The following is a 72,089-nucleotide window of genomic DNA, read 5'->3' on the forward strand; positions in this document are numbered from 1 at the left end:
ATATGTCGCATTACAGGTCCGTCCAATTAGCTAAATGTCGAGATAAGTGTATATTGCTGTACTTTCAATCTAGAAGCAATTTAAGAATTGGTGAAAATCAATAAGCTCAGAACAACTGCCAAATTCACATATTCATCATATCCTGGCAAACAAATTATGAAAAAATCAATTTGTGTTTTATTATTATTTTGGATAATGTTTTAGAAAGCATTGAACTGTATTTCCTAAACTCTTTTTTGGAAGGTTTAATGGCCCTGAAAAGCGCCTTGTTTTATGGAATGGTTCCAATTTAGAAAACGTAGTACTCGTGGTTTTGAAAAAAACCATTTCGAACGCCCTCGATGCCGCCTTGTTCTGGTTTGCCACCAAAGCAGTTTGTATAAAGAACAAACTTTTTTCTTCTGCTACCTGATGCCGTTTTGCGATTGCGTTCGCCACTCGTCACTCGCTGCAACTGCCTGTTGTTGTCTTGATGTGTTCTGTTCTGAATGCGGTTTTTCTTATCGTCGCAAGCAGCTTTACCAACCAACTCGATCACTTCGGCGGCCGAAACTATATAACGCCGGCTAGGTGGACTGGTTCACTGGTACTAACGCGCTCGGTCAGCTACCCTTGCGGAGCAATTGGCGGATACACCTACGGGGAACTGCACACCTGCACGATTCGAGTGGGACTTTGCCTTTCCCTTAACTTGTCCTCCTTTGTTACGTCCACGATGCCGATGCCGTACAATCACACGGGTTTACGGTTTGGAAGAAAATAAGATTTTTTTTTTGACGTAGGACTACGTCTAACCGGAAGATATAGGGGGTGAAATGGAAATCTAGGCACTGAACAAGTAGGAAAAAATGCAAGATTTGGAACGCTTATAACTCGAGCATTTCTCAATAGATCGCAAAGGTTTTTTGCAGCAATTGATAGGAAATATATCTACGCATCTATCATAACGAATAACATTTAATTTTTCTTGAGATAAATAATTGAATAATTGTGAAATATCAAGCATTGTCCAAATGCACTATGTGCCCATTTTTGATTGGTCCATTTTGTGCTCCTCATATCGTACCGCCCAAAACGGGCAACCAGAGCAGCAACGAAAAAGAATGAAGCACGATTGGAAAGGAAAAAGAAAAAAAAAGGACGAAACATTGGTCGCAGTCTCACACATGTGTAATTCTCGAGCCAGCCAGTCAGCTTAACCTAAATTCCCCGCTCCGTTGCCGTAACAATCATTCTCATTCAAACCGTACCCCCCATCGGTTCGCATCACAACACATCAACAAACCAACCCAAGCAGCCATGTCTGGACATGGCAAAGGAGGAAAAGTGAAGGAAAAGGCAAAATCCCGCTCGAACCTTGTTGGTCTGGAGTTCCCCGCAAGGGTAGCTAGGCTGAGCGCGTTAGTACCAGTGCACCAGTCCACCTAGCCGGTGTTATATAGTTTCGGCCGCCGAAGTGATCGAGTTAGCTGGAAAAGCTACTGGCGACGATAAGAAAACCCGCATTCGGAACAGAACACATTCGGTTCGGAGGACATCAAGACAACAGGCAGTTGCAGCGAGTGGCAAGTGGCAAACGCAATCGCAAAACGGCAGCTGGTAGCAGAAGAAAAAAGTTTGTTCTTTATACAATCTGGTTTGGTGGCAATTCCAGAACAAGGCGTCATCGAGGGCGTTCGAAATGGTTTTTTTCAAAACCACGTGTACAAAGTTTTCTAAATTGGAACCATTCCATAAAACACGGCGCTTATCAGGGCCATTAAATCTTTCAAAAAAGAGTTTAGGAAATACAGTTCAATGCTTTCTAAAACAATATCCAAAATAATAATAAAACACAAATTGATTTTTTCATAATTTGTTTGCCAGGATATGATGAGTATGTGAATTTGACAGTTGTTCTGAGCTTATTGATTTTCACCAATTCTTAAATTGCTTCTAGATTGAAAGTACAGCAATATACACTTATCTCGACATTTAGCTAATTGGACGGACCTGTAATGCGACATATTTAGTTGGACATTTTTGTAAACATAGAGTTCGGGGTCCAAATTATGACCCCACATTGAAAGTCGACACTGTACCACTGTCATCGCAAATGTTCAATTACAGATTAAAATTACCTCCAATCCGACACTGAGTGGTGGTAATGCGACGTGCCATTGAATGTAATTTACTGTAAAATATGTCACAAGCTGGATGGGAAGAAATTTTCCAACTGTGAAAGCTGTGGCGAGTGGCAAACGCAATCGCTAAACAGAAAGGTTTAGCCGAACAAGATGGGGATATCGAGTGATAACAAAACAATAAACTCTTTAGATTGAAGATAATTTTGTGATCCTGAAAAGGACCCTTTTTAGTCTGCATGTAAATCCAACGAGCGAACAAATGGTAATGAATGTATTTTTTGCCATCGCTGCCTTTTAACGCTCATTCGTTCGTCTCGTTGGACTCGCCCCTTTGACTGAGTCTGCCGATTTGTCTCTATCCTGTGAGCGTGTACCGCTAAAGTACAAAACGCGCGGATCCGCTGAAAAATATCTCATTCTCTTTCAAACCGTAAATCAGTGTGGTTGTATGGCATCGTTTCACATCACATCGCATCAACGGATTGGTGCCGGAGCACCAGTATACCTAATAGCGGTTATAGAATTTCGGCAGCCGGAGTGCTCGAGTTGGCTTGCAAAACTGCTCACGACAATAAGAAAACCCGCCTACAGAACAGAGCATATTCGGTTCGGTGGCAACAACTAGTTTCAGCGAGTGGCAAACGCAATCGCAAAACGGCAGCAGGTAGAAGAAGGAAAAAGTTTGTTTATACAGACTGATTTGGTGGCAAAACCAGCCACCGTAAAACACGGCGCTTTTCAGGGCCATTAAACCTTTCAAAGAAGAGATATTCAAAGTTTTTCACAATTCCAATGCATTCTAAAGTGACATAATATGACATAGAATATAAACTGATTTATTTTGTTTATGCTTGTTCTTGAACTTATTGGTGGTTGGGGTCTTTTGAATTGATCATTCTGTTTTCACAAACCCAAGCATGGTTTCCGAATTAAAAGTGGCTTCAAATTACAACACATTGTATGCAGGATGGCATTAACGAATTTTCTCGGTAGCAAGAACTGCTTTCTTTGGATGATAACTGATGTTGAAAATTGACTGACGTTACATCTGCATTGTATAGAAAAATAACTAAGGAGCAACATGATGAGCTATGTATTTCCTGCTGCTCTGTTCTTATTTTAAAGGACTTTAATCCGAAGGTCATCCGTCCCTGTATTTACTGTTGGTTTTTCAGAACGCTTATAGCTCGTTTATTTCTCGACAGATCGAAGAGTTCGTCTCCAAAACCTCAGTTCTTTTTCATTTTTATTTACTTTGTTTTCGGAGACTACAAATCTTACAATTCATTCGTCTCCGAAACCACAGTTTAAGGTACGGTAATGTGTTCAATAGTGAAATATATGATAGTGAATGAGCTGATGATCACCTATGCATTCCCTATCACAGCCATCATTTTGATTGTACGATATGTGCATACGCCAAAAGATGCCCGGCGTTGAACATTTAATAAGTACAAAGCCTTCAGAAAAAAATCAAGAATCAAGTTTGTAAAAAAACGCGAAAACACAACACCAAAGGTCCTTTTCAGAACCCCCAATATGTTCATAAAGAGTAAACAGTAAACTAATCCAATTTTCAGGTAGATAGGTAGGTATTCACGTAGGAGAAGAAAATAAAACAATATATTTAAAATATATTTTTAGCAAAAGCTGTCCCCTTTGTATAGTCCTACGTCACTCCGGTTATGTCCCCGACATTACCCACCCGTCTTTTTTTCACTTAAATTCTTTTTATTTCTTAATTTGGTTTACATTATAATAAAGTACTACATATCAAGTGATCAACCTAGGGTTCTACATCTTTAAGTTGCAATGTCAAATTTTGTAATGATTTGTATCATACACATTATTCGATTGTTTCATATTCCTATTGTAAAATCATGCCTAAACTTTTCTAGCTTTTTGTTACCTTTTTTTTTTTTACCTAAACCTAACTTATAAGATACCCTCCCCAAATTATTTACATTACCCCAACTTACACTACTTATCTAACTGGAAATAAATATATCTACCCAAACCCAAAGCCGTTACCTTGAAAGGTAACGACTATGAAGTCAGGTAGCATAATCATACAGATTTTGTATTATTCCGTGTGTTGAGAGAGCGCAACTCTGTTCAAATTTCATACAATTGTTATTGATAATTTCATCCAAGGTTTTAATCCCGGCCAGCTGATGTATCTCCGAATTTCGCGTTCTGGGTGGAGAGTTTAGAATCATACGAAGAATTTTGTTTTGTATGCGTTGAAGTTTTAACTTGTGAGTTGGAGCACAGCACTCCCAAATGGGCATTGCATATGCGATAACTGGAAATATTATTTGTTTGTGTACTGCAAGTTTATTCGTTAGAGATACGCGAGAGTATCTATTGATCAGGGGATACAATGACCTGATTAAAATGTTGCATCTTGTGTCTGTTTTGTCAATGTGTGCTCTGAAGGTAAGTTTTCGATCGAGCGTTAGACCCAGATACACTACTTCTGAAGACCATTTAATACTATTGCCATTAAGACTGACTGTCATATTTTGAGGAGGAACAAGCCTTGGAGTGTTCTTGTGGGGTAACAATATAACTTGTGTCTTTGCGGCATTTATGCATATTTTCCAATTATTGAAATATCCAGACAAAGCGTCTAACCCTCTTTGAAGTTTAGATCTTAGTTCTGTGATACTTCTGCCCTTGTAAATGATGGCAGTGTCATCCGCAAATAGTGACAGTTTCCTATCAGATGGGAGTGCGGGAATATCTGAAGTGTAGATATTGAAAAGAATTGGTCCCAAGATGGATCCTTGAGGAACACCTGCATTCACAATGAATTTCTCTGATGGAATATTGTTTATAGAAACATTGAACGCTCTATCCGAAAGATAATTTTTGATAATTTTTATCAAGTATGTAGGAAAACCAAAGTTCTGAAGCTTGTAAATGAGACCATTATGCCAAACATTATCAAATGCTTTTTCAACATCAAGAAGTGCCATGGCAGATGATTTTGAAACTGACTTGTTCAGTTCGTGTAGAGCCTCCAAACCGATCGGTCGTTCTGCTAAACTTTTCCAAGCCAAAAGGTGTACATCGATTTAATTTCAAAAGTCGGGCTTAGCCACCCGAAATATCGGAAGTTAGTGCTCCGCCACCCGGCGATATCGTATATGGATTCATTTTCACGAAACACGTGAATAATATTATTGCTACCGTCTTACTTCAAATACCGAAGTAACAGGGGCCAAGGACAAGAGAGAGTTACCTTAGTGTTTCGCGTCTCCATTGAATTTGAAAATTCAAAATTAGTGTGTGATAAATACCAAGTGTCTCCATCAATTTTCTCTATCGATTATAGTCAGTCATCAGCAAGCGACGAACCCAAAATAGTTTAGTGTAGAAGCGCATGGCATGTAGGAGCTTGGATGATCCCGGAGGATCAAGGAATGAGTTCGGAGCTGTTACCACCCTTCTTCTTACGGGGAAAAACGGAACAAAACTACCATGTAACCCGTTTTTAATAGGGAAGAGCATCGAAAAAATAGCCGGAACGATAGAGAATGCAAAAAGCGAAGCAAAATGCACCCGATATGTCTTGAGAACGAGAGATGCAACCCAGGTTGAAAAATTACTAAAAATGTCTCAACTTATTGATGCAACTGAAGTATCGATCGAATTACACCCAACATTGAACATCAGCCGCTGTGTTATATCTTCGTTCGATCTATTACCTTTCAGTGAAGCAGAAATCGAAGACGAATTGGGAGGCCAAGGGGTCATAAAAGTTAGGAGAATACTGAAAAGTAACAAGGAGAAAACTCCAGCTATCATTCTGACACTCAACAAATCCATTTATCCAGAGGTAGTGAAAGTAGGAGTACTTCGCATAAGAACACGTCCCTATTATCCGAACCCAATGTTGTGCTTTAAGTGCTACGAATACGGCCACCCACGATTGAACTGCCCTAACGATCAAAAAAGATGCTACAATTGCTCCAGCGAACATGAAGGGAGAGAAATATGCGAAGAACAACCATTCTGCCGAAACTGTAAAGGCGATCACCAACCTAGCAGTCGTCAATGTGAGCTGTACAAAACTGAAGTGGCAGTGATCCGTACGAAGATTGATTACAATCTCTCGTATGTTGATGCGAGAAAACGTGTAGCAGCTGGATATGGGAGTTATGCACAGGCTGCTGCTCAACCTCGACTCGATCATGCCAGATTTAATGCCCTGTCAAACCAAGTCAAAGAGAAACAAGCGGAAATCTCTAAACTCGAAAAGGAACTGGAACATAGAATAGCAGTGGAAGAGAAAATGAACACTATTATCGAACAAAATAAGGAGAAGGACGACAAAATCAACGAGTTACTACAACTAATCCGAGAAAGAGACACGAGAATCGAAAAGCTTGAAGTGCAATGTCAAAAAATGAAAAAATTCATCGACACGTCGCTTCAAGGTAGATCTCGGTCGAACTCACAGACAAGTGAGCCAGAACCCGAAGGAACGAGAAAAAAACCAAACGAGGAACAAATCAGCACCATTCATATTCGCAACAACAAACTGCAGGCATGTCACCACCTCCAAAAAAACTATCTAACAACTCAAGAAGCCCAATCATGACTAGACAAGCAGCTAATAACATCACAGTAGAAGAGGTGGACCTCACCGATTCCGAAACCAGCCAAGATTAGTTCAAATCACCTAATCGGTCCAATAATGCGAAATCAAAACAACAATAAACCTACGCCAAAGCCCAAGTCACACACTATAACCAACATAAGCATGCAAAATAACAACACGAGCAACCGGTTTGAGAGATGGGAATGTGAAGTACCATCCTCACTTCTTAGAGAAGCGCAGCAGGAAGGTGAATCCATCCGGGACGTCTTGCTTCAACCCGTTGATGGTGAAATCTCCTCTGTGGCCGGCCATCGAATATCGCAATATCCAACTAGAGCACCGCAACAAACAACACCGCAACTTAGAACAGTAAATCACAACTTAACGCACGATCCAACAACAACAACAATTTCAACTCAAGGAGAAACATCAACTGTAGTCTTCATAACGCCCGCCCCGGCAGCATCCCTGCCCGGGGAAGTACCGTGTTCAAATGATGAGCCTCCGGCGGCAGGTGCTGCGGGGAACCCGGGTTGTTCCCGGGTAAGTTTCTCTCTTTCTCATAACTCGAACACGTCCACTGACTCTGCTTACGTTTCTCCAGAGCAATCGTCAACTTCGAGTCCAACATCATCCAGTGCCAGCAGGAACGCAAACATCACGCTCGCCATTCAATGGAATCTGAATGACCTTCGTAATAACTTGGGGGACTTGCAGAGCATCATTGCACGCACAGATCCGGTCTGTTTGGCCCTGCAAGAGACACATATTCGTGGTGATACGAACCCTTCGAGTTGGTTCGGTAACCGCTATTCGTGGGAGGCAGCAATCGGGGAGAACATTTTCCAGACTGTTGGTATTGCGGTCCGTTCTGATATTCCGTCCACCCCTGTACATCTGAACACTGAATTGATTGCAGTTGCTAGGAAGATCTTGTTTCCGGCAGCCATTACGGTTGTATCAATCTACGTACCGCAAAACCAACCTAATTTCTGTACCATGCTTAGCCATTTGATAGACCAGATCAACTCACCATTCTTGTTCCTGGGAGATTTCAATGCACACCATACACTATGGGGATCTGCTAGAGACAGCCGAAGGGGATTGGAAATCGCGGATATTGTGGAGAGCCGAAACGCGATAATTCTAAATGACGGCAGTATCACCTTCTCACGAGGTCGAACAACATCAGCCATTGACCTCTCCATCTCCTCCCACCAAATAGTTGATTCTCTCAGCTGGTCAACGTTATCAGATAAGTGCCACAGTGATCACTATCCTATAATGGTGGGTCATGGCAGTTGCCCCCCAGCCACCACCCGAAGACGTAGGTGGATATACGAAAAGGCCGACTGGAATGGTTATGAACGTGAAATAGCAAGCGAGCTGACCCGGAGTGAGATAGATCGAGGGATTTCATTTGACGAGTTCGAAAGTATCATCGTTCGCGCTGCGAGCGACCATATTCCTCGCACAAGTGGATCCCCTCCGAAGAGAGCTGTCCACTGGTGGTGCCCAGAGGTGGAAACAGCCATCAAATCTCGTCGTAGGGCACTTCGGGCTCTTCGCAGAATCCCAACAAATCATCGCTATTACGCTGCGAAATTGGAAGAGTTTCGCAGGGTGAGAAACTTGGCCAGGGCGGCCATAGCAGTGGCTAAAAAGAATAGCTGGGAAGCATTTCTCGACGGAATTTCCCCAGAATCATCGACCGTTGAGCTCTGGAGAAGAGTGAACGCACTATCCGGAAAAAGAAGAAGCACTGGTTTCACCATCGTGGAAAACAATGTCGTCATCACAAATCCGATCGATATCGCGAACCGGATGGGAGTATTTTGACGTAGGACTACGTCTTTCATTTCTATACCGGGGTGTAAAATCAAAGTTTCGAAAACGAAAGCGTTACGCCGGAGACCGAGATTTTGAGCGTTAATAGCTCCTAAACAACTGAACGAAATGGTATGATAAACACTTCATTCGAAAGATAAAATGTCTACGCGTTATATACTTGTTACTTTTTGATCCAAAAACTTGTTTCAATAGTCTTAAAATTGCTTTCAAAACAGGCTATTGAAATCACCAATCGGTATATAAGCGAGCGGCGCTCGGGAATCCACTCAGTTCTAATTGAACAGCGATTGGAGCATGTTGTCGCTGTTGCGGTGAAGCTCTTTATTTATCATGAAAGCGCGGATGAACGGTGTCACCAAGAGCCTGTTTGTGCACCCTAGGCCAGAAGGGAATCTATCAGGAGGAGAGTGATGCCACAAACGGTTCCCTGGGAAGACATCGCTACACACACATACACGCGCGGCTATTAACAGGTGGTTATCGAGTTGGCATTAACCACTGGTGGGCTTCCAGTATCGAGGAAAATGTGGAAATATCTAATCGTTACTGAAAATAATCTGCCAGTTCCTCTGGGAATTTTCAAAATATGTTCATGTGAAAGAGTTTAATTGAATGTTTTCTATCCATGTTACACTGTGACCAAATATGTTTTAATCAAGTGCTATTAACAGGTGGTTATCGAGTTGGTATTAACCACTGGTGGGCTTCCAGTATCGAGGAAAATGTGGAAATATCTAATCGTTACTGAAAATAATCTGCCAGTTCCTCTGGGAATTTTCAAAATATATTCATGTGAAAGAGTTTAATTGAATGTTTTCTATTCATGTAACACTGTGACCAAATACATTTGGTTTTGTGGTTTTTCAATCAATCGCAATTAACAGGATAGCTTCAGAAGATTATTCTTCCCCATCAGTAGGATATTTCCGTATCCAATATTGGATGCATAAAACCTTGTGCCTCCAACGTAACGCTCTCGTTTTCGAAGTTCTCCAAATATTCATTCATTCAGAATGAATTCAGATTCAACTTCATACAAATGATCTCTAAATCAACGATAGTCCTACGTCACCCTTGCGGTTATACCATAGATATAACCCACTTCCTGTTTTTTGCCTCGTTATCTGCCGACACTGCTCTCCCTTCGCGCTTTCTGGCACGTAAACAAAGGGTAGAACGACAATTTCCCATCGTCTTCCCGCCCGATTATGCGCAGGTGTACAACAGACCATTCGCTGGAGCTGAGCTGCATTACGCCCTTTCCACGGCCAAAGGTAGCTCACCGGGAATGGACAACGTCAGCTATCATCTCTTAAAGCACCTACCAATAGATGGAAAGAGGGTTCTGCTGGACCTGTACAACCAGATTTGGAGCAACGGTACAATCCCGACGAAGTGGAAAACTGCATTAATCATTCCCATTCCCAAGAAAACGCAGACGAGGTCCCCCAGCGATTTCCGCCCCATTAGTCTACTACCTTGTGTAGGAAAAATCATGGAGCGTATGGTGAATCGTAGACTAATGCAGTTCCTGGAAGACGGCAAATATTTGGACAACCGGCAGTTCGCTTTTCGGCAGGGTTTGGGTACTAGTGGTTACCTGGGATCACTAAGTGATACGATTTGGCGCGCCGTCGACTCAGGCCATCACAGCAACATCGCCATCCTCGATATTGCAAAGGCATACAATTCCGTTTGGCGTGTGGGAGTACTTCGTCAGCTTCTTGATTGGGGCGTGAAAGGTAGACTCGGCTCATTCCTCCAGGATTACCTAGATGACCGTAAGTTCAGAGTTGGAATTGGAGGATGCCAGTCCGACGAGTTTGTAGAGGTGAATGGCGTTCCTCAGGGGTCCGCGCTGGCTTTAACACTGTTCTTGGTTAGTGTCAACTCCGTGTTCCAATGTCTACCAAGGAATGTGTGGGCCCTCAAGCTGGGTATCGAATTCTCTACGGAGAAAACTGAAATGGTCGTTTTTTCTAGGAAGCACGAACCCGCCCAATTCCAGCTTCACCTATCCGGCAAAACGATCCAACACTCTATGTTTTTCAAATACCTGGGTGTATATTTTGATTCTAAGTGTACCTGGGGGAGACACATTGCATATTTGAAACAGAAATGCCAGCAAAGAATCAATTTTCTCCAAACAATTACCGGAACATGGTGGGGTGCCCATCCAGGAGACCTCATTCAGTTGTACAAAACAACGATATTATCAGTGTTAGAATATGGCAGTTTTTGCTTCCGATCAGCTGCCAGGATTCATATTCTCAAGCTGGAGAGAATACAATATCGTTGCTTGCGTATAGCCATGGGGTGTTTGCATTCGACACATACGATGAGTCTCGAAGTTTTGGCAGGAGTACCCCCGCTTACTCTTCGGTTCACAGAATTATCCTACAGATTTCTCATCCGTTGCAAGATCATGAATCCATTGGTGATTGATAACTTCGAAAATCTACTCCAACTGACTCCTCAGTCAAGTTTTATGTCTTTATACCATGAGTACCTTACCCACGACGTGCTCCCTTCACCAGGCATCTCCAACCAAGTTTGCTTCCCTTACTTCTGCAATTCCTCTGTCATTTTTGATCTGTCCATGCGACAAAAATCCATGGAATACCAGATCACCTACGCTCCGATTCTATTCCGCCGATATTTTCGGCAGAATATGGGAAAGTTAGATCTGAGAAAATGTTCTTTACTGACGGTTCATTCATAAACGGGTCCACTGGCTTCGGCATCTTCAATGAAAATTCCAGTGCCTCTTTCAAACTCAAAGATCCTTGTTCCGTGTATGTCGCTGAACTGGGTGCGATATATTACGCATTAGGGATCATTGAAACATTTACCATCGACCACTATTTTATTTTTTCAGACAGTCTCAGCTCAATAGAGGCAATCCGCTCAATGAAAGTTGATAAACGCTCATCTTATTTCCTAACAAGAATAAGACAACTATTGAGTGTTCTGGTCGAAAAATTATTCAAGATTACCTTAGCATGGGTTCCCTCTCATTGCTCGATTCCGGGGAATGAAAAAGCGGACTCGCTAGCTAAGGTGGGCGCTTTAGAAGGCACACTTTTTGAAAGGCAAATTGCTTATAATGAATTTTTCCACATTCCTCGTCAGTATACGCTCGTAAGTTGGCAGCGCATGTGGAGTGGTGATGAGTTCGGTCGGTGGTTACACACGATTATCCCTAAGGTCTCGACGAGTGCATGGTTCAAGGGATTGAATGTAGGTCGTGATTTCATTCGCGTGATATCTCGGCTTATGTCCAATAACTACAACCTAAACGCGCATCTCTATCGCATTGGGCTCGCAGCAAACAATCTTTGTGATTGTGGCGATGGCTACCACGACATCGAGCATGTTGTCTGGTCGTGTATCCGGTTCCATGCTGCTCGCTCTCAGCTCTCTAGAGCACTGAGAGCACAAGGCAGACAATCGGATATCCCCGTCCGGGATATCTTAGGTGGCCGTGATCCTGATCTTCTGCTTCATCTATACCTGTTCCTCAGAAACGCCGATGTCAACGTTTAATGATGTTTCCTTTGTTGTGTCCCTGTTTCATATCCCTCCTATCCGATCGATAAACTTTTACTTAGTCGCGGCAATACATACACACACTCTTTACAGATGCACGGGCCGAAGGTTGTGCAGTCCACTGATCATTCAACAAGAGCCAAAGGTTGTACCGCTTATGACAACTCTATACGAGCTGATGATTGCGCCGGCTAGTGACCATTCTATCCTGGATTCCTCGAGTCGAGAAAGACGCACCACGCTAGATATGGGGTACAGACTAGGGGGGCGTTGCTGATTAATGGTCAGCTGCATCCCAATAGGAAGTATCCCGTGTCGGGCACACTTACAGAGCATCGAAGACTGCAACATACCAATTATGAGAACACTTGTAATACTAACCTCGAGCCAACCGCGAGTAATCGGTTACATATTACTAACATAGTTTGTTGGATTTATTCCAACGGGATTCCAAAATTATAATTCTCCAATACGGAAATGAATAATAAAGAAGAAAAACACTTTGATCCGTATTTTATTTTATTAATAAAGAAAGAGAGAGAGAGAATATAATTTTCCTGTCGGAAGGACATAATTATAAGCAAATATATATAGTAATTTCCATTACATGATTATGTTTATTTAAGTATGATTTCAATCTACCGATAGTTCTATAAATTTATATAGTGTGAGAATATAAATTTGTGGAACTATTGGGCTTATTGGGCATTTCTCATCTGCCATAATTTCCTAATCGTCTGGGTTACAATTAGATTACTCACGTTTAGTTCCCTTTAATAATTCCAATTTTCAATTCTACGATATCAGTGTTCTAGTGGTAAGATCTAGTAATAAGTATATATTTAATATGTATAATTTTGTATGTAAGCCATATTGTATTTCTCACCGGTCACCAATAATATTGGACTCGGAGATAGCAGGACTAATCAAAGGCGAATTCTGTAGTTGTAAGTAATTTTTAGATTAGTTATCCATCAGGCATTAGATTAAGCATAATTTACCGCTAAGTAGATTTTAGGATTAACCTATTTTATCATAAAACGCAATCGATAAACTCTTAGATCTTTAACTTTGGACTTTTGTTTTCTTTTGGTCGGTTTTGTTTTTATCCTATTAGGTTCTACTCACACAAATTGACAATACGCTGAAGCGGTCACTCCACAGTGCCTGTGCTGACCACAAGGACGCGTTGTTGTTGATTGGCAATACTATTAAACCTCAGAGGTGAGCGCGTAGGCCTAATAGGGTAGGCCAACACTCCCTCCAGGGTACGCCAACTTCCGGTTGGCTTACGACTCGACGCGCTGAACATCTAGCACCGCTAACTTGGCGACCGGCCGTTCGTAGATACCAGTGGCAGTTTGTACGGTCGCAGACCGGACTTGTCCGTCCCTTCCAGGATTTGTATTGATGACTCTTCCTCTCGGCCAGCAGCTTCGAGGCATCTTGGGGTCAACGATGATCACGATATTACCCGTGGCGATGGGCTTCACAGACTGGAACCATTTGGATCGACGAGTAACTTCAGGCAAATAATCGGTAAGCCACCGCCTCCAAAAGAGATTAGCCAGGATTTGCGAGGTACACCAGTTCTGCTTCAGGATGAGACCACAATCATTGTTGGTGACAAGTGGCTTGCTCCCGTTGGATGAACCGAGAAGGAAATGGTTCGGCGTGAGCGCAGGAGCAGAGTCGTCATCTGTCGGTACGTGAGTTAGTGGTCGGGAATTGACTACGTTTTCTATCTCGATTAAGGTGTTTCGAAGGACTTCATCAGTCGGTTTCTTCGTTGTGCAGACGGCCATCAGGTTGTTCTTCACTGTACGAATTAGCCGCTCCCAGCTTCCCCCCATGTGCGGTGCAAGTGGTGGGTTAAACACCCAATCAGTTTCAGAGCTATTGAATTCTTTCATGATCTCGTCATGATCGATTAACTTTTCATTTTTCTTTAGTTCGCGGTCCGCTCCGACGAAATTGGTTCCCCGGTCGCTGTAGAATTTTCGGGGTTGACCACGTCGGGCGACGAAATTGCGGATTGCCATGATGCAGGAACTAGTGGTCAGGGAGTGAACCACTTCAATATGTATCGCCCTAACGGTCAAACAGGTGGCTAGTACACCCCAGCGTTTCTCAACTCTCCTACCAATCACAACTTCAATTGGACCGAAGTAATCGATTCCCGTGTGCGTGAATGGACGCGAGAATGCTGCTAGACGTCCAGGAGGTAGATCTGCCATTAGTGGAGGGTTTGGTATTGCATGTTCGACCTTGCATCTTTGGCAATTTTTGCGTGATTGGTTAAAGCACGAGCGTATGCGACCGATTTGGTATTTCTGTCGTAATTCGTTTATCACCGTTTCGTGGTTTTGATGGTGGTATTTATTGTGGTAATGCGATATTATAAGGGTAGTGACGTGGTGTTTGCGTGGTAGAATAATGGGTTTCTTCGCGTCTTCAGTAGCGTATTGGCAGGCTGCGATACGGGTTCTCATTCGGATAATACCGCGTTCATCCAGCCATGGAGTCATTTTATACAACGAACTTGATCTCGGAAGCGTCGTTATGCTCCCTCCATTTTGTGATGAGTTTTGTAGGATGGAGAACTCCTCGGGGAAACATTCTTGCTGCGCGAGACGGATCAAGTATGCTTCAGCGGCGCGTAGTTCACTTTCGACGAGAGGGCCTCTGATTGTTGGCTGTTGCCGTTTTTTGAATCGGCAATTTGTTGGGAACCGCAGTACCCATGCAATTATATTTCTCAATCGCTCCCAGTCCGAAAAGTCTTCGACGCAGACAACTGGTTCCAAGAATTTGAGGTGAACAGCAAGGCTTGCTACGAGTTCAGCGTCTGTGGATTTGCTTCTGATGTTTGACTTAGGCCACATGTCTTCAGCCGTCCATAGGAAGTCAGGTCCATTAAACCACCTACTCTCCAGGGACAAATCAGGTTTCGCATCCCACTTCGTGCCATCATCAGCAACGTTCAGCTTGCTTGGTACATATCGCCATTCGTGTGCTTCTGTAGCTTCCAAGATCTCCGTTACTCTGAATCCAACAAATTGCGTGTATCGTCTATGGTCGGAGTTGATCCAACACAAAACATCTCTTGAGTCCGACCAATAGAACTTATTCGTGATGCGTATACGAAGCGTTTCAACAACCGTTCGAGCGAGACGTGTCCCTATAATTGCTGCTTGCAACTCCATTCGAGGGATCGAGGTCAGCTTTAATGGTGCAACCCTGGTCTTAGAAGTAACGAGTGAACAGTAGATTTTTCCCTCTTTGACAAAGCGAAGAAAACATACAGTTGCCATTCCATTTTTCCCAGCGTCTACAAAAGTATGTAGTTGTACTTCATCGGCTTCGGTGAATGGATATCTGACGCTGAAGCATCGAGCGATCTGAACGTTCTCGACTTTTGGCAAAACTTTCAACCAAGTGATCCAATCCGCGAATGCATTATCCTCTATTTCCTCGTCCCAGCCTATACGGGATCGCCAAATATCCTGCAGTAAGGCTTTCAAGTACGCTAGAAAGTGAGCAATCAGTCCAAGTGGATCGAATATAGACATGAGAATCCGTAGAACCTCGCGCTTTGTAGGTCGTCTTTGACCATTTAACAGAGCTCCGTCAAAACGAGTCCAACCGATTTTGTACGTGAATGCGTCAGACGTTGTATTCCACCACATACCTAGGACCTTCTCTGTAGACAGTTCTGATGATAGGTCAAGACATTTCTCCTCCATGTTTACTTCTTGTAGTGCTGACATTACCCGTCTGGAGTTGCTGATCCAGTTTCGAATCTCGAACCCGCTTTGTGCATGCACGTGCCTAACATCCTTCGCTATCTGTATGGCTTCGTCCTCAGAAGCAACACTGATTAACAGGTCATCGACGTAGTGTGATTTCGTGATGGCCTCGTATGCCGCCGGGTATTCACTCTTGAACCGTTCTGCATTTATGTTCTTCACGTATTGAGCGCTACTCGGAGAACAGCATGCCCCAAATGTCATTACTTTCATTTTGTATACTGCTAGATTCCCCTGTTCATCCGTCCAAAAGAAGCATTGGTATCGTTGGTCTTCTTCACGTATCAACACTTGATGAAACATTTCGCGGATGTCTGCAGTTACTGCAACAGGATGAATGCGAAAACGGAGTAGAATTTCGAACAGAGAGGAGAGCAAATCGGGCCCCTTTAGTAGAACGGAATTCAGTGACTTCCCATGAACTTTTGCAGTTGCGTCCCACACTATTCTCACTTTTTCGGGTTTGTTTGGATTGGTGACTGGGAATACTGGCAGGAACCAGGTTTCGCTGCAATGTTGTTTGACTTCATCGTTGGATAACTTGTGGATATAACCTTTTGTAGTATAGTCTGCAATTTTCTTCTGTAGAACTTCCGCCAGCCGTTGATCTTTCGCCATGCGTTTCTCCAGAGATCGATGCCGACGTAGCGCCATTTCTCGGCTATCGGGTAGACGGAAATCATCGTATCGAAAAAGTAAGCCTGTTTCATACCGTTCGCCGTTAAAACGCGTACGGGACTCTAAGAGAGACCTAGCTCGCTCATCTTCAAACGATAGGAGTAACTTAGCTGGCTTACAAACTCCAATGCTGTCGATGGAAAAATACTCCTTCACAGCTCGATGTAGATCTTCGTCAGATCCATCATTGTCCGAATGTACATGAAACGTATAATGAAACATATTAGGAGTCTCCTCATTACACAATCCCCCACAGACTGTCCACCCTAGTCGTGTCTTCATCGCGATCGGTTGACCCAGTTTTCCTTCGCGGCTCTTTAGAGAAAGTCCCAGCTGTGCATGCTTCATTCCAATTAGGATGCGTGGACGAGCGTCTTGGTATGACTCGATCGGCAGTCCTTTCAGGTGAGGATACAGACGCCTAAGTTCATCAAGGTTCAAGGTTTGACGTGGTAGCATCAACTGGCTCACCGTTCGCACATCCTCTAAGGAAAACTTTCTGGCTTCGTGATGTCGTGCAGCAACGTGAAGCTTGACTATACTGGAATTCTTCTCATGACGTTGTGTTCCTCCAGTCCAGCGCAGACAAAGTGGACTAGTGGTTCCATCTAGCTTCAGTTCGTCAGCGAGCTCTTGATCCAGGAGCGTCAGTGCGGAGCCTTCGTCCAAAAAGGCATAAGTATGTACCTCCTTCCCAGGACCTGACAACACTACCGGGAGATAACGGAATAACACAGAGCTTGATGTAGTCTGATGTGTGTTGCAGCTATGTCTAGAGGTACTAGCTTGGAGTAATTCTTGGTTCCCGGTCGATGTTTGGGTCTTTTGGTCGTTGTGTAGCAGTTCGTGATGTCGGTATGTGCACCCATCTTTGCCGCATGGTTTGGCTTTGCAGTTTCCTTTGTGTTGGCGAAGGCACGTGCGGCAAAGTCCAAACTCCCTGACTATCGCCCATCTGGAATCTCTGGAGAACTCTAGAAAGCGCTTGCACTTGTCCGGAGATTTGCAGTTCCCTTTGCACACTCGACAAGTCTCCTTATTTGGTGCTGATGTGGAAAGTACTGCCGTTTTCGGGGACGTATGAGAATTCATGTCATGTGGAGTCTCAGTGTGCGTATTGAGATAACTGTCTCCTTTCTTGTTCCGCCGAGTATCGTTGCGGCTGGGTTTTGTTTCCAACGATACAGTGGGAAACGTTACGGAGCTTGCTGCTTCTGCAAGGGTAAACACCCATTCACTGAAGGTCACCAGGTTGACCGTGAGAAACGTCTTCCGATGTTGAGCCCAGTTAAGCTTGAGCGATGGTGGTAGTTTACTGACTAACTGATGTAACAAAGCAACATTGTACATATATTCCTCCAAACCACATGATTCGACTGTCGCACAAAAGTTCTGCACGCTCACTGCGAAATCTACTAGCGTTTCCAGTTGATCTTCTCGAATCGCCGGTAGCGAACTTATTTTCCCAATCAGCGAGTGAACGATGACTTCTGGTTGACCGTACAACATTCTCAGTGTGTCCATAACTCCTTGAACGTTTCCGGGATGCATTAGTCTGCATTTAACAGCCTCGTAGGCTTTCCCCTTCAAACTTCTTTGCAGCCGAACTAGATTCTCTTCTTCCGTGAATCCACACATAGCTGTCGTGCTATTAAACATGGATAAGAAGATCGGCCATTCTTCCGGATTGCCGGAAAATGTAGGCAAGTCCTTCGAAACTGCCTGCCGTGCTGCAATCTGAGAGCGTGATAACTGAAACTGGTTGTAGTCTTTTTCAACAATCATAGAGTTCTCTGGCAAAATCTGAACGTTTGTAGCATTTGGAGTGCCAATAGCAGGCCCACTGGGTGAACCATCTCGGGTTGAACTCGCGTCGACTGAGGTAGAGTATTTGGACTAAACTGACCTGACTGTCTACGCACTGAATCTCGGTTATGGTTATCTGATTCAAGATTCTCCTGAAGGATGTTAGATTGTAACGCAAGAATTTGTCTGGGAGACTTTTGACTTTCAGATTGAATAGTGTTTGTTAATGGTTGTTCACGCAAGCGTTTTTCCAGTAGTAACTGTCGTTCCCATAGTTGGTTGATGCGGTCTTCGTTCTGTTGTAACCGTTGCCTTCGTTCATGCAGAAGTTTTTCTTGATACAGTTGTTCTTCACGTTGCAGCTGTTGATGTCGTCGGAATTCTTCTTCATTCTGAAACTGTTTTTGCCGTTGCTGCTGGAGCTGCTCTTGTTGCAGCTGTTGCTGTCGTTGCTGCTGTTCTAATAGAACTTCTTGCTGCTGAATCGGTTCCTGCTGCGTTTGTTCTTTTCGATTGTCCACTTGTTGAGCTTGTTGCTGAGTAGCAGGATCAGATGAACGTTTATCGGTTTCCAATTGTGCCTGACTGGAAGACTCAACCCATTCCTCTACTCGACTTCTTGAAACAATAGAACCGGAACACCGACTCGACCCTTTTTCTTTAGCTAAGTTTTCCAGAATTTTATATTTTTTATCTAGAAACTCCTTGTGCTTTTCTGCCTTCGCCAGAGTAGCCACTCGTTGGCGTTCTTCTTCTTCACGCTGTTGCTTCTCCTCGAAATTCCTTTCTTCCTGCAACTTCAAGAGTTCTAATTTAGCACGATTACGTACGGATCTCTTCGACGATGAACATGACACTTCTGAAAAGGCCCTTTCTAGCTCGATTGTAGGAACTCCTTCAACTGACGGTGCGAAAACTATTTCATTCTGTTGTTCATTGCGTAAACTCAACTGATGAATTTCTTTCGGCTTCTTCAACAGCACTGAATCGGACTGTTTCAACGACGACATTGGTTCTGACTTCTTTTTAGGTGGACATGTCTCTGTAGGTGGACAACTTTCCATCGGCTTGGAGGACTTTGATGGCTCAGAGTGAATCGATGCTTTGTCATGCGATGAACAAGTAGGTACTGCTGTTGTGGCTTTCTGAACAGAGGACGTACGTTTGGATTTTGACTCCTTCTTGGCATCCTTCGATGTTGGTTGTATGTTTGAAGTTGACGTAGTTCGCTGGAACCCTTTTGCGGTCATGCAGTTGGTACATCTCCAGCTCTGGTTGGCAACTTCATCTGTTACTCCCACACAATCGTAATGATGCCATCCGTTGCACTGATCACATTGCACCATTTCTTCGGTATCAGGACCTCCACAAGACTTACATGCGTATCCATCGGCTGTTTTCTCCATCTTATCGCTACCATCATTCTTCGAATGTGCGCCCTTGCTACCATCGGACTTAGAACCACGATTTGACATGCTCACGAATCGATTAATTTCGTTTATAAACGAAAATTATATAATGTTGGATTTATTCCAACGGGATTCCAAAATTATAATTCTCCAATACGGAAATGAATAATAAAGAAGAAAAACACTTTGATCCGTAATTTATTTTATTAATAAAGAAAGAGAGAGAGAGAATATAATTTTCCTGTCGGAAGACATAATTATAAGCAAATATATATAGTAATTTCCATTACATGATTATGTTTATATAAGTATGATTTCAATCTACCGATAGTTCTATAAATTTATATAGTGTGAGAATATAAATTTGTGGAACTATTGGGCTTATTGGGCATTTCTCATCTGCCATAATTTAATAATACAATTAGATTACTCACGTTTAGTTCCCTTTAATAATTCCAATTTTCAATTCTACGATATCAGTGTTCTAGTGGTAAGATCTAGTAATAAGTATATATTTAATATGTATAATTTTGTATGTAAGCCATATTGTATTTCTCACCGGTCACCAATAATATTGGACTCGGAGATAGCAGGACTAATCAAAGGCGAATTCTGTAGTTGTAAGTAATTTTTAGATTAGTTATCCATCAGGCATTAGATTAAGCATAATTTACCGCTAAGTAGATTTTAGGATTAACCTATTTTATCATAAAACGCAATCGATAAACTCTTAGATCTTTAACTTTGGACTTTTGTTTTCTTTTGGTCGGTTTTGTTTTTATCCTATTAGGTTCTACTCACACAAATTGACAATACGCTGAAGCGGTCACTCCACAGTGCCTGTGCTGACCACAAGGACGCGTTGTTGTTGATTGGCAATACTATTAAACCTCAGAGGTGAGCGCGTAGGCCTAATAGGGTAGGCCAACATAGTTGTAAGACAAAAATTGTCAAAATATTGGACTCCCGGCCCCGTCAGGCTAACGCCACATGTGCCTTAATAAAAAATATATTTTGGGAAAAAAAAAAGGAATGTGTACGTATTTGTTTATGCGGACGACATCGTCATTGTTGTGTCTGGAAGAAATGTTCGTCCAGTCCGTAGGAAATTACAAACAGCGGTGAACGCGATTGGACGCTGGGCTGAATCGGTCGGTTTCTCGATTGCTGCAGAGAAGTGCGCGATAACCCACTGCTGCAACTTGAACCATGTGGTAACTGGTGTTCCGGTGAAACTGGGAAACGCCATCATCCCGTTCAGACGTGAACCCAAGATACTTGGCGTGACCATTGACCGAAAATTCTCTTTCACACCACACTTTCGCAGGATTAAACAAGAATGCGAGAGCCGTTTAAGACTGCTGCGCACCATCAGCTCGCGTCATCCCAGATGGAACAGGCATACCGGGCTGAATATTAGCAAAGCTCTCATCAATAGCCGCATATTCTACGGGGTGTAAGCAACGTGCATCAATAGAAGCGGCTTGATAAGTGTACTTGCTCCACTCTACAACAGATCGGTGAGGCTCTGCTCAAATCTTTTGCCCGGTACCCCGGCAACAGATGCTTGTGTTGAGGCAGGGGTTCTCCCTTTCCGCTGGATCGTTGCAGTCACCGTCATCAAACGTGCTCTCAGTTATCTGGAAAAAACCACAGGGAACGATTGTGTGCTGCTCCAGGTGACTAAAGAGATTTATCGCAGTTTCGCTGGAACTGATTTTCCGAAGCTTGCCCGGTTGCACCGCGTATGGAAACGACCGTGGTTCGAAAGAAGACTCAGAATCGACACCAGCTTGGCATCATCACTAGGGGCCAACCCCAGCTCTAGCGTGGCAACAGCAAAGTTTGCTGAACTTGTGAACATGAAATTCCCCCACCACATGCAAGTGTTCACTGACGGATCCAAGAGCAACGATTCAGTTGGAATTGGAATCAGCGGCATCGGATGTGGCTTATGTCTCAAACTGCCGAGGTTGTGCTCGATTTTTTCGACGGAAGCGACGGCCATAGCGCATGCTATATGCCGAGTCCCAGCTAATATTCCAGTGGTCATTTTTACCGATTCGCTCTCGGTGCTCTCAGCCCTGGAAGCGGGAGAGTCACGGCATCCATTTATTCAGGCAATGGAGGTAAACTGCGCATCAATGACAACTTTGTGTTGGGTCCCCGGACACAGCAATATTCATGGCAATGAGCGAGCGGACACACTGGCGACTGCTGGTAGATCGGCACATACATTCGCGACAGACACCGTTCCTGCGACTGACATTTTTAAAAACTTTAAGAACGAAGCTATCGTTCACTTCACGCGACACTGGAGAAGCTCCACCGGGTTGTTAAGCAAAGTTAAAGGCGAATTGATCCGATGGAACGATAGAGACAACAGACGGGAACAAAGGGTCCTGTCAAGGTTGCGTGCGAGACACACAAGGGTGACCCACGCTCACACGATCACCAGATGTGATCCACCAATTTGTACAACATGTGACACCAGATTAACAGTAGAACATATGCCAATTAACTGCGTGGAATACCATGACCTGCGAGAACGGAAAAAATTGCTCTCAACTTCAATAAGGGTTGTTCTCAGCAATGATCCTGTTCGTGAGGAGGTTCTTCTGTCGTTTCTGAAGGATGCCGGCTTGGGAAATTTAAATGAGCACCTACCCCGTAGCATCCCTGTCCGGAGAGGTCCCGACTTCAACTGATGAGCCTCCGGCGGCAGGTGCTGCGGGGAGCCTGAGTATAGCTCGTGTGAGTATCATCTTAATCCTCATAATGAACAACATACTGTTCCTTTGCGATTTTCCAGAAACATCACATACGCCGGACAGAAATATTACGATTTGCGAAAACAATGGCTACAAGGAAGAGTAGACAAACGGATAAAATAACTTGTTCCATAAAAGCGCTGCTTCGCTTCATCATAATTTTAAATGTTGAAAGAATGAGTAATGTGTCGTTCATTCTCCACTATGTTTATTTGTAGTATTGTATACATTTGTAACATCAATTTTTTCCGAGAGACGGCGAATGACCTAAAAGGTTAAAGCCGGCCGAAATAAATCAAACATAATAATAATAATAATAATAATAATAATAATAATAAACTGACTTGTTTCGTCTGATTATGTTGTATACTCTACGAAGCTGGTGAATGGTAGAGTGGCCTTTTCGGAATCCAAACTGCTCATCCAAAAATATATTGTGATCATCTGCAAAAGCAAGAATGCGCGTTAATATAATTTTTTCGAATACTTTCGAAAATGCTGGGAGAAGGCTAATTGGTCGATAGCTCTTTGAAGAAGAAGGATCTTTTCCAGGTTTTAGTATCGGGATCACTTTTGCCAACTTCCAACTCGAGGGGAAGTAGCTAAGTGATAGACATCTGTTGAAGACAGAAGTCATAATTTCATATAAGTTGTTACTAAGATGTTTCAACTCAATGTTAAATATACTATCGAAGCCGGGGGCCTTCATATTCTTCAACGAGCGTATAACCGAGATAACCTCTGCAGTCGAGATGATTTCATTCTCTTGAGGTACAGAATGAATATTGTCAATAGCCCTTACAGTATCATTCGCCGAAGCTTCAAATGGACTTGTAATGTTCTGGCCAAGATTGTGTGAACTAGCGAAATGGTTGCCAATTGCATTAGCCTTTTCGGCAGGTGTTATCAATTGTTCTGAATTGTCAGGTTGAAGAAGAGGAGGAATAGGATTAGACTTGGTCTTGAGAATTTTAGCGAGCCTCCAAAATGGCTTGGAGTTATTCGGAAGTTTACTGATATCTTTTGCGAATTTTTTGTTACGGAGATCAATCATTCTGGTCTGGATAACCTTGGTTAACTGATTATACTGTCGTTTCCTCTCTCGAATACCAGTACGTTGGTACTGTCTTCGATAGAGGTTCCGAAGTCTAATCAAATGTTTAGTAATTGGATCAATTTGAACAGAGTCACTCACCTGAATCGTTTCTGGGATGTGGTTTTGGCGAGCCTCAATAACTGCAGTTTGAATATAGCTGACTGTTGTTTCGATATCTTCGGGAGATTCAAGAGGCTGATCGAGATCAATATTGTTGTCGATAAGCTGCTGGAATTCCACCCAATTCGCACGATGATAGTCTCGTCTACATTGTGGCCTCCTGACTACGACATTCACTCCCAATTCAACCATCACTGGGAAGTGATCCGAACTCAGCTCGTTAAGGACAATAGGATCACCGATGTGGCGATCCATGTTGGTAATGAAGAAATCAATTATGGAATGTACTCCAGAACGAGAAATGCGAGTGGGGGTTGCTGGACTAAGAATCCTGTAGTGCCCACACTGTAGATCATCATTTAGAGTCACTCCATTTTGATTCCTCCTTTGGTTTCCCCAGGACTGATGTCGAGCATTAATGTCCCCGCCGATGACGTATTTCGACTGCCGTCGTGTTAGCTTGATGATATCGTTTTTAAGAAGCAACGCCGAGCCGTCTCTGATTGACGTCTGTTTGGGATAATAGACCGCAATCACGATAATAGGCCCAATCGATGTTGTGATTTCCCTATAGCTTCGATGATGTTAAGTTTGAAGCACGGCAAAAGTCGATATCTGATGTTATTTCTGATGGCTACGGCAACACCTCCAACAGACGATAATTCGGAACTCGAAGGTTAATATTCGGTTTAAGATGCGTCTCGGTAACGATAACTACGTCGATGCTGTTTGTCACTAAGAAGTCAGTGAATTCGATGACCTTACTCTTGAGAGTGCAGGCATTCCAATTAATTAGCCTGAGAGATGACCGATCCATGGTTATAATAAAAATGACTTGCACTTATTCCTGTTGGTTGCGACAACTTCTAGTCTGTCGATCTAGTTCAAGAAACAGGGTTGCAAGTTCTTGCATGCTATAAAGATCCTCACTAGAAGAAGAGTGAGGTGAAGATGTTGGCGTAGGTGGTAAACCAATAGCTGCATCCTTACTATAGCTCGGTTGCTTATTTTTGGGTTTTCGCTAGAAGAGGCCGTTTGGGGACGACCTGTAGGAAGTGGAAGAGGAGGAAGAACAGGAATCGTACGAGAAACCATTGGAGGGAACTCTTTGTCAGTAAGTTCTGGAACCTTCTTCCTATTCTGCGTTTTATCAGTAGCTTGCTTCCGGATGCGTACAGCTACGGCTAGTGGCTTGGTGATTTTCGCCACAGTTGACACACTTGCGAGATTCTTCCTCTGGAAGGCTACAAGCGCTTGTTGGATGGTCAGCAGCACACTTTCCACAACGAGTTTTCATGTGGCAATTTTTTGTTCCATGACCGAAACCAAGACAATTAGTACATTGAGTGACGTCCCGATTTTGGTGTTTGTATCGGTCCCATTGCACTATGGTCCAGGAGGTGCATTTAAGTGGAAATTAGCATCTAGAGCTCGACAGTGATTCTCTAGACAAAAACTGTCTTCGGCAAAGTTGTTACATATAATAGAGCGCTCATTTTTATGTTATCAAAAATAGGGTGACCAAAATTTACGATGAAACAAAAAATCTAACTTTCTTATCTTTATAGATAGAGGTAAACATAGTTCGGCAATATTGTAGCTCTGATTATTTTAAGTAACTTTGTGGAACAATATTTCTTTCTATCTCTTCAAATAGCCGATATAACGCTTTTTCTCTAGGTTGAGTTAGGGTTACCATGAAAAAAAAGGTTTTCTTGCTCTAACTTTTATATGTAAAATTCTACATCAAAACTGTCTTTGAATGATCTTTAGAGCTCTTCAATCCACGCATTTTACGGTGCATAACTTGTATGTATCTTAATGCTACTCAAAGTTATTGATGTTTTTTCCCCGAAAATACGACCTTTTCATTTGCTTGTCGTTCTTTTTGGGGCAAACATAATAAAAAATTATTGATAGCATTTTAAAGAACACATTTGACTCTACATAAGGTGAAACTTTCAAAAGAGTGTTATTTTTTGTATTTGAGTAAATTAAATTTGAAATTATGAGTTTTTGCATATAAATGAACAAGTTGCAATTTTTAAATGCATATAGTAAGCGTAGACTTTAAAGCAGCATCACTTCAGTTCAGTCTTATAGCCACTCAACATGGAGGTTCAAAGAAGACACATTGTTGATTTCCTTTTTCGGTGGACGAAATATAGAAGACGTTATACAATTATTACGAGAAAAATTTCTGACTATTTTCTTTTTCTACAATAAAATATATTTATTGTATAAAAAGAAAAGCGGGGACCGACAAATTATCAAATGCTTCCTGAATAGAAACCGTATGAAGAACAACTCGGGGCTCGACGTGTTATTTTTTAGTAATTTATTGACATATTTTACTGGCGATAAGTTGATTGATGACATTATTTTACCAAACTTTTGTTGTTCCTATTGTTTTATTCATTTTTATTTTTATTTTTATAATCTTCCGTATGTACATATTAACCTGTTTAAGTTGTTATAATGGAAATTAAATTCATAGTAATAAATAAAAATCATAAATCATACAAATAAAAAACCACAAAATCAAATGCTTAGCATTTTCCGGAATCAGAAGATCGGAATACTCTGGTGTTTGCCTATTACTAAGAGATAATACTGGATCCGAAGCTGTTGCGAAGCCCAGTTCTTCAGCAGAAAATTTTTCTGTAATCTCCCGAACACGGTTACGCTTCATACTTTGGCTCAGCATTTGGCATTTCTGGCACTTTCTGGCACTCAAAACACATATATCTTGGCATTTTAATAATAATTGTATAACGTCTTCTATATTTCGTCCACCGAAAACAAAAACAAAAATGTGTCTTCTTTGAACCTCCATGTTGAGTGGCTATAAGACTGAACTGAAGAGATGCTGCTTTAAAGTTTACGCTTACTATATGCATTTAAAAATTGCAACTTGTTCATTTATATGCAAAAACTCATAATTTCAAATTTAATTTACTCAAATACAAAAAATAACACTCTTTTGAAAGTTTCACCTTATGTAGAGTCAAATGTGCTCTTTAAAATGCTATCAATAATTTTTTATTATGTTTGCCACAAAAAGAACGACAAGCAAATGAAAAGGTCGTGTTTTCGGGGAAAAAACATCAATAACTTTGAGTAGAACTAAGATACATACAAGTTATGCACCGTAAAATGCGTGGATTGGAAAGCTCTAAAAGTCATTCGAAGACAGTTTTGATGTAGAATTTTACATTTAAAAGTTAGAGCAAAAAAACCTTTTTTTTCATGGTAACCCTAACTCAACCTAGAGAAAAAGCGTTATATCGGTTATTTGAAGAGATAGAAAGAAATATTGTTCCACAAAGTTACTTAAAATAACCAGGGCTACAATATTTTCGAACTATGTTTACCTCTATCTATAAAGATAAGAAAGTTAGATTTTTCATTTCATCGACAATTTTGGTCACCCTATTTTTGATAACATAAAAATGAGCGCTCTATTATATGTAACAACTTTGTCGAAGACAGTTTTTGTCTAGAGAATCACTGTCGAGCTCTAGATGCTAATTTCCACTTAAATGCACCTCCTGGACCATAGTGCATTGTACCGTGTTGTCCAAAATGGTCTTGATTTCCCTCAGACGCGTGATGTTGGTCGATCCTTTTTTAATGTGGATCAGATACAAAACATTGGAAAAGCCATTGTCTTGTGATTTGTGTCTTGTCATCCGATGTACAGCCAGCGGTTGTAGACTATGGGATTGCTCTAGTTCCTTTTTGATGTCCTCTGTTTCAATGGCAGGAATACCTCGTAGTACAACCTTAAATGGTTTTTCAGAAGGTATATCATGAGTGTAAAACTCATGATTGTTCTTTTTCAGGTACGTTCCAACGATCTTGTATTGTTCCAAATTGGGACAGGTAATCTTAACCCCTATGCTGCACATTTTGAACACCGGCTGCAATTTCTGCGCCAGTAGCTCGGATCTCAAAGTACCGATGTCCTTTGATGTAGTGAAATAAGGCGGTACCTTCACCTTTTTATCAACATTGACTGGTTCCTCTCCAGTGTGGCCATCCAATAAAGCATAGCGGGTTCTTTCTAATATTGGCTCCTTGCCGGTATCCGATCGATGTCGTTTGTTGGTTCCATGTGGTATGCCTGGGTCGGTTGACCGTGTTTTCCCCATTATCGCAGTCCTCAAGGGCAGACAGGTGGTTGATGAATCGCAGGTAGACAATCTGAAAAGAGAAATAAATAACTTTAAAAAAACAGGTAGTAAATAGAGCTCCAAACACGTCCGTCTCTGTCGACGGTCGGTGTGGAATCAAGATATTTTTTTGGGGTCCGCGTGTTCTATACTCTAGCGGTACACACTCACAGGATAGAGACAAATCGGCAGACTCAGCCAGAGGGGCGAGTCCAACGAGACGAACGAATGAGCGTTAAAAGGGAGCGATGGCAAAAAAATACATTCATTATGATTTGTTCGCTCGTTGGATTCGCATGCAGGCTAAAAAGGGTCCTTTCAGGATCACAAAATTATCTTCAATCTAAAGAGTTTATTGTTTTGTTTTCCCTCGATATCCCCATCTTGTTCGGCTAAACCTTCCTGTTATGCGATTTGTTGCCACTCGCCACAGCTTTCACAGTTGGAAAATTTCTTCCCATCCAGCTTTGTGACATGTTGTACAGTAAATTACATTCAATGCGACGTGCCGAAGCGCCACTCAGTGTCGCATTGGAGGCGATTTTAACCTGTAATTGAACATTTGCGATGACAGTGGTACAGTGTCGACTTTCAATGTGGGGTCATAATTTGGATCTCTATGTTTACAAAAATGTCCAACTAAATAAGTCGCATTACATGTCCGTCCAATTAGCTAAATGTCGAACTAATTGTAAATTACTGTACTTTCAATCTGGAAACAATTTAAGAATTGGTGAAAATTGAATAATCAGGAAAGTCCCCTTTAAACTTTTGCAGTTCATTCGTCTCTAGCCTTGAGAAAGGCCCTTTGAAAACTCTACTCTATTCTACTCCAGCGATACCACCTCCACCCTCTTGCCTTGAGAAAGGCACTCGATCCCTCGCCGTCCAGCTCGTCCAGCAACGATGTTGTCCAGTCGGTGTCCACACAAAGAATGACGCATGTGTGAGACTGCGACCAATGTTTCCCTCATTTTTTTCTTTTTCCTTTCCAATCGTGCTTCATTCTATTTCGCTGCTGCTCTGGTTGCTCGTTTTGGTCGGTACGATTTGAGGAGCACAAAATGGACCAATCAAAAATGGGCACATAGTGCATTTTGACAATGCTTGATATTTCACAATTATTCAATTATTTATTTCAAGAAAAATGAAATGTTATTCGTTATGATAGATGCGTAGATATATTTCCTATCAATTGATGCAAAAACCTTTGCGATCTACTGAGAAATGCTCGAGTTATAAGCGTTCCAAATCTTGCATTTTTTCCTACTTGTTCAGTGCCTAGATTTCCATTTCACCCCCTATATCTTCCGGTTAGACGTAGTCCTACGTCAAAAATATTACTAAATTTCTGAGAAATTTTTGATAGAAGGATGTTCCTACTGAATTTTATTTTTATGTAAAGCGCTTCAATCATCGTACCTAGATGTTTCGAAGTTTATTGCTATGCATGTGAAAAAATTAGATTACTTTATTGTGCAACTGTTAAGGGAAATACATGCATATAGATATAATTTTTCTTCTGCAAACAGGAATTACAAACGTCTGAATAAAGCTTTATACGCCGCGTATCTCAGCCCCATCCAAACAAATCTGCGTGCCAACCCAAGAGGATTTTGGAAACACGTTGATAATCAAAGAAAAGAATCTGGTCTACCTAAAGTCATGATGTGCGACAACATTGAAGCGAACACTAGAGAAGATATTTGTGAACTATTTCGGAATCAATTCAGTGGTGTTTTCGTTAGCGAAAGTCTCAGCAATGATCAGGTCTCTGCAACTGTTAACAGTATACCCTGCCTGGCATCTATCGAAGCCTGCCCTGTAATAAACTCAAAATCTGTAGAAAAGGCTTGCTGTTACCTGAAGAAATCTACGAGTGGACCCGATAATATCCCATCTGTAATTTTGAAGATGTGCTCTAACAGCCTCTCGTTACCACTGAGCATCTTGTTCAGCCGCTCCATCCTTAGTGGCACTTTTCCGAATGCATGGAAATCATTCATCTTTCCTGTTTTCAAAAAAGGTTGCAAAAAGGATGTTAATAATTATAGAAAAATCGCATGCCTATGTGCTATCTCCAAGCTTTTCGGGGTTATTGTGTTAGACTTCATTTCTCATGCTTGCAATAAATACATCGCCGAGGAACAACATGGCTTCATGCCCAAACGATCAACTGCAACAAATCTTGTTTTGTATACCTCGTTCATAGCTCGTTCTCTTGAAAGGAGACAGTAGATGGACGCAATATACACCGATTCCTCTACTGCATTTGACAAAATCAACCATAACATCGCTGTAGCGATTGGGGGTCTCCGTAGCCACATTGGTTGCGCGTTCGCTTAGTAAGCGATCGATCGTGAGTTCAAAACTCAGGGTCCTCATTGACCATCTTTGTGTTGTTACAGAATAACTACGACCACGCAACAATCATCAGCGATGGAGATCGATCCACGGTCGAAATAAGATCGATTCATCCATACAACTGCTCTGCTCTGCAAGACACATCGGGCTGCTTTCTATAAATAACTCAACAATGATCAATCAACTGTCTCCGCTGTCTGGTCTAACTGGATAATGGAAGAACGGAACGAAACTCTTACGCCTATATGGCAACTGTGTAAATGTGTACCATATGCAATGATATAGAAGGGAATACTCTAACGCCGAAAACATGGCAACTGTGTAATGTGCTAATTATAGATGTCGGTTTCAACGGCTCTTTTCTCAGCTGGCTACGTTCTTATTTAACCGACCGTGTCATGTCAGTGAAGATCGGTGATACCATATCTACTCCATTTCATGTAACATCTGGTGCTCCGCAAGGGAGTCATCTCGGTCCATACATATTCCTTATGTATCTTAACGACATCAATTTTTGTTTGAAGTGCTTGAAACTTTCATACGCAGATGATTTCAAATTATTCCTCCCTGTGAATTCCACTGTGAACGCCGAGTTTCTTCAACAACAGTTGGATATTTTCGCCGAATGGTGTGTAAAAAACAGAATGACTCTAAATCCATCGAAGTGTTCTGTGATATCGTTTTCCCGCAAGCGCTATTCAATAATCTTCGATTATAAGCTGCATGGTGTAATATTGGAACGTGTCAACACCATCAAAGACCTTGGCGTCATGTTGGACTCCAAGCTGACATTTCGTGCCCGCATTTCCTGCACCACATCTAAAGCATCCGAATCGCTTGGCTTCATTTTCCGCGTTTCAAAGCAGATTAAAGATGTGCATTGCATAAAGGCACTCTACTGCGCACTGGTACGGTCAATTCTTGAGTACGCTTGTGTAGTATGGTACTACCAAAATAGCATTCAGCGAATTGAATCAATTCAACGGAAATTTGTCCGATTCGCCTTGCGCAATTTGCCGTGGAATGATCCTCTCAATCTTCCCAGCTATTAGGACCGTTGTAGACTGATTGGGATGGACTTGTTACGTTCTCGAAGAGATGTTGCCAAGGGCCTATTTACGTCAGATTTGATTTCATCAAACATTGATTGTCCTGAACTTCTTCGGTTAATTAATTTCAACATTAGCCGACGTTATTTGCGTACCAAAAATTTCTTGTTCCTCCCATCATCACGCACTAATTACGGTTATAATGCATCCGTTTCTAGTATGTGTCGTGTATTTAACGGATGTAGTTCCTGTTTCGATTGTCATCTTTCTCGTTCGTCCCTTAAAGCTCTGTACTCTGTAGTCCTCACATAGATTTAGTTTACAAATAAGTTAGTTTTAAGAAGTATTTGTAGATTAGTTGTAAGGTTCGATCATAAGGACACTTATGTAAAGCCTGTTGACGTTTTGTGAATAAATGTAAATGTAAATGTGAATAAAACTATTCTTTATGAATCGTTGATTAGGTCAATAAACATTCGCCTCAATAACCCCATAACAACGAAACGTCTGAGTGATGGAACCATATGCTGGCAGAGAAATATCAATAGAGCAAAAAGATATATGAAACTTATTCCCCTTTGTTATGATTTTAGGATTTTGGCACTGAGAAAGAAGTCTCGATTGATCAATTTTAGAAAGGTTTTTTTTTTCCTCAAAATAAAAACATGTTTTCACATCTGACATCACTGATCATACCGAGAAAAAGTGGCAAAAGTCTTTTCAGTCTACCAAATAAAACATTTCAATGGAACTCGTGTACTGGAATAGGATATTTTGCTCGTCTCGACAGTGGCTGAAGGCGAAACGAGACGAGACGAATTTCACGGTGAACCACACTGCGAACAAACAGCTCAAAAAATCGTGGTGAATAGAATATCCTTGTTTTTTTCTGTATTATAATGACTTTCAACACTATTTGGCTGGTTCGTCACTAATGCTTCCATTTTTGGAAGAATGTCGGGAGTGAAAATTGAACACTTGATCTTTAGTGTGAGAGATATGGATGTTACCACTACGCCAGATCGCTTATCCCAGAATATCCTTGTTCACGTTCACGTTCATAATAAATGTTTGCCAGTAAACGCGAAGTGAATAAACATCGAGCTTCAATAAAGTAATTCGGATAAAATATACGAAGCAATCCGAAGCAACGAAGTTTTTCGACCCGTGCAAAGATCGATTGAATAAAATTGCATCCATATGGAAATTTTCACTGAAAACTCGAGAGTTGCTTAACATGTCATTTTACAATTCACTGCGAAAAAAATTTCAGAATGCCTTGATGCATTCGAACGTGAACATGAACGGGAAAATATGTTGACGTCTATATTCATCACTGTTTTCGCGTTCACGTTCACCGAAGCCGGCGAATTATGATGAATTCACCAACATCAATATTTCACGGTGGAAGTTTAGAATCGTAGTTAAATATTGAATAAATCAATTTTTATCAATATAAATTGTATTCAAATATATTTTTCAACTAGGAAGTGTTTTTCCTATCGTTTCAAGATGTTTTCCTCGCGTTTTATATATGAACTGATGAATTATTAACAAAAAATGTTTGTTCACTATCACGTTCACGGGAGCTTTAAACCGGCCTTAGTTTGGGAGTCTAAAGTCGTGAGATTGGTTCCCGAGGATGAAATCCATTAATCTTAAGTTTTATTACATTCAATGTCAGGTTGAATGCTCAAGGATGTGGCATAATCAAGGGGGACATGGTCAGAAAATGTCTACTTCCCCCAGGTTGACAACAATTCGACCCAAACCTTGCAGCAGTTGTCAAAAATTCAATATGGTCGAACTTGTCAGTATAAGTGAGAGACATGAGTACCAACATAACGCTGAAAAAATCGAAAATCGAATATACTTTTTTATCCCTTTTGTTTATTTTAGGCCCATTAGCATTTTAGCTGTAACATAGCCGAATTTTAATCGTGTACATGTCATATGTTTATCATATCTGAGGGGCGTAGAATGAAAGGGGTGTAAGTGACATAATCGATTTCTCTACATCGACTCTCACTTTTGGTCATAACTTAGCTCCAAACTCATTCCCAGCTGTATTTAACAATGTGGAAGCTGAAAGTCACTATAATACAGATAAAAAAAAATGTGGAAGATGGGTCAAAACCTCAACTATTGGATTCTATAGTAAACTCAAATTGGAACGTTTTTGTAATTGAGTTATTAACTAAAAGAAAAGTTGATGAAGAGAAATCGATCAAGTCACTTACACCCCTTGCATTCTAAGCCCCTCATCTATAATTAGCACATTACACAGTTGCCATTTTTCGGCATTAGAGTATTCCCTTCTATACCATTGCATATGGTACACATTTACACAGTAGCCATTTAGGCGCAAGAGTTTTCCTTCTGTTTTTCCATTATCCCGTTAGACCGGACAGCGGAGAAAGTTGATTGATCATTGTTGAGTTATTTATAGAACAGCAGCACGATGTGTCTTGCAGAGCAGAGCAGTTGTATGGATGAATCGATCTTATTTCGACCGTGGATCGATCTCCATCGCTGATGAATGTTGGGTGGACGTAGTAATTCTGTAACAACATAAAGATGGTCAATGAGGGCCCTGAGTTTTGAACTCACGATCGATCGCTTACTAGGCGAACGCGCAACCAATGTGGATACGGAGACGTTGTAGATCGGGATGCTCCAGAAGGTAAGTGTCTTGACATTTCAGTCTTTCCGTCACCTGATACTGCTTTGAGTTCCAGCTATATCACCACCACTGCGACTTATACTCGTTGTTACCACATATTCATCTGTACTGAAGGGGTACTTTTTCTTTCAAAATCCGAAATCTATACCATTAACACTAGAACTACGGTGTAAATTGTCAGCTTGGGTGCCTCTTGGCATACACAAAACTTTCTTTATTTAGACTCAGGGTCGGCTAACGGATCAACTACGCGGTCAAGGGAAACACCCGCACGTGTAATCACCCTACTATCCCCCTTAGCATACACTCACCTTTCGTTTCCGGGACTTTGGGTCAGGGCGGCGTGTAGACGACGGACAGTAACGTCTCTGGTACGTCTTTGATGTCGAGGAGATCTCTTTAAAAAAACTCGTGAACTTTGCTTTAATAGCGAACACTTTTTTCCGAAACCACACCACTGAACTTCCTTTCCGTGATTTCCGCCATCGTACTTGGCCATAAAAATAGTGCACCTAGTGGCGGGTGTCCTGGTCTTCGGGAAGCGCATGGGGAGTGTAGCGTCATCTCGTCGTTGTGAGTGTGGCATGAAGCGGTGAAATCTCACGCTCATCCACGCTCAGGTATTTCCCGTTTTAGTTCGTAAACAAGACGGAACAAAACGCGTTGGTTTTGTGCGTCTCACCCATGCACTTACTCCAACAGTTATTGTTGCTATGCCCATTTTCGCGCCGGTCAGAGAATCATGTTGGATCGAAGCGCGATGCATATAGATACGTCGGTTAATTCAATTCGGTCGATTAATTCAAATAATCGAATATCTGAAATTATAATCGAATAATTTTGTATCGAATGATTTAAAATTAGAATATGAATACATCGAATAATTGTCACTATAATCGCGATTAATGAAAGAAGGCATTTTTCTCAAGGTTAATGCATTTTTAGGTTAAGAATTGAGTTTTATCAATTTTTTTATCCAACATTTTTTATCCCATAATGGAACATCGACAACCTGATAGACCACGCGACTAAAATGGCAACATGATACGTGATTTTTACAAGAAAAAAATATTCGCTCGATTAATCGAATATTGAAAGACGATTATTCGAATGAATCGAATATTGAAAAATGCCTCAACGATTAATCGATAATCGAATAAATGAAAAATTTAGACATCACTAGATGCATATATAAGAGAAGGGTGGAAGATAAAACATTCGTAGAGGCGAATGAACTGAAATGTTTAAACTTTAAATGTTTAAAATTTCGGTTTCCCAGGGGTCGACAGAAACGAAAAATTATTTTGGGGGTCGACGGGGTCTGAATATCGACCCCTATAAAATAACACAAGTTCTTATTTGAAATATTTAAGCTGCTCCATAAGTTATGTTACGTAAACCACCCTGTTATAAGAATGACCAGGGTTGCCACATTTGAACCTGTAAAATTTTTCGAAAAAAATCTGTATATCTGTATTTTTGGCAAAAAAAACTGTATAAAAAAACTAACGGGAAAAATGGAAAGAAAGATTTATTTTCATTTTGAATCTATTGTTCTTATTTATGGTTTGCTTAAGTCGTATCAATACAACAAAATAAATCATAAAATATGTTTTCTTATAATAAATTGTATGATGTTTACACATTGTTTTGTTGAACTTTGCTTTTCTTAAATCTTCCGTCAATTTCATCCTTGACGCCAGTGTTGCAACATATAAAGATGTTTCTGTAATGATACAGATTTCCAGCATGTTTTTGACCAAGAATCTGTATATACAGATTACAGATTATTGGATATCCATGCAGATTTTATACAGATTTTGTAACAAACTAAACTAATTTTAATATATTTTATCAGTTTACACAACAATGAACAATTAACAAAAAGACTATTCGAACAGTACTGAAATGAACTATTTTTGCCACTGTTGAATGTGTCAAGTATAGTGGTGATAGAAATCGTATTTTTTCGCAAATAATGCGAACAAAACAAAAGTTTGGAACCGTCTCGCTACAGAAACTATGAACGCAATAATTAAATCGTAATTATTTGTCAAAATCCGAGGGGAAGTGCCTCAGTACAGCTGTCAAACGACATCGTGGCCAAATCCTGCAAGATGTCGAAACAACACGAGCAAAGTGAGGATTGAATGAATACAAAATCTGTTTCCGTCGGTTTTCCCTGAAAATACATTTTAAAATGTTTTAACTGTTTTAATGGCATAATTTTCTATGTATCTAAAACTCTCAATCTAAGATATTTCACATTTTTTTATCAAATTGGACCTCTGTGCGAGAAAGAATCGCACAGTAAACTTTTTGTCTAGACCTGAAAATTGAAAAATAGTCTCATTAAAAAAAATGGCATGGCAAATGGTATACCACGAGCTTCGAAATATGGATAAGCAGAATATATACACTTTACTACAAGTATGCTATTATTACTTTGTACTTAAATCTAATGTAAAAGTCTTATCAGGTGCAAAATCCGTTATAGAGATTCCAATACAGATTTCCTATTTTCACTACAGATAAAAAAGATTTTTTTGCTCGGAAATACAGATTTCAATGTGGCAACATTGCTTGACGCTTCTCTTTGAGCCGATACATAATTCTTTATTTTCAAAATAGAGTCCATCATTGTGGAAGCTAACAGTTTCCCAAAAACATCCTTAAGCGAACCTTACACGGTCAAATTTATTGACTGGGGGTCTCCGTAGCCACATTGGTTGCGCGTTCGCTTAGTAAGTGATCGATCATGAGTTCAAAACTCAGGGCCCTCATTGACCATCTTAGTGTTGTTACAGAATAGCTACCTCCAAGCAACAATCATCAGCGATGGAGATCGATCCACGGTCGAAATAAGATCGATTCATCCATACAACTGCTCTGCTCTGCAAGACACATCGGACTGCTGTTCTATAAATAACTCAACAATGATCAATCAACTGTCTCCGCTGTCCGGTGGTCCAACTGGATAATGGAAGAACAGAAAGAATACTCTTACGCCTAAATAGCTACTGTGTGAATGAACCATATGTAATGGTATAGAAGAAATACTGGCGAATGACAACTGTGTAATGTGCTAATTATAGATATGATAACCATGTGACATGTACACGATTAAAAATCAGCTCTTTTTTTTTCCAAAACATATATTTTTATCAAGGCTCATAAGGCGTTAGCCTCACGGGGCCGGGAGTTCAATACTTTGACAATTTTTCTTATTATCTATGTTAGTAATATGTAACCGATTACTCGCGGTTGGCTCGAGGTTAGTATTACAAGTGTTTTCGTAATTCGGATGTTGCTGTCTCCAATGCTCTGTACGTGTGCCCGACAAGGGATACTTCCTATTGGGATGCAGCTGACCATTAATCAGCAACGGCCCCCTAGTCTGTACCCCATATCTAGCGTGGTGCGTCTTTCTCGACTCGAGGAATCCAGGATAGAATGGTCACTAGCCGGCGCAATCATCAGCTCGTGTAGAGTTGTCATGAGCGGTACAATCTTTGACTCTTGTTGAATGATCAGTGGACTGCACAACCTTTGGCCCGTGTATCTGTAAAGAGTGTGTGTATGTATTGCCGCGACCAAGTAAAAGTTTATCGATCGGATAGGAGGGATATAAAACGGGGACACAACGAAGGAAACATCATTAAACGTTGACATCGGCGTTCCTGAGGAACAGGTATAGATGAAGCAGAAGATCAGGATCACGGCTACCTAAGATATCCCGGACGGGGATCTCCGATTGTCTGCCTTGTGCTCTCAATGCTCTAGAGAGCTGAGAGCGAGCAGTATGGAACCGGATACACGACCAGACAACATGCTCGATGTCGTGGTAGCCATCGCTACCACTACTAATTCGGCTCTGTTACATCTAAAAAAAATGCTAATGAGCCTTAAATAAATAAATGGGATAAAAAAAAATTATTGACAATATTATGACATTTGAGAGCATAATGACAGCTGAACATGGCCGACAACGCAGAAATCCGGATTTTCTGATTTTCGGGCATCAATATCGTGACATTTCATATGGATGCATGATGTTGACGTTTTACCTCAGGGACTTCCAGACTGAGTTGCCAGATTTGCAAGCGGACATTTAATGTTTGTTGGTCTTTTTTGCGATTGCAATTAAAATTTATAAACTTCTGAAATTGTAGGAATCATAAATGAAAGCTTTTGGTTTGGGAAACTGATATAGTAATTTACATTTAATGCGACATGCCGGAGAACCACTCAGTGTCGCATTGGAGGCGATTTGACCTGTAATTGGACATTGAAGATAAGAGTGGTAGAGCGTCGACGTCTGGCGGCGAATGTCAATGTGGGGCCATAATTTGGGCCCGAACTCGATGTTTACAAAAATGTCTAACTAAACGTGTCGCATACAGGTCTGTCCAATTAGAAAAATGTCGCATTAAATGTAAATTACTGTACCTAAAATAGCAAAATGCAGTACTTTTCGCGATACAAATCAAAACCTCAAAGTAACTGACAATGTGATGGTGAGAGAGTGAATGAAAATTAACAACGTCTTAGGAATGTTTTTAACATTGAACTCGGTCATTCTTTGCGCTAGCGAGCGGGGCAGCCACTTTAGTCTAAGTTGTGTGTTTCTTCACACTCCGCTATAAAATTTGGAGAAAATTTGGATTTGGAAAATCACAGGTGAAAAAACATCACGTGTTAATTCAAGTTACAGTAGAATCCCGATTATCCGTGAATAGTCGGGATGATTTTTAAACATAGAAACTATGTTTTATCATTACAGAAATAGATACAGATACAGATAATCGGGGTTCTACTGTCATAGTCTTATTTATCGAATAAAAACATTTGCTTGCAGATAATATAATTTGCATATATTTTCACAATCTAAAATAATTTGGCATCCCTGAAACTGAAAGGATCAGTCTGCATTTGTGAAGCGAGTATTATGATGTGTTTATGAGAAGGAAAAACGAGTTTTAAAGTGTAAATTATGAATAAAAGTTAACTTTTCCAAATCAAATTAGTATTCTATGTGAATGCAAATCACTTTTTTTCTGCAAGTGGTGAGAAAATCCCATACCAAAATTGTATCTGAAACTGACGTTATATAATAATAATAAATTTTAGTAGGAATATCTGAAAATTCATAGAAAATAGGTTAAGTTAGAGTTAGGGCTACACGCTTCAACTAATTAAATAATACCAAGTAGATATTTTCATTCAAATTTTACCAATTGAAAATTGCAATTTAGCCTTCTAATCTGATGGAGAATAGTTTGGATCCCAAACTCGAATGTCACCACTAGCCATCGCGGATATTTTCGTTGTCTCGGGTTGAGGGCGATATTGACCGTGTAAGGTGGCAAAATATTGATTGAGGTTAGATCGGATGTCGAAAACCTAGCTGTCACGATATTGAAGACTCTTATTGTCAATCAGTTTGATCGTGTAAGGTGCCCATTAGCTGTAATGGAGAAGTGAGGTGACATTTCATATGGTACAACATTTTTATAAGCGGACCTTACACGGTCAACTTTATTGAAAATATGATGACATTTGAGAGCATAATGACAGCTGAACATGGCCGACGACGCAGAAATCCGGATTTTCTGATTTTCGAGCATCAATATCGTGACATTTCATATAGATGCATGATGTTGACGTTTTACCTCACGGACTTCCAGACTGAGTTGCCAGATATGCAAGCGCACATTTAATTTTTGTTAGTCTTTTTTGCGATTGCAATTAAAATTTATAAACTACTGAAATTGTAGGAATCATAAATGGAAGCTTTTGGTTTGGAAAACCGATACTTTGAATAGCAAAATACGGTACTTTTCACGATACAAATCAAAACTTCAAAGTAAACTGACAATGTGATGGTGAGAGAGTGGATGAAACTTAACAACGTTTTAGGAATTTTTTAACGTTGAACTCGGTCATTCTTTGCGCTAGTGAGCGGGTTGTGTGTTTCTTCACACTCCGCTATAAAATTTGGAGAATGAGAAGATCTGGGAAAATCACAGATGAAAAAACATCATGTGTTAATTCAAGCTACAGTAGAATCCCGATTATCCGTGGAATAGTCGGGCGAACTCACCGCGATTAACAAAAATCGCGGATGACCCATTAAAGGACAAAAAAATGCAAACACGAAAGGAGATGTTTCAACATAAAAACTATGTTCTATCAATACAGAAATCAATCAACTATCCATCTATAAGGTCATGTACACCAGTGGCTAAATAATGTAAAAGCCATGACCACAACAAAAGAGCATGGGCCTACCACTCACTAACAAATTCCGGAAAGGCCTATTGATTTACTATGGAACTCGCAGTCACGAATAATCCGCAGGGCGAATCACCCGCTCGCGGATAATCGGGGTTCAACTGTCATAATCTCATTTATGGAATAAAAACATTTGCTTGCAGATAAAATAACTTGCATATATTTTCGCAAACTAAAATAATCTGGCATCTCTGAAACTGAAAGGAACAGTCTGTATTTGTGAAACGAGTATTATGATGTATTTCTGAGAAGTTTTGAGAAGAAAAACCGAATTCTAAAGTGTAAATTATGAATGAAAATTAACTTTTACGAATCAAATTAGTATTCTATGTGAATGCAAATCACTTTTTTTCTGCAAGTGGTGAGAAAATCCCATACAAAAATTATGTCTGAAATTGACGTTATATTATAATAATACATTTTAGTAGGAATATCTGAAAATTCAGAGGAAGTAGGTTAAGTTAAGGTTAGGACTACGCGCTTCAACTAATTAAATAATACCAAGTAGATATTTTCATTCAAATTTTACCAATTGAAAATTGCCTTTTAGCCTTTTAATCTGATAGAGAATAGTTTGGATCCCAAACTCGAATGTCGCGGATATTTTCGTTGTCTCGGGTTGAGGGCGTTATTGACCGTGTAAGGTGGAAAAATATTGATTGAGGTTAGATCAGATGTTGAAAGCCTAGCTGTCACGATATTGAAGACACTTATTGTCAATCCGGTTGATCGTGTAAGGTGCCCTATAAATCAGGGTACATATATTCATGACACGACGGTAAAAAAAACAAAATTTATTTGTAAGAAGGTAGGCAGAGAAAATAAACTGTAATTCATTTAACATTTAAAATTTGAATTCTAAAATTTCTTTTAATTCTGTATATTTGCAGTAAATTTGTGATTCTGTATAAACAGATTCTGTATCTGAAATATGGCGAAAATCTGGAAAATACAGAATATTCATTCTGTATATGTAGCAACCCTGAGAATGACTAATATCTTAACAGAAAATATTATTGAAGTACATTTTAAAAACTCAACAAGACGATGATTGTGCACAAGATGAAAAAAAGAGCAAAAAGTACAAGATGAAAAATTCGGCAAGCAAAAAAATGTAAACAGGTTCGTGCAAGATAATGTGTTTGTGTGTAAGAGTCCTTCAGACATGTTTAACATTTCTCTGCATTTTAAACATATACGCGATTTAACACGAAAGAAGTCATCATCAAATTCATGTCCAAACATACTCCTAATATTTTACTGTATAACAAGCTTGTCCTTAGGTTGCAAGTTCAAATGTGTTCTGAAATACGTTGAAGCTAGAATGATAATGTACTCAACTTCTAATCTAATTCAAGAGATTACACAGCTAAATGAAGTGAGCTAAAATAAAGTGATTGACAAAGAATTTACAAAATCAAAATCGCATCAGTCTCTACTATATGTTATGAGTGCTATCAAAAACCTTCGAAGCAATTCTTTGAACACTCGATTATTTACTCAGCTATATGAGGAAAACGACGAAATCTACTTCCACACGCTGAAGTTCGCTGACTACCAAGAAGCTCTTGCATAGCAAGATTTCCACCTTTTTTGAATTTGTGTTTCAACTGCAGGGTGACGATTTCAACTAGATTGAAACAATATCAATAATATCGGCTCTTCTGACAAAACTTTCAAAACGAAATTTAAGCAGAAGAGAATATTCACAGTTTCCGCATTTGTCCAAATTATCACAAAAGCTTCAAGACCATGTCATATTATCATATGTAACTCACTTGGACGCATTACACAAGGATTTTACCAAAATGTTTTTATATCTTCAAAATTTTCAGATGAGGCAGGAACACAACCGAGGTTGTCATATGTTCTAGTTGTAACGAAACATAAAAAAAAAAGTATCCTGCGGTGTGAGACATTGCTGAAAAATATCATCTCGTTTTTCCATCATTATACTTTGTCGAAAAAGGCTTCATCATGTGTTACGGCCCAGACAGGCAGACAAATTAAAAACAACACACATTTTCTTTCATTCATAAACACTTTATTCAACACATAAACAAAACCTATAAAATAATTAACACTAAACATACTAAACATACTAGAAACACTCATCCTGAGTCCATACCTCATTAAACAATTATCTGTATTGTCACTTACCTGTAAACAAAAATGGCTCCGCCCAGAGAGGTATCTGAGCAGAGTTCCGAAGAGTATTAGTAGAGATGAGATCGAATATAGACAAGAAGGTTGACCTATACTGATCGATGAGTTTATTGCGACTGAACATTCTGAAGGAAGGAAGGTCTTGTATTATAGAGACTTTAAACTTTTGCAGTTCATTCGTCTCTAGGCATTCTGAACATTTCTTGCCCTATTTATACCATTGGACCCATAGTCATTTGAATAACGCAGTTGTTGTATGGGTTACGTCTAGAATATTCGCTATAAACAATTACACTTTGTATAGCGGGTTCGTTTCCATCCGTTCCAATCTTTTGACAATTTGTTTGTTATTGTTTTGTATGTTGTGATTGTTTGTTTTGTGATGACGTTTACCGCTAGTGGTAAGCTAGGTAGTGCGGACTGAATCAAAACGGCTGTCAAAAAAGATCCAATTGAAATGTCAAAAGAGATCCAACGATCAGGAGTGTTATTTTTCTTATGATAATCAACACTATAAAAGAGGTATTGTTGTCAGGGGCAAAAAAAAATTAAAATAACAAAATGAACGAACTACATTTTTCCGTCAATTGTTTGATTAACCATTGTATCTCTGAAAGAGCATCTCAGCCTTTCACTGAGCTACGCCTTTTTAATGTCCCCTCTCTTTGACATAACGTTTTTTCGAACGAAATAAAAACAAACGAAGTCAGAGTCACGTAAATGTTTACTCCTGCGATTTGAAAATATTCGATAAAAAGTGGAAGGAAGAGATGCCAGATTATTTTTAAAAAAAGTCTGTAAAAACATGTGAATGTCTGTTAAAACTGTGGAAAAGTCTGTAAAAGTGTGCAGATCTATAGAAATGTCTTTTAACGTTAATTTTCACATATTCATGAATACTTTGTAAATCGTGATGCACGTAAGATTGTATTTTGTTCTCAGATCTTCGTCAAAAGTGGTAATATTGTTCTTTATCGCAAAACATTAGACTCGTATTTTTTTATTTTTTCATTGGGGTGCCCATTTCCATTTTAGGGTGATCCAAAAAATCATTTTTTTTCCACTTTTTCCCAAAATGATTTTTTTCTAAAATTTATAACTTTCGAACCACTTAACCGATTTAGATGATCGACATATCAAATTGAAGCCAATGAGCTTTAATTGAGAAATATTGAACTTGCAGATAATATGGATCCTATTTTCGTAATTATTGATTGTAGTCGTTTTTTAATGTTTTCATGGCTTTGGACTAGGGGGCGCTATATTTTTTTATATTTTTTCTTGGAAGCTGAGAATTTTTTACATAAAATATCTCGATATCAGAGATGCTATTTCTAGAACAAAAAATAATTATCAGAGACAATTCTCGTTCAAGGTTTTTCGTTACCTGCAGAGAATGCAATTTTTCATTAATTGTGAATAACCGTATCCTCTCTTTCGTCTGCAATTATGTCAGGGCAAAAGTACTTATGTGTATGAGTTCCAAACTTCATACACATCAGATGGGCCAACCAGAAAGACTGCCGGGCCGCAGGTTGAGTATCGCTGGTCTAACGTCATGTGTATTGATATAAACTAAATATAATAACTTTTCTGTATTAAAACTATGGAAAAATGGCATATGGTGAGTCAAATATCTTTGATGTGATGAATAGAGCCCTTTTATTTTTCAAAAACCTGTGAAATATTGTTATATCCAAAGTCTACAACAAAAATAAAAAGTGTTTTACAGATATGTCTGTAAATTCACAAACATATTTGTAAATCTGGCATCTCTGGTGGTCTAAGAATTTATTGCAAGAAATCGCTTGAAAACATGCATGAATTTGCTTGAAAATGAAGTGGATTGAGTCCGCACCACTTAGGTGGTAAGTACTCTGTGTTGTACAATTATGTCAATCAATAATTATCCTTTCAGGTGATTGTTCTGGACATCCGTGGACGACGATTAAAGGTAAGTGACAATAAATATACTACTATATATCTGCGCTAATTATTCTCGTTTTCCAGGTGTGGACTCAGGATGAGAGTTTCTAGTGTGTTTAGTGTTAATTATTTTATAGGTTTTGTTTATGTGTTGAATAAAGTGTTTATGAATGAAAGAAAATGTGTGTTGTTTTTAATTTGTCTGCCTGTCTGGGCCGTAACATCATGGTTACACACAATGCAAAACCGAAGAAACCATTTGAAAATCAACGAATACGGAGATTTAAGGCCAATATTTAACCGTATTTTTATATTTCGGTAGTTGTGGATAGATTGGTTTGCGATTTAACTGTTTTTATAGTTTGTGAGTAATTTGTATTAATACTTATTTATTACACTTGATATTTACTAAATTTTATCTCTATTTATTTTGTTGAATATGATGAGAAAATGATTTTTTTTCTGTGTTATAGTAACTTTCAATGCTTTTGGCTGGTTTGTCTCATTACTTCCTTTTTTTGGAAGAATGTCGGGAGTGTGAATTGAACTCGTGACATTTTGCGTGAGCGGTGCGGATGTTACCTCTACGCCTGATCGCCTCCGTGAGAAAATAATGTCAAGTTTATTCAACTGCAAAGTTTTCAAATTGATAATTATTTAGTAAGAAAAAAAATAAGGATAGGATTTTCAAAGAAATTTGGCTATTGGGGTCTAAGGTATGACATAATTCTGGAAAAGGGGTCAATTGCCCAAAACAGTTTGAGAACCCCTGGTTTAAACTCTCTTAAAGCCAAAAAGAAGAAGAAGAAGATAAAACATTCATGTTGAGAGTTTATTTGGGAATGTTGTTTCTATGTCCATTTTCGCGCCGCTCAAACTCTCAGCACCAGTGTCTTAGAATATCAACAAACATTCACGAGTAACGAATATGACTTTATTTCAGCGTGGATGACTTTTTTCAGCTTGAAACATACTGCCCTCATTATATTGATGACGATAACAAACGTGTTCATTTTGCTCATATCGCTGTTATTTATAGTTTGAATATCAAAAACAAAAAATTTATATTCGTCACATTCGAAACGATATTCGTTCTGGCATTGATTTTGAGTCAAAATTCAAAAATAAAAATATCAGTAAGTCTGGATCATTTAGAGAACAAAAACGCCAGAGTTCGATGAAACGAACTTTGCAAGAAACCGCGTAGGATTTTATTTGGCGAGACGGCAACAACGGCATAAATAAAAACCAACCGCACACAGCTGCCTCAGGTTAAAAGTAAACAACAGCTGATATTCATTTGGCTAAAATGAAATTCAATTCTGGCATCTTGAATAATCAAGATGAAAATGACACTGGGTGGAAAAATAAGCTTCAAAACATATTGAAAAACAAAAACTCATTTGCTCATATTCACTGGTTGTCTGGATCTGTCATTTTAATTTTCGTTTGGAAAATATAGGTTTTCGATGCAACCTAGCCCGAATATCTACGCATTTGAGCTTAGCGAAGATGATTTTTTACAACACTGCTCAGGACTCATCATGTTGGTCAGGGTTTGGCTGAATGTTATATCTTCCGCTCTTCTCCTCTATATGAATCGCACTTCGATGCAACGTGATTCTCCGAGCGGCGCGTGAATGGGCGTAACAACAATATTCACAGGATCCTGTCTTCGGAATGCAACTCGGTGCAGATGCGCAACAAGATTTTTGAATTCGCTCAACTGGGTACACTCCTTTTGCACACATGCGCTCTGGCGAATGAGCACGCTCCGAAACACAGATGAAATGCTTGGTTGTCAGCGCCGTTCTTACGCCCAGTTTTAATCTGAGTTTTACGTTGAAATTTACGCCGTGTTTGTGCCGTATTTCTAAAGGGTGTGTCACATCAAATTGCATCACGAAAAAAACGCTGTAGAAATTCGCCCAGTAGACCGATCCTTTTGAAAATTTTAGACAGTAAAATAAAAACTATTAAACAACTTTTGGCATTTCCTTTTTATTCATACTTCGAGCCCAAGCCCGTATGCTCGCACCTTCCTCTTTACCCCGTTCATAAGGTTCTGTACAACGTCAGGTTGTAGTTTTTTGACGTAGGACTACGTCTTTCATTTCTATACCGGGGTGTAAAATCAAAGTTTCGAAAACGAAAGCGTTACGCCGGAGACCGAGATTTTGAGCGTTAATAGCTCCTAAACAACTGAACGAAATGGTATGATAAACACTTCATTCGAAAGATAAAATGTCTACGCGTTATATACTTGTTACTTTTTGATCCAAAAACTTGTTTCAATAGTCTTAAAATTGCTTTCAAAACAGGCTATTGAAATCACCAATCGGTATATAAGCGAGCGGCGCTCGGAAATCCACTCAGTTCTAATTGAACAGCGATTGGAGCATGTTGTCGCTGTTGCGGTGAAGCTCTTTATTTATCATGAAAGCGCGGATGAACGGTGTCACCAAGAGCCTGTTTGTGCACCCTAGACCAGAAGGGAATCTATCAGGAGGAGAGTGATGCCATAAACGGTTCCCTGGGAAGAAATCGCTACACACACATACACGCGCGGCTATTAACAGGTGGTTATCGAGTTGGCATTAACCACTGGTGGGCTTCCAGTATCGAGGAAAATGTGGAAATAACTAATCGTTACTGAAAATAATCTGCCAGTTCCTTTGGGAATTTTCAAAATATATTCATGTGAAAGAGTTTAATTGAATGTTTTCTATCCATGTAACACTGTGATCAAATACATTTGGTTTTGTGGTTTTTCAATCAATCGCAATTAACAGGATAGCTTCAGAAGATTATTCTTCCCCATCAGTAGGATATTTCCGTATCCAATATTGTATGCGCTCGCAATCGATTATTGCTCAGTCGCCGAAAGTTCCGAGCTCAGAGAGTTCATTCCCCTCTAGATTGCCTTCCAAATTGCCATCGTAAACCACACCTTCTCTCGATTCAATCACACACAAAAAGCATACTTAAGCGATATTCTGGTGGTGAGACACATTCATTTTTCGTGAGGACATCGACAAGATAACATCGTTGCCTAACGTGCTGGAGGAGGTGGACGGCGAAGGATCGACACATACACGCGCAGAACTCTTTCCGTTAGGATGCCATTCAGCATCGAGAAAGTTCTGGAAAGATCTAATCATTGCTGGAAAATAATCTGCCAGTTCCTTTGGGAATTTTCAAAATATATTCATGTGAAAGAGTTTAATTGAATGTTTTCTATCCATGTTACACTGTGACCAAATATGTTTCAATCAAGTGCTATTAACAGGTGGTTATCGAGTTGGTATTAACCACTGGTGGGCTTCCAGTATCGAGGAAAATGTGGAAATATCTAATCGTTACTGAAAATAATCTGCCAGTTCCTTTGGGAATTTTCAAAATATATTCATGTGAAAGAGTTTATTTGAATGTTTTCTATCCATGTAACACTGTGACCAAATATGTTTCAATCAAGTGCTATTAACAGGTGGTTATCGAGTTGGCATTAACCACTGGTGGGCTTCCAGTATCGAGGAAAATGTGGAAATATCTAATCATTGCTGGAAAATAATCTGCCAGTTCCTTTGGGAATTTTCAAAATATATTCATGTGAAAGAGTTTAATTGAATGTTTTCTATCCATGTTACACTGTGACCAAATATGTTTTAATCAAGTGCTATTAACAGGTGGTTATCGAGTTGGTATTAACCACTGGTGGGCTTCCAGTATCGAGGAAAATGTGGAAATATCTAATCGTTACTGAAAATAATCTGCCAGTTCCTTTGGGAATTTTCAAAATATATTCATGTTAAAGAGTTTATTTGAATGTATTCTTTCCATGTAACACTGTGATCAAATACATTTGGTTTTGTGGTTTTTTAATCAATCGCAATTAACAGGATAGCTTCAGAAGATTATTCTTCCCCATCAGTAGGATATTTCCGTATCCAATATTGTATGCGCCCGCAATTGATTATTGCTCAGTCGCCGAAAGTTCCGAGCTCAGAGAGTTCATTCCCCTCTAGTTTGCCTTCCAAATTGCCATCGTAAACCACACCTTCTCTCGATTCAATCACACACAAAAAGCATACTTAAGCGATATTCTGGTGGTGAGACACATTCATTTTTCGTGAGGACATCGACAAGACAACATCGTTGCCTAACGTGCTGGAGGAGGTGGACGGCGAAGGATCGACACATACACGCGCAGAACTCTTTCCGTTAGGATGCCATTCAGCATCGAGAAAGTTCCGGAAAGATCTAATCATTGCTGGAAAATAATCTGCCAGTTCCTCTGGGAATTTAAAAATACATTCATGTGAAAGAGTTTATTTGAATGTTTTCTATCCATGTAACACTGTGACCAAATATTTTTCAATCAAGTGCTATTAACAGATCGTTATCGAGTTAGCATTAACCACTGGTGGGCTTCCAGTATCGAGGAAAATGTGGAAATATCTAATCGTTACTGAAAATAATCAGCCAGTTCCTCTGGGAATTTAAAATTACATTCATGTGAAAGAGTTTATTTTAATGTTTTCTATCCATGTAACACTGTGACCAAAAATGTTTCAATCAAGTGCTATTAACAGGTGGTTATCGAATTAGCATTAACCACTGGTGGGCTTCCAGTATCGAGAAAAATGTGGAAATATCTAATCGTTGCTGGAAAATAATCTGCCAGTTCCCCTTGGAATTGAAAATTACATTCAAGCGAAAGAGTTTATTTTATTGTTTTCTATCCATAAAATATCCATATAATACATTTGGGTTTGTGATTTGTCACTCAAGTACAGTTAGCAGGAAAGCTTCTGAAGATAATTCTTCAGAACAAGGTTTTTCGTATCCTATATTGGATGAATAAATCCTTGTGCCTCCAACGTAACGCTCTCGTTTTCGAAGTCCCCCAAATATTCATTTATTCATTCATTCAGAATGGATTTAGATTCTACTTCAAACAAATGATCTCTAAATCAACGATAGTCCTACGTCACCCTTGCGGTTATACCATAGATATAACCCACTTCCTGTTTTTTGAACAGAAATCCATTTTCTCTTGAAGTCCGCCTCCGATTTGAAAACTTTTGGGTTCTTCCGGAGGGCCTGCTTCATAATCGCCCAATATTTCTCTATTGGGCGAAGCTCCGGCGCGTTGGGCGGGTTCATTTCCTTTGGCACGAAAGTGACCCCGTTGGCTTCGTACCACTCCAACACGTCCTTTGAATAGTGGCACGAAGCGAGATCCGGTCAGAAGATGGTCGGGCCCTCGTGCTGCTTCAATAGTGGTAGTAAGCGCTTCTGTAGGCACTCCTTAAGGTAGACCTGCCCGTTTACCGTGCCGGTCATCACGAAGAGGGTGCATCGCTATCCGCAAGAGCAGATCGCTTGCCACACCATGTACTTTTTGGCAAACTTGGATAGTTTCTGCTTGTGAATCTCCTCCGGAACGCTGAATTTGTCCTCTGCGGAGAAGAACAACAGGCCCGGCAGCTGACGAAAGTCCGCTTTGACGTAGGTTTCGTCGTCCATTACCAGGCAATGCGGCTTCGTCAGCATTTTGGTGTACAGCTTCCGGGCTCGCGTCTTCCCCACCATGTTTTGCCTTTCGTCGCGGTTAGGAGCCTTCTGAACCTTGTATGTACGCAGGCCCTCCCGCTGCTTGGTCCGCTGGACGAATGAACTTGACAAATTCAGCTTATTGGCGACATTCCGGACCGAACTTCTCGGATCACGTCTAATCTGCTTAACTACGCGCTTGTGATCTTTTTCACTGACGGAGCATCCATTTTTGCCGTTCTTCACCTTCCGGTCGATGGTTAGGTTCTCGAAGTATCGTTTTAGTACTCTGCTGACCGTGGATTGGACGATTCCCAGCATCTTACCGATGTCCCGATGTGACAACTCCAGATTTTCGAAATGAGTGCACAGGATTAATTCACGACGCTCTTTTCCGTTCGATGACATTTTTCCAAATTTACGAAAAATTTACAGTGAAGTATGGCAAACGTGATCTATACACTCTTATCTGATTATAAGCGAAAGCTGAAGTTATAATTCCTAAAAAATAAATTTCTACAGCGTTTTTTCCGTGATGCAATTTGATGTGACACACCCTTTATACTGCGTATACGGTTCAAATGGGGGCGCGCTGATGTTTTTATGCTTTAGTTAGAACGAACGAAGACAAAGCGGGCGCTAGAATTTGATGTGTATGTGTGTGTGTGTGTGTGTGTAGAATGAGACGCGTATCACACAAGTGAGAAGAAATGTTTGGTGTCTGAGTTCTGCGCCGGGTACATTTTGCGCTGTCGTGCTTTTGAATTTTGTGCTCTTATCACCAAGAGAGAATACGAGTTTTCTTCGAGCGCGCGCCGATGAAAATTAAACTCAAGCGCAGCGCTGCGTTTGTTTTCTGAAGACTGCCTGGATCCATGCCATGTAAGCTTACTCTCGAATTGAATGGAATGGAGGAATGCTGCTCGTTGCATTAGCAAGCCTATACGAGTGAAATCGACCTCTTCGATCGTTACATTGTTCACTTGTTTTGCTATTTCCACTATATGTGTCGCGGACAAAAACATACGTGGGGATCTTTTCTCTTAATTTGTGTATTCGAAATCAATATCCATCCATTAATTGAAGAGATATTAACATTCAAAATCATTCATTTTTTACACCCGAACCTTTGAAATAGGCTTCTATATTGAAAGGTTAGACATAGTCCCACGTCAAAATATACGACCACTTGGTTCGTTTATTCCATTATTGAGCGATTCATTACTCATTTAGTTCATAGTATTTTGTTTATATGGGTAAACAGAAAAAGTCACAGGAGGATTGTGTCCGAGACACGAACACTTAGTTAATGTAGGATTCCGTTTTTGATATGTATAGTTTGAAAAATTACCCCGTTAAACTCTCTGGCCTCCACCACTGTTCACAACCAAGTGATGATGACAGAAGGATGGTGATTAGTCGTTGAATTATGCATATCACGATAGAAAGTGTCAAAGTGGAATGACATCTGATGAAAGCCGTCCACTATGGCTCTGGGCGGGATGGCTTCTGTGTTCTGTATGGATTAAATAAAGACAAATAACTCATAAATGTAATATATATTGCCTCAATGCGCTATATGCCTCAATGCGAATTTCATGCACGCATCCTAAGTGGTCTCATAACATCAAGTAAAATTTTCATTAAAATTTTCACAATTCAAGCTCCTTTTGGACTTACCAATCTGATAGAGAGAAATTTGAATTACAAGTCGCCACCAGAAGACGACACTATACGTTCGTCATCGCGGGTTGTGATCAGATAACCATTCGTTATGTAAAGCCGAGGTGTTGTTAAATAAATAAATAAATAAACTTATAGATAACATTTTTTAAAAAATTATGTCATTTTAGTTTAACAAATCAACAGGTATACAGAACATTCACAAAGACGCTACGCGAGACTAATTGTTCTTACTATTTTAAACTGTTTAAAATTTACCCTAATTGTCGACCGTTTCTGAACCCCAAATGCACTTTGGTACTAAATCTAATTATAAAACTTAATAGCTAGAATAAGTGTTTCAATCGAATTGATGTATCGCTTCTCAAGAAATGTACGAGATACACCGAGATCAAACCAAACACTGTGTCTATTGAATTCTCGACTCATTGTAACCGTAATTCGTGCGTGAGAACGGTATCTGGTAAAAGTAGTGAGACCGCAAGTTGTTTTTGCTGGATGTTGAAGTTCACAAGCTGTAGCAGCTCTGAACAATTCGACTGTATCAAGTCGATGATGGAACATTTTTTTGGCAACGTTTCGGCGATCAAACAAACAATCAAACATGTTGGTGGTCCATTCAGATCACTCGCTCAATGGCTTGTAAATGTGTTGGGTTATATTTCAATTCCTTGTGCACATGATAAAGACATATCGGGTATCTTAAAAAAATGATGCAGGAAGATAATCAACTTTTTTAAAAGTATAACTGGTTTAGAAAAAAAACTAAGGAAAGGACTGTATTGGTATCAGCATGGGAAAATGAAAAAAATGCACTATAGAAAGACACGAGTGATAGGTTTTATCAGTGACATCAATATAGGAAATGAGTTTTATTTTTATCGTAGAATTTAACATAGCTCATCTAAAGCCAGAGCCTCTCAGAAAAATAGTTCATAGAACAAAACATTAGACGAATGTTCATTCATGCAAAATTAATATCGTTAACTCACTCACTATTAGGCGGCGGTGACACTGGATGCAGAAAAGTGGTCGTACAAATTGTATGCAATAGTGAAACAACCACATTGAGTTGTATTGGTGTGGTTACATTGTTTCCTCCTTGCTTCGTTCGAATTCGTCAGCTTCTATCGAACAAAATTATTTGTTTCTCTTCGTAAAATCAAATTTTCGTGCGCACTCCGAGCCAATGTCACCTTAGCCTTAGATAAATTGAGAGCATTTTGCTCTGATGCCAAGGTTGGATTTTAATCATAGTGTTCAGACAGGACATTTTTCTTCTCTGAGTTAACATTTATGACAATCTAAACTTGAAATATCAATTATAATCCTTATCAAGAATCGATGTTTCGAACTCCCAACTGGATTGGTTGAGTGTGAATAGTATTCTGAGTGAAATGTTATTTTCGGTAGGAAATAAAATTTGATTGTGAAAACGGCGTCAATTGAAACCCAATAGACATTCGGATAGTATTGGCCTTTTGGTTGTCGCGTGCTTCGCGTTTATGACTAACTACTGAAATATATGTACATAACTTGTTCTAGTTCTAGCGCCACCATTTAGCCTCGCTATATTCTCGTTTTCTGTACGAACAATCCGAGTCGTAGCATGGATTGTGTGTATATAAACACATGCAGCATATCTATCGAAAGAATCAGTTGCTAACTTAAGCTCGCTTTGCTAAGATCGAGAATTAAGATTGAAAACACAATCCGCGTACGACAGTTCGGTTTAGAAAGTGATTTTTAATAACTGGAACTATGAAATCAACAACTTGCTTTCTGTTGCTATCATGTGTTTCAACTATGTTAACGAGAGAATTACGTGAGTGTACATTGTGTTTTAAGTCTTCACAATCATCAATTGGAAATATATACATGGATGAAAATGCTGAATACCTACTTTTTTTATCATGTTCCGTTTATCAGAAATACTGATGAAATTGGCTCTATTGTCTATTGTGTGTGTTAAGTATTTTGATCTGGATTTTACAAACTGGACAAGCGACATATTTTAGTGAAAATTTGAATTAATGCGGTTCTCAGGAGCAAAGGAAGAATTCAACTTTGTATGTACTTGTTAATGAAGCGCAATTCTGTTAATATTTGGTATCCGTTTGCATTTGTCTAGCTAAAGTGTTAATTGTTTACGTTTCGAAAGTTTTTGAAAGGTACTTCGAGTAAGTGCAAAGAACACTGAGGATTACATTCCTTTCTCTGATTATGGGTTTATGCAAATCTCATTTTCCAACCCGTATAGACATGTCGGTCTCAAAATGAAACGAAATTTGTGTCGAATAGAACGACTGAATTCGATTGTTCGTTTCGCCGACGTTTCGGTTGACTCTACTATACATGTTGAACATTTTTGTTAAGAGTTTGTAAAAATTCAAATGATAAAACTTCTTCAAACCTAATGAAATGTTTAAAATTCAAATCAATATATTCTATCAAATATATACAGTAAAAAATATACCAGGAATTTGTGTTTTTGAAGAAAATGCTTTATTTATCACGAAGCGGTAATTTGAGTATCGGAAATAGGAAAATCACACGGGACTAGCCTCATAACGCCAACTCTTTATTGACCGTTTGGCCCTCTGAAGGAAATTCTGAATGGACAGCATCATATCAAAAATTGCCGAGCAAAAAAAGTTAGCTTTTAATGACGCTATAAACCAACAAAACGACAGATTACGTTCGAAATTGACACTAAGTCCACTGACAGTAGTACCAACTTTAAAAAAATGAAAAATGTTCAGCGGGAAAGTTTGAAATTACATATTTCCGGTATATATTCGACAGAATGTATAACACAAAACAGTTTTTCACACTCTATCTTTCTATTCCGTTAACTAGCCACAACATTTCAGCGCTGCAAACAGAAAGACCCCAATTTCGAAGGCTGTATCGTCAATGCAATCAACGGTGCCCTGCGATTGATGAAAAATGGTTTACCTGAATTTGGCATTCTTCCACTTGACCCACTCCTTGTTAATTCGCTTTCTATTGAACAGGGATCTTCTTCTCCAATCAATCTGAAGCAGGAATTTCAGAATGTAAAATTGAACAACTTAGTAAATTCGACCGTTACAAAATTTGTGTACGGAAGAAGGAATCATTGTTATACGTTGTCCGCAAATTAAAAAGAGAAATGTTATTTCAGGGTTGATCTTGAGAGATTTGTTATCAGAGCAGAAGCTATCACGCCCCACATGGAATTTGTTGGTGACTACACGATGGATGGACGTGTTCTCCTATTGCCTGTCACAGGTCGAGGTTTTTCCAACGTTACGTTACGGGAACTCGGGACCACACACGAACTGATTGGTGAACCAGTCAAGAAAAAAGGAGAAACATATATGCGTATCAATAAATATAATGTAAAATTCGACAATCCTAAATTGATGACGGTCCTTTTTACCAATTTGTTCAACGGAGATAAAGCATTAGGTAACATTGGATTGTTCACAATAATATGCTTGTATTTCACTAATATCTCTTCATCAACAGGAGATGCGATGAATAAGGTGTTGAATGATAACTGGCAGCTTATGTTCAACGAGCTTCAGGGAGCTTACGAAGACACGTTTGGTTATATTTTCAGAGATATCACCAATAAACTATTTCTTAAAGTTCCTTTGAATAAAATCTTTTTAGAAGAATAGAACTGAATGTAACAAAAGGTAGAAGCTTTTTTTCAAACATAAGTATTTTCACGTTATTTACAATTACAACTATTCTATTAAAATTATAGTACAATTCATAAAAAGTCCAATAGGGTGAAACGTACTCTTTCTCGATAGCGTATTTTCGCATTCCTTATGAGGACTCTTTTGGAGATTTTTGGAGCGAAAAATTACGAGTCAATGAACGCAATTCATGATCCCCGCGTTTAAAAAATATTATTTAATAGTTCGTTCTGAGCCGTTTCTTTGAAATGACTACGAACACACTGCATGATCAGCGAATGCGTGATTAAGTGTATATTCTGCACACCAATGGCATGAATTGTTTCACATTTGTCGGCCATTTTCCGTTATGATATTCTTGTTTGAAGGAGAGCAAGCTGCAAGAGTCACGAAAACTTGAACTAGATGATTTCAAGAGTGGAACACAGGCCTCATATCTTATGTCACAGTATTGCGACTTGATTCGGGTTGTTCTCTTCATAAGTGGAGAGGGCACACCCATACCAGTTTCCAAAGAATACATTTTTACTGTACATCACGTGTGTATTATAACGTTCAGTATTACATATAATCATTCGTGTGGGTGTTTATCGGCCATTGGACTCGCAGCAATCGATCTATGTGATTGTGGCGGTGGCTATCACGACATCGAGCATGTTGTCTGGTCATGTATCTGGTTTCATGCTGCTCGTTCTCAACTTTCCAGAACATTGAGGGCACAATGCAGACAATCGGATGTTCCCGTCCGGAATATCTTAGGTAGCAGTGATCCTGATCTTCTGTTGTACCTGTTCCTCAGAAACGCCGATGTCAACGTTTAATGATGTTACCTCTGTTGTATCCCTGTACCATATCCCTCCTTTCCGATCGATAAAATTTTACGGTGTCGCCGCAATACATAAACCTACTCTTTATAGATACATGGACCGAAAATTGATTTTTCGGACCACCCTAAAATGGCAATGGGCACCCCAATGAAAAAATAAATAAATACGGGTCCAATATTTTACGATAAAGAACAAAACTACTACTTTTAACGAAAATCGGACAACCACTATATCGGTTTGACATGAAATGTTTGCATATATGATTAGATATAGATATAATTTCAAAAAATTGCAATGTCAAAAGACAAGGCAATACTCAGTCATGTCCGCCACAGAGCCTATACGGTCACGACGAGGCCTTTGCAGTCAAGTGGTCCACCAGAGCACAAGTCCAGCCGTCAGCCTTGTTTTGGATTGACTATGAATATTTTGATTCAGAGAAATCGAAAAAAAATCTTTACGAAAAATGTCTAGACCGGTAATAAAAAAAAACTTTGAATTTAATGTCCTTTATATCTGTGCCACGCGCGCGACGCTCTTACTTTTGTAGGCTACTTTTTTGTAACTAATACAACTAACAACAAAATGAAAATAAAAGTAGTCCATCACCAAGATCATGACAGTCATAATAGAGATCAATACAAATTAAAAAAAAAGATGACACTAACGCGAGGACCCTTATAACATACCTGGTCAATTGTCATACCTGGGTACGATGACGAATATCAAAATTGAACGTATTTAACAAAGCAGAGCAGTCGATTTGAGATTGCAGGACATCAGACACTAAGCAAGCACAAATGTTGCCAATTTGTTCGGCTCAAGAGAAGATTCTCATATCTTGGGAGATTGAAATGATCGTTCCAAAGCAATCGGCTAAGAGCAAAGCGGATAAACTTGCATTGAATTTCCTCTACTTGTTGTATACTGCTTTGGTAGTGTGGTGCCTATACAACTGCTGCATATTTCAGTGAGGATCGAACCAACAAACAATTCAGAACTTTCAGGCAGTGGACATCAGTAAATTGTCTTGCAGCACGAAAGATGAAGCCAAGACTTCTTGAGATTTTAGTAGTTATATAACCTACGTGATCTTTGAGGATTCGGCATAAATCTAGGAGAATACCCAAATCTTAAACGGTGGTTTCACGTTTGAGAGACATATTTGCGATGGTATAATTGAAGTGATGCGGGGAGCATTTTCGAGCAATTTTGAAATGACAGAGCATTTGTCCGCCTTCAGACTCATCCGATTAGTCGAGCACCATTCGGAGAATTTATTAGGTACATGTTGTAGAAAATGTGCGTCTTCTGGACAGGTTGTTTTGAAGTAAAGTTAATACTTTTAACTTTTAACGGCGTAAGAGAGCTTGAAACATTTAAGTATAAGGTTCACATCATTCAGGTACAGTAAAAATAGGAAAGGTCCGATGTGGCTGCCCTGTGGAACACCCGATATAACTGAGAATGGTTCAGATATAGTGTCACCGATCTACACAGACATTTGTTGTATATTACACAATAGCCAATTAGGCATAAGGATATTCCTATCTTATCGATACACATGTTGTAAATAGCACAATGTCGCCTTTTAGGTGTAAGAATATTACTATCGTTCGAATGTTCGCTGTTGGACCGTACACAGCAGGACTGTTGATATGAGATTTCCATTATTGTGCTATAAATAGCATCAATTTCCGATGCAGCAGACCGTAATGTGAGCGGTAAGGGACTGGGATTACCGTCACATTATGATTATTTGGTGAACGTAGGAGCTAGAATAACACACAAAGATGGTCAATTGAGGGGCCCTGAGCTATGAGCTCATGATCGTTCGCTTAGTAGTGGATACTAGAATTGGGCGATCTTGGATATTTTAGGATAGTTAGAAGATCGATCTTTTCCTCTCCGATTTCCGATTTTTGACGTAGAACTACGTCTTTCATTAAGGGTGCCAAATCAGAAAACAGGTCACGTTTTTATGAAATAAAGTTAACGTTAATAACTATTTTTGCCGCGAACGGATTTTGGCGATTTACATACCAAATGAATCGGAAATCCCCTAAGATTTGTTCGATATGCTATACATTACAATCCCATGGTGTATAAATGGTTAAAATTCATGAAAATTATAAGCGTTTCCATTTCCCCATACATTTGTTCTGTCCATTTGTGTGCTTTCCCGAACAGAGCTGTCAATAACTAGCAACTTATGGATGAGCAACGAAGGGGAAATCGTAAGACTTAAAGTCTCTATGAACAAAGGAAAAGAAAAAGAACGAAGGGAAATGTTTGCCTAGGGTATAAACAGTGGATCTCGCTGAGGCAAACTTTCATTCTTCGTGAGGACAAGAACAACATCAACAACAACATCATTGCAGGGTGAGCTGGACGGTGAGGTGTGGAGGAGTAGTACGAGGGAAAAGTAAAGTTTTCCAAGGACCTTTTTGTAAAGGGTGTGTCACATCAAATTGCATCACGGAAAAAACGCTGTAGAAATTCGCCCAGTAGACCGATCCTTTTGGAAATTTTAGACAGTAAAATAAAAACTATTAAGCAACTTTTGGCATTTTCTTCTTATTCATACTTCGAGCCCAAGCCCGTATGCTCGCACCTTCCTCATTACCCGTCCATAAGGTTCTGTACAACGTCAGGTTGTAGTATTTTTTGAACAGAAATCCATTTTCTCTTGAAGTCCGCCTCCGATTTGACAACTTTTGGGTTCTTCCGGAGGGCCTGCTTCATAATCGCCCAATATTTCTCTATTGGGCGAAGCTCCGGCGCGTTGGGCGGGTTCATTTCCTTTGGCACGAAGGTGACCCCGTTGGCTTCGTACCACTCCAACACGTCCTTTGAATAGTGGCACGAAGCGAGATCCGGCCAGAAGATGGTCGGGCCCTCGTGCTGCTTCAATAGTGGTAGTAAGCGCTTCTGTAGGCACTCCTTAAGGTAAACCTGCCCGTTTACCGTGCCGGTCATCACGAAGGGGGCGCTCCGCTTTCCGCAAGAGCAGATCGCTTGCCACACCATGTACTTTTTGGCAAACTTGGATAGTTTCTGCTTGCGAATCTCCTCCGGAACGCTGAATTTGTCCTCTGCGGAGAAAAACAACAGGCCCGGCAGCTGACGAAAGTCCGCTTTGACGTAGGTTTCGTCGTCCATTACCAGGCAATGCGGCTTCGTCAGCATTTCGGTGTACAGCTTCCGGGCTCGCGTCTTCCCCACCATGTTTTGCCTTTCGTCGCGGTTAGGAGCCTTCTGAACCTTGTATGTACGCAGGCCCTCCCGCTGCTTGGTCCGCTGGACGAATGAACTTGACAAATTCAGCTTATTGGCGACATCCCGGACCGAACTTCTCGGATCACGTCTAAACTGCTTAACTACGCGCTTGTGATCTTTTTCACTTACGGAGCATCCATTTTTGCCGTTCTTCACCTTCCGGTCGATGGTTAGGTTTTCGAAGTATCGTTTTAGTACTCTGCTGACCGTGGATTGGACGATTCCCAGCATCTTACCGATGTCCCAATGTGACAACTCCGGATTTTCGAAATGAGTGCACAGGATTAATTCACGACGCTCTTTTTCGTTCGACGACATTTTTCCAAATTTACGAAAAATTGACAGTGAAGCATGGCCAACGTGATCTATCCACTCTTATCTGATTATAAGCGAAAGCTGAAGATATAATTCCTAAAAATTAAATTTCTACAGCGTTTTTTCCGTGATGCAATTTGTAGTGACACACCCTTTAGGTTAGAGACGAATGAACTAAAGAAGTTTAAAGTCTCACGTGTCTTAGTTTCGGATTGAGCTGTGAACGTGAACAAATTACTGACTCACCGATGTCACTAGCACTGCAATAATTGCATCAAACTGACGCCGTTGCATTAAGGTTCTGAGCTACACAATTGTGTGGGGAATCATCAAGCTAGGCTATCGTCAGCTCACCAAGAAAATAAATGTTCTGGAATTTTATCTGTGATTTGGTTTCGCATGACGGTAGCAAAACTCTCTCCACAAAGGATGCCAGCTAAGCTGATCTAGACCGGCAATATTAACAAAAGAAGAAGAGAAGAGCGTAAAACGGAGTGCATATTTAATTGCTTCAAACCATCAATATATGGATATTTTTGTGTGTGTACGTGCGTGCGTTTTGACGTATTACGCTGTTGCGGGTGAACATGTCGATCCGAACGTGACGACAAGGAGGGGAGATAGCGGGAGGAATATTAGTGGCAAATATTCTGCCTTTTTCCAAGCAGTTGACATTGTTTGTTTTCCGTCATCATAAAAGCTTCGTTGATGCATTTGACATTGTATAAATGCATTAAACTGACGCTATGGTAAAGCAGGTGTTAAGGTTGTGCACCAAAACATTATTTTTATTTTATTATTTATATTATTATTATTATTTATATTATTTCAATATTGAATACTAAGTTATTCAATAAGTTATAATAAGTTATAAATTTATTTGGGTTCACGTGCCAGTTGCAAAGCTCCCTTCAACTAGGATTGCATTTGCGCTAATCTTGATCATGATGAAGCAGTGCTACTCTTTTCGAAGTTGTTGAGATTAACAGGAAGGTAAATGTCGTTCTGGAATTCTGTATGTGATTTGGTTTCGCTTACCAGTAGCAAAACTTTCTCCACTTATCTCGAGCATGTATTGTTCTGCGAGGACAAGAATGAATCATCAAACAATAATCGTCAAATGATTCTACAAGAAAAAAAATATTTCAGGGCGACCACTGGTAGAATGCTCATTTCTAAAATTTCGTAGCATGATAAAATAATACTCGCAGTTATAAACAAGCGACTTGAGTTAAACTACAGCGTAGTTCTACGTCAACAATGCGGTCGTGTCTTGGACACAACCTCCTATAATTTTTTGAATCAATTCTTTGTACTTCAAAAAATCGCGAGAAACGATCGATTCCATTTCGATCTTTTTGATCGTAGAATTTTTTGTGTAAATTTATTTTTCAGTCAACTCCAAATTAAAATCAACATTATTTTTAATCTCACCAAAAACCACCTGACAAATTTGCCAAACATTGGATTCCTTGCAAGGTTGCCAAATTAGTGGTCGTAAATTTAGGACTAGTTTTGAATACAGGGTGTTTCAGCTTAAACGGGAGAGAGGATCGGACCGTCGTCGGGTGTAGACATAATTTTTCTTCGCTCCTCGTCAGCTCCGCGTCGAAAAAATCGGCGAAAAAAGTGATTTTAGAAAGGCTGAAAGCATTCTATGTTTTTTGCAAGTGACGTTCATGTTTCTGAAGGGAAAGTTGTGCGCGTTTATTCACGATTATTTATAATACGGACGGGATTTTGTTATTGCGTTTTTTTTCCTTCATTCTAATACGAAGTGTGTGCGTGTGTTTATGTGCCGCAGTTAATGTATCACCGAGGGAGAATCTGCAGGCATTATGCGATGGCTACATCGCGGGCTAAGTTTTTTGACGTAGGACTACGTCTAACCGGAAGATATAGGGGGTGAAATGGAAATCTAGGCACTGGACAAGTAGGAAAAAATGCAAGATTTGGAACGCTTATAACTCGAGCATTCCTCAATAGATCGCAAAGGTTTTTGCATCAATTGATAGGAAATATATCTACGCATCTATCATAACGAATAACATTTCATTTTTCTTGAGATAAATAATTGAATAATTGTGAAATATCAAGCATTGTCCAAATGCACTATGTGCCCAATTTTGATTGGTCCATTTTGTGCTCCTCAAATCGTACCGACCAAAACGGGCAACCAGAGCAGCAGCGAAATAGAATGAAGCACGATTGGAAAGGAAAAAGAAAAAAAATGAACGAAACATTGGTCGCAGTCTCACACATGCATAATTCTCGAGCCAGCCAGTCAGCTTAAAAATCCCCGCTCCGCTGCCGTAACGATCATTCTTTGTGTGGACACCGACTGGACAACATCGTTGCTGGACGGGCTGGACGGCGAGGGATCGAGTGCCTTTCTTAAGGCAAGAGGGCGGAGGTGGTAGCGCTGGAGTAGAATAGAGTAGAGTTTTCAAAGGGCCTTTCTCAAGGCTAGAGACGAATGAACTGCAAAAGTTTAAAGTCTCTATAATACAATACCTTCCTTCCTTCCGTAACGATCATTCTCATTCAAACCGTACACCACATCAGTTCGCATCACAACACATCAACAATCACCAGGTATATACAGATGGTTCAGTCAATCCCGATGGAGTTGGATGTGGCATTTTTGAGAGTAGATACATAGGTAGCTTTTCTCTTCCACCGCAATGCTCCATCTTCAGTGCGGAAGCTTTCGCTCTTTTAATAGCTACCCAAGAATGCACCCATGATTTCCTTCCTACCACAATATTTTCCGACTCAGCTAGCTGTCTCCATGACCTTCTAAGTGGAAACAGCAAACACCCATGGATTAAGCAAACAGAAGAGGCTGCTTCAGATAAAAACATCTCCTTCTGCTGGGTTCCTGGTCACTCAGGAATCCGCGGAAACACAGCCGCCGACATATTGGCCGGCAAGAGCAGCAAAATGGAACCCCCAGACATGCCCTGTCCTCCATCTGACATTGTCCGCTGGGTAAAAGAGCAAGTACGTGAAAGTTGGGACATAGGTTGGATAAACAGCCGTCCCACTCATCTTCATAAAATCAAAAATTCCACTCTCCCTTGGGAGGACCGTCTCAATAGTAGGGAAAGGCAAGTCCTTACCCGTCTTCGAATTGGGCACACTAACTTCACCCACTCACACTTGTTCTGCAGAGCCGAAAAACCCCAATGTGCTTGCAACGAAGCTCCGGTTTCCGTTAGCCATCTTTTACTTGAATGTCAACATACCAAAGATGCTCGAGTCCGACACAACATAGGTCAGAGTCTCCGAGATATCCTCAGTAGAGACGAGACCCAAGAAACCAATTTAATTGCGTTTCTGAAAGAAACCGACTTCTTTGGTAAAATCTAAATCGAAATACTAAATACCTTGGAAATTGCTTATTAAAGTTCGCCACTTCACAGTCATGTATGCGTGTTTATGTGTGTATACACATGTATGTACGGGTCGGAAGGAAGGAATTCATACATGTATATACACGCATTCAATAATAATAAATAACAAATAATATAATATATACTTTCATACCCACATCTATCTGCTATCCATTACATTATACTTTAATCAACTTCCTATTCCTTCAGCCACACTCACCAAGGTGGATAAATTCATTAAATAAACCTCTCCATTTTTCAGCTCTACTATATACCATTAAATTCAAAACCACTATATTTCATTTCAGCAAGGGTAGCTGGGCCGAGCGCGTTAGTACCAGTGCACCAGTCCACCTAGCCGGCGTTATATAGTTTCGGCCGCCGAAGTGATCGAGTTAGCTGGCAAAGCTGCTCGCGACTATAAGAAAACCCGCATTCGGAATAGAACACATTCGGTTCGATGGACATCAAGACAACAGGCAGTTGCAGCGAGTGGCGAGTGGCAAACGCAATCGCAAAATGGCAGCTGGTAGCAGAAGAAAAAAGTTTGTTCTTTATACAATCTGCTTTTTTCAAAACCACGAGTACAGAGTTTTCTAAATTGGAACCATTCCATAAAACACGGCGCTTATCAGAGCCATTAAACCTTTCAAAAAAGAGTTTACGAAATACAGTTCAATGATTTCTAAAATAATATCCAAAATAATAATAAAACACAAATTGATTTTTTCATAATTTGTTTGCCAGGATCTGATGAGTATGTGAATTTGGCAGTTGTTCTGAGCTTATTGATTTTCACCAATTCTGAAATTGCTTCTAGATTGAAAGTACAGTAATTTACAATTAGTTCGACATTTAGCTAATTGGACGGACATGTAATGCGACATATTTAGTTGGATATTTTTGTAAACATAGAGATCCAAATTATGACCCCACATTGAAAGTCGACACTGTACCACTGTCATCGCAAATGTTCAATTACAGGTTGAAATCGCCTCCAATGTAATTGTAATTTACTGTACAACATGTCACAAAGCTGGATGGGAAGAAATTTTCCAACTGTGAAAGCTGTGGCGAGTGGCAACAAATTGCTAAACAGAAAGGTTTAGCCGAACAAGATGGGGATATCGAGTGATAACAAAACAATAAACTCTTTAGATTGAAGATAATTTTGTGATCCTGAAAAGGACCCTTTTTAGTCTGCATGTGAATCCAACGAGCGAACAAATCGTAATGAATGTATTTTTTGCCATCGCTGTCTTTTAACGCTCATTCGTTCGTCTCGCTGGACTCGCCCCTTTGGCTGAGTCTGCCGATTTGTCTCTATCCTGTGAGCGTATACCGCTAGAGTATAAAACACGCGGACCCCAAAAAATATCTTATTTTCTTTCAAACCGTAAACCCGTGTGGATGTACGGCAACGTTTAACATCGCATCGCATCACATCATAAAAAGAAAACAAGCAGCAACGTGGACGTGTGGACGTAACAAAGGAGGACAAGTTAAGGGAAAGGCAAAGTCTCACTCGAGCCGTGTAGGTCTCCAGTTTCCTGTTGGTCGCATTCACTGATTGCTCCGCAAGGGTAACTAGACCGAACGGATTGATGCCGGAGCACCAGTATACCTAACAGCGATTATAGAGTTTCGGCCGTCGGAGTGCTCGAGTTGGCTTGCAAAGCTGCTCACGACAATCAGAAAACGCGCATTATGAACAGAGCAGCTTCGGTTCGGCGCTCATCAAGGCAACAACTAGTTTCAGCGAGTGGCAAACGCAATCGCAAAACGGCAGCAGGTAGAAGAAAGAAAAACAGGAAGTGGGTTATATCTATGGTATAACCGCAAGGGTGACGTAGGACTATCGTTGATTTAGGGATCATTTGTTTTGAAGTTGAATCTAAATCCATCCTGAATGAATGAATAAATAAATATTTGGGTGGCTTCAAAAACGAGAGCATTACGTTGGAGGCTCAAGGTTATATGCATCCAATATTGGATACAAAAAACCTTGTTCTGAAGAATAATCTTCAGAAGCTTTCCTGTTAACTGCACTTGATTGACAAACCACAAAACCAAATGTATGTGGTCGCAGTATTATATGGATAGAAAAAATTAAAATAAACTCGCTTGAATGTAATTTTCAATTCCAAGGGGAACTGGCAGATTATTTTTCAGCAACGATCATTTTTTTCCAGGTTTCTTCTCGATAACCAGCAAACGAAAAGAGTTGCGCGCGTGTATGTGTGTGTTTGTGTGGCGGCTGCTTCAATGTCTTCCCGAGGAACCGTATTTCAATGCTGATTTCGATGCTCTTTTGGTCACCTTCTCTTCTCCTTCTGATCGATCGGCTTTTCTGCGCTCCCTCACAGTTAAAACAAACTGATTGCATTTCAGGTCAGGTCAGGCCAGGTAATGAATCCCTCGATCCCTCGCCGTTCAGCTCGTTCAGTAACGATGTTATCTTGTCGATGTCCTCAGGCGTCGTGCACAAATTACGTAACGCTAAAAATCCGGATCTTGAACCCCCTCCCCCTCCCCCCTTACGTAACGGAATTTCCTATCTCTAATAAACAGAAAGTAACGCAACATCTACCCCCTACCCCCTTATCGCGATACGTAATTTGTGCACGACGCCTCACGAAAAATGAATGGGTTTCACCACCAGAATATCATTTAAGTATGCTTTTCGTGCGTGATTGAATCGAGAGAAGGTGTGGTTTACGATGGCAACTTGGAAGGCAAACTAGAGGAGAATGAACTCTCTGAGTATGAAAATTTCGGCGACTGAGCAATAATCGATTGAAAATTATATTATTTTCGCGATACGAAACATTCTCCGTTGCGCGCGCATACAATATTTGATACGAAAATATCCTACTGATGGGAAAGAATAATCTTCCGAAGCTTTCCAGCTAATTACACTTGATTGAAAAATTACGGAATCAAATGTATTTGGTCGCTGTGTTATATGGTTAGAAAACATTAAAATAAACTCTTTCGCATGATTGTATTTTTCAATTCCCAGGGAACTGGCAGATTGTTTTTCAGCAACGATTAGATCTTTCCGGAATTTTCTCGATGCTGTATGGCATCCAAACGAAAATTCTCGTTTCAGTTTGGCCTGCAAAAAACTTTTCTGAACTCTAATCCATCAAATGTGGAGCCCTGAAAAGGGCCGTTGATTATATGCTAAGCTAATATAGCACCCTCTCCTTGGATTCGACGGGTCAGCTGAATGTCCTTGGGCATGATGTGACGCGTTTTGCGTGGATAGCACACAAATTTGTATCTTCGAATAAGCCTCCTGCAGCGTCATAACCGCGGAACTTTGGGAGCGCAAGTCGGTTTTGAAGTCCTGAGCAATTTCACGAACCAAATGCTGCAAAGTTAGCTTGCGGATCAGCAATTCGGTCGACTTCCGATAGCGATGAATTTCACGCAAAGTTCCCGGTCGATAGCGGCTTCCTCACCTATCCTGCGGCTGGTGCGCTTATCCGAGCTGCTTTCGTGTGCCTTAACACCGAAAGACTAACGAGCTGTCTGCTTGGTCCCAAACAAACGAGTCGTCACGGTGCGAGAGTAGAGTAAGAAATGAACGAAGGCAAAGGAAGCGTCATTTTATAAACCATAAAAGTATAGAATCTAAACCCCACCCTTATTATAAAGGGTGTTTCACATCAAATTGCATCACGGAAAAAACGCTGTAGAAATTCGCCCAGTAGACCGATCATTTTGAAAATTTTAGACAGTAAAATAAAAACTATTAAGCAACTTTTGGCATTTTCTTTTTATTCATACTTCGAGCCCAAGCCCGTATGCTCGCACCTTCCTCTTTACCCCGTCCATAAGGTTCTGTACAACGTCAGGTTGTAGTTTTTTTTTAACAGAAATCCATTTTCTCTTGAAGTCCGCCTCCGATTTGACAACTTTTGGGTTCTTCCGGAGGGCCTGCTTCATAATCGCCCAATATTTCTCTATTGGGCGAAGCTCCGGCGCGTTGGGCGGGTTCATTTCCTTTGGCACGAAGGTGACCCCGTTGGCTTCGTACCACTCCAACATGTCCTTTGAATAGTGGCACGAAGCGAGATCCGGCCAGAAGATGGTCGGGCCCTCGTGCTGCTTCAATAGTGGTAGTAAGCGCTTCTGTAGGCACTCCTTAAGGTAAACCTGCCCGTTTACCGTGCCGGTCATCACGAAGGGGGCGCTCCGCTTTCCGCAAGAGCAGATCGCTTGCCACACCATGTACTTTTTGGCAAACTTGGATAGTTTCTGCTTGCGAATCTCCTCCGGAACGCTGAATTTGTCCTCTGCGGAGAAGAACAACAGGCCCGGCAGCTGACGAAAGTCCGCTTTGACGTAGGTTTGGTCGTCCATTACCAGGCAATGCGGCTTCGTCAACATTTCGGTGTACAGCTTCCGGGCTCGCGTCTTCCCCACCATGTTTTGCCTTTCGTCGCGGTTAGGAGCCTTCTGAACCTTGTATGTACGCAGGCCCTCCCGCTGCTTGGTCCGCTGGACGAATGAACTTGACAAATTCAGCTTATTGGCGACATCCCGGACCGAACTTCTCGGATCACGTCTAATCTGCTTAACTACGCGCTTGTGATCTTTTTCACTGACGGAGCATTCATTTTTGCCGTTATTCACCTTCCGGTCGATGGTTAGGTTCTCGAAGTATCGTTTTAGTACTCTGCTGACCGTGGATTGGACGATTCCCAGCATCTTACCGATGTCCCGATTTGACAACTCCGGATTCTCGAAATGAGTGCACAGGATTAATTCACGACGCTCTTTTTCGTTCGACGACATTTTTCCAAATTTACGAAAAATTGACAGTGAAGCATGGCCAACGTGATCTATACACTCTTATCTGATTATAAGCGAAAGCTGAAGATATAATTCCTAAAAATTAAATTTCTACAGCGTTTTTTCCGTGATGCAATTTGATGTGACACACCCTTTGTTCGTTGCTTACCCTGAGAGAGAAACGAATAACATCGAAGTAAGTATACAGTAATGTATTTGAATCCGGACACTTTGCGTTACATTTAATACCATACCGCAGCCACAACATTTTCTGCATGTTGAATTAATGCGATTGATTAGTAACTATCATGAAACTATCAGTAACTATATTAGTAGCTATTATTATAATAAAAAATAAAAAATAAAATAAAAATTAAATATAAATAAAAATATATATAATATATATAATATATATAATATATATAATATATAAATATATATAATATATATAATATATATAATTTTTCGGTTCGGCCTTCAAAAACGAAATTAAGAGCCCCCGCAGACTGCAGACTGACTTGTCGACCGATAGTTCGGTCGGCTTCTTAATCAGTACGGAGAGGTATGCATGTGCGCACATTACACCGATTCCGTTGGGTCGGTTTTTGCACCAGTAGCCGATCCGACCAAACTGTCGGCCGAAGAAAAGTCTGTAGTGTGCGGGGGCTCTAATTGAAGTGTACAGCATAATGCATAGACGTAAGTATGAGCTTCCCCATCTCACATTCCAATAAGATTAATGGGTTTCCAAGTGGGCGCGCTACATACGGATACGAATGATTTCAACAACCTGTTTTCGAAGCTATCATTAAGCTATTGAAACAATTTTTCGACTCAATAAATAGCAATCATATAACTATTGGACATTTTATCTTTTGTTTGAAATTATTATCATGCTGTTCCGTTGATCCTGTGGATGTGCGTAAGATAGAGAAAGAGGTGATGAAATTATCTTCACTCTCTGACTCGCTTACAGGCATGCGAAATCAGATCACTGCTCAGATAGACAGTGCGTTAAAGTGCGGTATGGAGGAATTGAGACAAGATGTAAATGGGTCTCTTGATAAATTAATGCGTGAGAAATTGGATTCAATGACAAGTTCAGTTTTATCAATTAATGCGCAAAATAAATTTGCTGCAATGAATAATGATTCGCTTGGTGAACCTGGTACAATTCTTACAGAATCGAACCAGAATAATCCGAAACGGAAGAAACGTAAATGTCATAATAATGTTGATGATAATGTTCTTCAAAATAAGATAAGTTTCGCGGATGTTGTAAGAAGTTCTAACATTGTTAATGAAAATAAGACAACGGATATTAGTGTCAAGCAAAAGAATCGTAAGGCTCATCCAGTCATTGTTATAAAACCTAAAGAGTCCAAACAAGCTTGCGAGGATACTCGAAAGCATTTGAAAACGAAACTTGATCCAAGAACACACAAAATAATAATTTTAGGAATGGTAGAGATGGCTCCATCATTGTTGAGTGTGCTACTGGAGCCAATTTAAACGATGTAAAAAATGATATCGAAAGCAATTTGGGTGAAAAATACAGTGCTGTTGTTCCCACATCGGTGCCCAGATTATTATCTCAAAAGTCAAAATGATTATCTCAAAAGTCAAAATGAATGATTATCTCAAAAGTCAAAATGAAGACATTGCAATAAAAGACGTAAAAGTTTTAAAAGTGTACGAAAATCCACGCTTCACATATAACAAGTTCAGTGCTGTAATTGAAATAGATGTTGACACATACAATAGTTTATTGAATGCGAAAAAAGTAAATGTCGGGTTTGATCGGTGCTCCGTAGTCCCCGCGATAAATGTGTTGCGATGCTTCAAATGCGGAGAATTTGGACACAAGAGCACGGATTGCAAACAAAGGTGTAGTCAGAAACACAAGACATCTGAGTGCAGGTCAACTGTATTGAAATGCGTTAATTGTTTGAAAATAAATAGAGAACGGAAAATGAATTTGGACGTCAATCATGCCGCATTTAGCTCAGAATGTTCAGTCTATCAAAGACTTTTTGATTTGAAAAAAAGCAGCTTGCATTTCAATAAATAGCAACCAGGTTCCAGAAGAATTGTGAACCAATATTATATTTTGTATTTGAATATTGCGGGACTGTCAACAAACTACGTAGCTTTACGTCAGATTGTTGAAGAAAAGCGTCCACTTTTGGTCCTCTTGTCGGAAACACACATCGTTGAAATAGAATCGTTTGATCAGTATAGTATTCCGGGATATAATGTTGCTGCTTGTCAATCACATTCTAGACACACTGGCGGTGTTGCTGTTTATGTCAGAGAATCAGTTCAATTCAATATTCGCCTCAACGAAGTTATTGATGGAAACTGGTTTTTGGGCATTACAGTTGAACGTGGCATGAAGATGGGTAACTATGGTGTTTTGTATCACTCTCCAAGCTCAAGTGACCAACGTTTTGTTGAAATTTTAGAAAATTGGCTAGAAATGTTCCTTGATTCCAGCATATTAAATATATTGGCTGGTGATTTCAATATCAATTGGCGAGATAACCATAATTCCAACCATTTAAAGCGTTTAGCAGATTTTTTCGATTTAATTATTCATTGCAGCTAATGATTTAATGGGTTTAGATTCTATACTTTTATGGTTTATAAAATGACGCTTCCTTTGCTTTCGTTCATTTCTTACTCTACTCTCGCACCGTGAGGACTCAAGCTCGTTAGTCTTTCGCAGACAGCTCGTTAGGCGGCGGTGACACTGGATGCAGAAAAATGATCGTACGAATTGTATGCAATAGTGAAAGTAAACAACCACATTGAGTTGTATTGGTGTGGTCTCATTGCTTCCCCCTTGCTTCGTTCGAATTTGTCAGCTTCTATCGAACAAAATTGTTTGTTTCTATTCGTACAATCAAATTTTCGTGCGTACTCCTATCCAAAGTAACCTTAACCTTAGTCTTTCGGTGGTAAGGCACATGAAAGCAGCTCGGATAAGCGCACCAGCAGCAGGATAGGTGAAGAAGCCACATCGCTATCGACCGTGCGTGAAATTCGTCGCTATCAGAAGTCGACCGAATTGGTGATCCGCAGCTACCTTTGCAGCATTTGGATCGTGGAATTGCTCAGCACTTCAAAACCGACTTGCGCTTCCAAAGTTCCGCAGTTCTGACGCTGCAGGAGGCTTATTCGAAGATACCAATTTGTGTGTTATCCATGCAAAACGCGTCACATCATGCCTAAGGAGGAGGCGCTATCTTCGGTTTTGATTAAGACTAGACGCACAAAAACTATTCGCTGCACATTCTTCGCCGATTGCCCGAAGTAACCAGACGAAGGAAAGTCGCGTCCAAGTTCCGTTATCGGTTACCGCGTGATTGTTGTTTTTTTTGCCGCTGAAGAGTTCATTTCGCTATCTGGATAGTGAGTGAAGTGCCCTGCCTGCAAGTGGATAGAGGCTTTCATCCTCGGAAAGCCAAGCATTGGTTTTTGTTTTGTCGCTGCTTCGCCGACATTGGAGATTTCGCCGAGTCATCGTACCAACAGTGACAGTGCGGGTAAGCTTTCACCGACGACTGTGTGTAGTGGTGTCGTAGGCACATTCCCACCACCAACGAGCTTTCAGCACGCTCCCGTTCATCTGCACTGGAGTGCGTTCATAGGTGAATAACATTAAATATACTGAGAGAAAATATTTAATAACTATAAGTTTTTTTTTTGTTTTTGTGAATTATTTTATTGTGAAATATTGTTTAAAAAAAGACGGGTGGGTAATGTCGGGGACATAACCGGAGTGACGTAGGACTATACAAAGGGGACAGCTTTTGTTAAATATATATTTTAAATATATTGTTTTATTTTCCTATCTACCTGAAAAATGGATTAGTTTACTGTTTACTCTTTATGAACATGTTGATGGTTCTAAAAAGAACCTTTGGTGTTGTGTTTTTGTTATCACTCGATATTCCCATCTTGTTCGGTTAAACCTTCCTGTTCAGCTATTGCGTTTGCCACTCGCTACAGCTTTCACAGTTGGAAAATTTCTTCCCATCCAGCTTGTGACATGT

General features: G+C 40.1%; 3 protein-coding genes across 3 annotated transcripts; 1 reads left to right on the forward strand and 2 right to left on the reverse strand.

The window, feature by feature from the left end:
* Window positions 1-13,424: 13,424 nt before the first annotated feature.
* Window positions 13,425-18,407, reverse strand: LOC129766295 (uncharacterized). Its single transcript, XM_055766816.1, has one exon. It carries the CDS (start codon window positions 18,405-18,407, stop codon window positions 13,425-13,427), a length of 4,983 nt encoding a protein of 1,660 aa, XP_055622791.1.
* On the reverse strand, window positions 18,404-19,903 carry LOC129766296 (bromodomain-containing protein DDB_G0280777-like). The gene has a single exon (XM_055766817.1). It carries the CDS (start codon window positions 19,901-19,903, stop codon window positions 18,404-18,406), a length of 1,500 nt encoding a protein of 499 aa, XP_055622792.1.
* Window positions 19,904-53,405: 33,502 nt separating this feature from the next.
* LOC129768140 (protein takeout) lies at window positions 53,406-55,405 on the forward strand. The gene is made up of 4 exons (XM_055769581.1): window positions 53,406-53,545; window positions 54,580-54,823; window positions 54,887-55,173; window positions 55,234-55,405. The coding sequence occupies exons 1-4, from the start codon at window positions 53,482-53,484 to the stop codon at window positions 55,386-55,388; spliced, it is 750 nt and encodes a 249-aa protein (XP_055625556.1). The 5' UTR covers window positions 53,406-53,481; the 3' UTR covers window positions 55,389-55,405.
* Window positions 55,406-72,089: the final 16,684 nt, after the last annotated feature.

This window comes from Toxorhynchites rutilus, chromosome 2 (assembly GCF_029784135.1).
Source record: "Toxorhynchites rutilus septentrionalis strain SRP chromosome 2, ASM2978413v1, whole genome shotgun sequence".
Taxonomy (NCBI): domain Eukaryota; kingdom Metazoa; phylum Arthropoda; class Insecta; order Diptera; family Culicidae; genus Toxorhynchites; species Toxorhynchites rutilus.

Coding starts and splice junctions, on each gene's coding strand:
- LOC129766295 (XM_055766816.1), bottom strand. CDS start 18,407: ATGATTGTTGAAAAAGACTACAACCAGTTTCAGTTATCACGCTCTCAG.
- LOC129768140 (XM_055769581.1), top strand. CDS start 53,482: ATGAAATCAACAACTTGCTTTCTGTTGCTATCATGTGTTTCAACTATG. Junction 54,824..54,886: donor TCGACCGTTACAAAATTTGT/GTACGGAAGAAG, acceptor ATGTTATTTCAG/GGTTGATCTTGAGAGATTTG. Junction 55,174..55,233: donor CAACGGAGATAAAGCATTAG/GTAACATTGGAT, acceptor CTTCATCAACAG/GAGATGCGATGAATAAGGTG.
- LOC129766296 (XM_055766817.1), bottom strand. CDS start 19,903: ATGTCAAATCGTGGTTCTAAGTCCGATGGTAGCAAGGGCGCACATTCG.